The sequence below is a fragment of the Glycine soja genome, chromosome 4 (assembly GCF_004193775.1).
Source record: "Glycine soja cultivar W05 chromosome 4, ASM419377v2, whole genome shotgun sequence".
Classification (NCBI taxonomy): Eukaryota; Viridiplantae; Streptophyta; class Magnoliopsida; order Fabales; family Fabaceae; genus Glycine; species Glycine soja.
The window spans coordinates 43,436,208-43,507,601 of record NC_041005.1 but is presented as its reverse complement, the minus strand read 5'-3'; the positions used below and the strand labels follow the sequence as shown (position 1 = coordinate 43,507,601).

The window sequence follows — 71,394 nt, the reverse complement described above, 5'->3', positions numbered from 1 at the left end:
ATTTTTATGATAATTGTTTTAAAAGTTATATTTAAAATAATTTTTAATTAATTAATAGTGTATATTTTTTAATAATACTTAGTGAAAAAAAATTTAAATAACTTATAGTGTATAAATATAGAATTGTATTTTAAGAGTGATTGAGTATAGTAATCTCGTACAAATGTTTGGATTGTATATCCTGAAACACTCTTTTTAAGGGTACATGCTGTGTGAGGAAAACTCAACATTTTTAATCCAATAATCATAATCCAAAGTGAATGTTATAAAAATATGATAGTTACTCAATCATATAAGCAGTATTTATTAAATATTATATAATTATCACAACACATCGTCATGGCTTATGGTTAATTATCCTTTAGAAGTATATTAAGTTGAATTTGATATATTGAAATACTAGTATTTTAATTTATGTATTGCATCAAAAAATTTATAAATAGATTTTTTTTAAAAAAAATTGAGATTAAATTTAGAGATAATGATAAAAAATGATAAATCAAAAGAGTAAGACGATTAAGAAGATCTAATAATATCAATTAGAAATTCTCAACTGTCTCTTCTCTCCTTAGGAGGCGCATTTTTTTAGCCAATAAATAGAAATAGGACAATTTGTTTTTGAAAGGAGAAATAGGACAAATTATATTGATAAAAAGATTAATGCACATATAAAAAGTTTTACAAAATCATCTAATCATAATATATCATATATGATAAGTTTTTTATTTTTAAAATAATTCAAACAATAATTTTTATTGGATGACACCATAAGTGGATAATCATTAAATTTAGACTAGTTGAAAAAGACAGGCTTTGTGCCTTTATCTTTATTTTCTTAAAAAAAGAAAAAGAAAAGTAGTTAAAAAAATAGTAATAACAGATTTTTTTAGGAGATGTGATGACGGTTACATTTGAAAGATTTATGAAAGAAATAAAAAAAAATATGCATATTAAAAGATAATTCATAAATAAAAAATATGTAAATCAAAGAAAATAAATACTTTTATTAATAGCTACAAATATAATCTCCTGTTGGTACTTGGAATTCAAGGCAACCTGGTTGCATAAAATAAAAGAGTGGTGCTAGGTGCACCAATCATTTTTGCTAATGCACCTAGCAGTTCATGTAAAAAGACTTTGGTACCCCTGCCTTAATTTATTTTTTTTTAAAAAATAGTTCAGTCTCTCTCCCTCCCTTCCTCCCGCGTTGGCCTTCTTCTTCCTCCTCACCCCTCACCATTTTTTCTTCTTCTTCCTGACCCCTCACCTCACCTCACCCGCGTTCTTCTTCCTTTCACTCTACCCTGGTCTAAAAAAAGTTTCACCCACCGTCGTCATCCTCTGTGCCGCGTTTGTTCCCCCCATGAGCGTTGTCTTCTTCCTCCGTGCCGAGAGTCCATGTTCTGCGACCGCGCCACCGTTGGTGTTGAGTAGCCCAGGCAAATTGAGGGTGGTGTTCTCCCTCCGTGCGTCGGCATTGTCGAGGTTAGCAACGTTTTGTATTCATTTTCCGGCGTTCTTAGTTGATCTATATAGGTGCAGAGATGATCCATACATAGTAGTTAGCAATATAGAAGATTACGGATCAACTTGATCCGTAAGATGTTGAAGAAACTTACAGATCAAGTTGATTCGTAAGCTCCTTATGGATTAAGGTGATCCGGAAGATGCTTACGGATCAAGTTGATCCGTAGTCTTCAATATATTGTTGAAAAATACATATATTTTTATAATTTGATTTGCTTTCCCAGTTGAATATATTGTTTGTCAAGGATCAACTCTCCTGAAAGCCATCATTGGAGTGCATATTAAAATTTAAATGAGGACAATGCACAGGCTGATTGTGCCTCATTTTAAAATTCAAATTTAATTAGTAGAATCTAGTTGACAAGAATAAAGCTCTTAGTCTTGACTGCTTAGTGATGTAGATGTTTTAATATTATGTCCAAGACCTACACTTAAAAGTTAAGCTGAAGGTTCAAGATTAGTCTTATATCTTCTATTATTACCAATGTCTTTTGTAGTAGTTGTTGTCATTTAGAGTAAGTAGTGAAGCAACCTAATTGAGTAGCAAGTTAGGAAAATTGTTTTTGATCCAAAGATTAAAGTTAGCTCACATGCAAGAATTTTTAAAATTGACAAATATTTGATAAATAGTGACTTTTTTTGAAATTAGGATTTAGGGTTAGTTGATTAAGTTTATAATAGTTTGAAATTTGGGGGATTATGTGTAGAATATAATAACATTTGAATTTGGTGTCTTTTTGTTCTGAAATTTGCAGCTTACTCATCAAGGTTCTTTATTTCTCACGAGTTGTTAGTTACACGAATTCTCAGGTAAGTCTGCTCTCTTTGTTTCATGCTATCTTCCCTTTCTTTGCACTTCTACGCTATCAATGTTGAATATTAAATGAAGGAGCTAAGGTGTTTGTTTGAACTCTGAATTGTAACTACTTTATATATTATAGACTTTCTTTTTCCAACATTGAGTATTACTTTGGTAGAAGATTAAATAATACCTCTAATTTGGATCATTCTTATTAGATTGTTGTCACAATTTGCTTTGTCAATTTAGCAAGAGCATTGGTAACTGTGATGTTGTATATTATAATCTTGGAAGCTTTTTTGGTTCGAATTAAAGTTTACTATGCATAGTACATTTTATTTGTTTCTGTTTTAATTGTTATCATTCAATTTTGAGGGTTAATGGTTGAAAACCACCTTATAAGTGGAGTTAATGGTTGCATATGTGTTCCATCTTGTTCCCTTTCCTAACTATTCCGTTCATCAAAGCATGCTCTAAAGTACGTGACATAACCTATAGATCCAATGCAAAAATGTGGCAATATTCCCATAACCACAATGCACACTACAATTTTAACCTATACATCCAATAGCACTTCAGAAACTAAGGAGTGTCACCAGAGTCAAAGAATTAGGACAAAGTACTCACAAACTAAGGAAACCGAAGCGGGATTACAACTCACACAAACCTTGTTGACTCTCAAACTTTTGTTTCAGCCTTCAAATCTCCCCCTATTGTCTATTGGGAACTTAAAAGCAGGTGGAACAACAATTTAGTTTTGATTAGTAATTAATAACATGCAATTTACTATTTCTCATATTTTCTAGAAGAAAAATCTGGTACATATAGTTTAGCTACACATGAGTTTGTACAAAGTTTTGTTGGTTGGTTTGACTCAAACCCAAAGGATGGGTCTACAAGCTCACTAAGCTTTCCTGCTTGAATCTTTTTCATCGCAATATTTGCCAAGTTAACTTCATCTCTTTCCCTGGCTGCTAAAACTGCTGGCATTGATGATATCATCTCAATAAGCACAACCCAAAAGCTATACATATCACTCTTGTCCGTGATAGTGTTATAAGTTCCAACTGCCAAGATAATTCGAAGGGGAAATAGATAATTCCAACTACAGAGATGATAATCATATTTTGAAGCAAAATAACCACTTAGTAAGAGGCATAAGACAACAACTGGTTACTCTGACAAATTTGCCAAAACAGATCTCAACTCTAAATAACAATCACCCCATTTTGAAATTACCCTAAATACTCGTCTACTAAGCAATAGTAATTGTTCACTATCTCTGGTTTAATTAATTAGAGCTGTTAGATTGTGTTGTGGTGTTGTAAAGTAATATAAATGCACCTTCAATTTTTATTCAATATGGTCAGAAAGCTTGCATACCTCTAATATATCCTTTAATTTGTTTCCAACCACCTTCAGATATGAAGATGTATCATGATACTTGAAGGCTTGAGCTAACTTCAACTAATGCCAGATATACACAAGGTCTAGTTCAAGAGAAATCATAAGATCTAGTCTTTATCTTCCTCTTTCTCCCTCTCCATCAAATGTGATCGAAGCAGGCCTACACTGCTATGCTGGAAGCCTACTTCTATCACCGTTACAAAACAACTTTTAAATAATTTCCATTGTAAATTACCATTTTAGGAGCTTTCACTTGAAACATATATATTACGTACTATCAACATGAGTAGCTTTTCGTTCTTAAAAATACACATTTAAACTAAACTTTTCAAATACATAAATGAAATCCTAACAACCTTTCAAATAAATAATTGACTGAATGATAGCCCTACAGTCAATGAAATCCTGACAACTTGCATGACTTTGAGTCAATGAAATTTGCATTAGACCAATGAAATTTAAGTGAATGAAATCAATGATGGAATTTGCGGTAGACATTTGCAGATCATGGTTAGGACCCGAGGATTAGGTCGTGCCTTAGGGCACGATACTGGCAGAGGTGTGGGTAGAGGAGATCATGATGATTCTGATGATGCTCCGCAGCGTCAACGGCCTACGGCATCCGCACGTAGGCAACAAGTACCTGTCACTGTTGCGAACGATGAGCCAGTGGTCTCTGCGACAGATGCTGATGGAGCTTCGGTTGAGGCTGACGTATATGCGGATGAGCCGATAGCAGGAGGTGATGTACAGGACACTGGGGTAGACACTCCTGCAGACACAGGCGCACAGGCTGCTGAGGATGAGCTTGAGGGATTTCCGGGTGGTCCGAGGGACCCATCTGTGCTGACCGAGTATGTGGATCACATTGCAGGTAACATATGGATGAGAGAGGTATTTATAATATTGAATTTTAGTTAGTTGTTAATTATACTTTATCATTGAAATTTGTTTTCCTTTAAAAGATGATGTTAACTAATTATGTGTTCCTTTATACTTCAATTCAGGAGCGTCCTGAGTTGAAGTTATCCTTTCACGGGAGAAAGGTGCATAGTTTAGACAGGTCTGTCCTTGCCATTGAGGGGCTAGTTGCTGGGACAACACTAAGTCCTCTGATCGCGTGTTCCATAGACACTGGCGATCGGGGACTTTTGTCATCGTTTGTCGAGCGGTGGCACCGGGAGACTTCTAGTTTTCATCTCCCTGTGGGAAAGGTGACGATCACGCTGGATGACATCACGTCTCTTCTGAATCTGCCCGTGATTGGTGACTTGCATGCCTTTCAGCCCGTGCACGTGGATGATGTTGTACAGATGCTGGTGGAGTTATTGATGGTCACTGTAGAGGCTGCCACGACTGAGACAGCGCAGTGTCGTGGACCGTATGTACTCCTGCAATGGGTACGTGATATCTATGAGCGACGATGCCAGGCAGAACATTGGACAGCTGCGGCTCACACGTTTCTTCTTCATCTTTTGGGTTGCACTCTTTTCGCTAACAAGAGTGCAACCAATGTTCATGTTGTGTTTTTGGAGACCCTTCGTGACCTCAGTCAGACTAGGAGGTACGCATGGGGAGTAGTTATGCTGGTGCATATGTACAACCACCTGAATGATGCTTCTATCAGCACCAGCCGACAGCTTAGTGGTTACATCACGATGTTGCAGGTAACAAACATGTTTTTGATTCATTGAGGTTCAACAATGTTTAACTTGAAATTTTTTTAGACTTTCATTATTAATTTTTATGATTTTCATGTTACCTCTGTAGTGCTAGATATACGATCATTTTCCCTCAGTCGCGTAGTCCATTGCTGATCCGGACTACGACGAGGATTCATCGTGTGCCTATAGGTGGATTGCTACGAAGAAGACCGTGAAGACCATACGTACACCGACGTACAGGGAGCGCCTGGACTGACTCTGAATTCTGGATGTCTGTTGGATCCCATATGGGGAGCACCGACTGGTCCGGGACTTCCATATGATTTCATGTTATTCCGGTCTGCTGCGTTGGGGGTCCGTTGCTGTGTATTACCGACCAGAGAGAGTCATGCGGTAGTTTGGATACACCTAGATCATTCCTGCTCCGCCTGCCGATTCATGGGTGTCGTTTGATGATATACATGACAGGTGGATGCACTATTCGGACCATATGGCTGCAGCAGGTGACAGCTGCGTTGTGCCAGGGCAGTGTGTCAACGACTACATGGACTGGTTCTTCTGCGTTGTGCCAGGGCAGTGAGCCATCAGATCCTCGGGCAAATGGTCATGCTACGCAGCCCAGAGTTGCCACTCAGGATCCAGACACAGATATCTGTCCGATCACGAAGCCAGCAGCACCGTCGACATCTGCAAGGTCCGATGTGGCCGAGCCGAGACATGCAGTGGTAAGTGTTACTAATAATTTACGTCATTTACGTCAATTTTTTCATAATAATTTGTCTAATTTGTTTGTTTTGTATTTAACAGGAAGCTTGCCATGCGATTGCGGAGAGGTTGGAGAGCCATCTCAACCCAGGGGTGGTCACGCCAAGCACATCGACACATGAGCTGATCGAAGAATGCCTCAGGATTATCAGGAGTGTCACACAAAACTAGCTAGTATATGTTAGGTCTTGACGCAGGCGGCGCACGGATCAGTCGTAGTTTATTTACACATTTTATGTTGAAATTCGATCTCTATGTTAGGATTGCCTAATCTAGCTTAATGGATGATATTAGGATTGTGATCAACTCGCTGCCTATTAAATAATTTTTTGAAAAGTGTTTTTTTAAATATGTTTTAAATTTTAATTATCACTATACTAGGTATAATTATAAGCACCTGGTTGATGTCGTCTAGATGATCGATCCAATCATGAATCATAAATTGAATCCAAGGGCTCGACAAAATAAATTAATAACAAATCAAACTGATGATAGGCTCATCAATTGAAACAGTCAAAATTAAGCTCAACTAGCAGTAATAATTTTCATGTTTATAATTAGTTTTTTTCATCTTAATTAATATTTGTGTGAATTTGTTCATTAAAGATTAATCTTTACTGGAAAGCTTTACTAATCATCTTAAGTAGGATTTCTTCATTCAATCATATTTTTTCATTCAAAATATTTAGATCCAAGATTTTGCTTAAGGAAATAAAACATAATTAGTAATAATTTAAGATCTTAACTCATTGGGAGCAACAAAAGTAGTTAGTAGCTATTATTATTGAAAAAACCATAAAATTTTATTTTTAAATCAAATACTTGAAAAAAAAAGAAGAAATTGAGGAGTGGTGGATGTAAATATAATAAACTAGAGAGGGTAAAATACAAACACATCTTTTCCAAAATATAGTCTCAACCAATTAGTTGCATCTCATAAAAATTACCCATAATTCTATTAAGGTTTAATTATATTTTTAGTCCCTCAAATTAAAAAAAATATTTATTTAGTCTGCAAATAAAATTTTATATTTTTATTCTTTCAAATTAAAAAAATATTCTTTTTAATTTGTCTCCTCAGATAAAAATTTGTATTTCTTAGTTCCTTAAATTTGACGTAACATTTATATTTTTTTTAAGAGATTAAAAAATAAAACCTTCTAATTTGAGAGACTAAAAAATAAAACCTTCTAATTTCAAGCATTATATATTATATTAAATTAATAATTGACTCATATAATTTATTTATTTTCTTGATTTCCATATTTTGCATCAGAGTTAAATATACTTTGTTAAATATTTTTAATTAGTTCAACATTAAATTATTTTTAATTTATGACAAAATATATTTTAATTAAATTTTAATTTTATAGTAGTTTCTTTTAAAAAAAATGAACTACTTGAGTTTAAATAATTTGTCTAATTGTAATCTTTAAAATTAATTTATTTTTCGTTTGTTGTAGTTGTTTTTTTTATATTTAAAATAAATTTGCAACACCGACAAAAAAGTAAAAGTAGTAGAAATAATATTTAACAGAGAACGACAAGTCGTGTTCCATTTCCAGAAAAACAAAAAAAGGAACGATTATGCGATACATTAATTCAAACACTACATTAACTTCAACATAGTCGAACGAAATTAAATTTGCATCAAATACTACAACTAACTCATGCTAATTTTGCGACAAGGACAACTCGTCTTCCATTTCCATTACAGGTTTACTAAAAACAACTAAAATTTCTATTGGCCCAATCTTTTTCTAGTAGTTAGACTCAATTAACACCTTTATCACGTCATCATTGGTTTTGAGTTCAATTATTTCAAATTTGATAACTTTTTCTGAATACTCATGGTGACTTAGTTGTCGAAAAAACAATCACCTTACTGTTTGTGTTTCGTCAATACCATAAAGGGGAATCTCATGAGATGCAACTTGCTTGATCAAATCTTTCAGTTCATCCATGGTACATCCAAAAGGAATGTCAAACTTTTTGGGATTTTTTTCTGTGAACAAGTAACTAACAAACTCATTTTGGCGTGACATGTCTCACCTCCTATTATAATATAGCAGGGAATCATGAGTAGGGGTCATAGTGGCTTGAAGTAAGTTTAAAATACCATCTGGTGTTCTTGCAATGGTACATAATAACTCAATCAGACCAACAAACGAAAATTGATGATTACACATTAACATTGTGTTAACACCAGCATCATTTTTCAGTTGCATACATTGAAACCGAAATTGATTACCTGCATATGTGAAAGGCTGTCGGTAGTAAATTTCATCCAAAAATTGCTTGTCGGTTAGCTTAAAGGTATTATGTATTTTGGTTTTTAACACTTGAAAATCACAACCGTTAGGTACACGAATGAGAACTAGAGTGGAAGCTTGAAAACAAACACCACTGCCGTTGTGAACAATGGATCCATTTGGAAAAATAAAGCTTAATGTGGAGTTCACAACTGTCTGACTGTTTGTCTCTCCCAAAAATGCCATAGTTTTTTGTAAGAGTTGGGTTACAACTCAAACTTGTGGTTTTTTATTGTGTTAGGCGGTGTCATATATATAGATGAGTTTTAATATTAATGCTGCATTTTTTAAAAATTAAAAATATGCATGCACATGCTTTCTGTATGTGTTGTCAACTACACCAATGATGTGACACGCTTTACCTTGCATCGGATCTGCATGTGTAGTCATGTTGTGCAAGGTCCTGTCGCACGCTTTGTGTTAACGTAGACAACAATTTATCATACATGCTTTTTCACAATGTGTTGTCAACTCAGATAACGATATATTATACATGCTTTTTTAGAATTAAGTAATAATTTTGTTATGGACGTAATAAATATACAAAGACACATAAATGTAATGTGAAAATCCAATTCAAAATGATCAGTCATTATAAATTACATGTTCAATCATCATTTATGCCAACATAGTCTCTGTTAAACATCACGAAGCTCTTGTAATGCTGCATTCTGCTAATATATGGAGTTGGTCACAACTTCGCCTGAGGATGACAATTGCTAGACCATAACAATGCTACAGGCGGTAAAGGACAATGTTCTTTTAAACAAACTTGTTGTACATGCGAAAAAAGTGTTAACTCAATCCTACAAAACTCATTGCATAAATATAAAAAAAACACTTCATATCTACAATGTATCTCAACAAAATGATTGTCATACACATGACCGATACAAATTATACAATGCAATGAAGAATTTGCCAGCGGTTGACTTCTAAGAGGAAAGAATGTCATGCTTTGTTGTTTAGACAAAGATACAACGATTACATTATATCTTGATGCAATGACATGTCCCATGTCCGTTATATCCATACACTTATCCGTAGTCACCTAAATGAAACAAATATACACGTCAAACTTAATTGTAAAGTTAAGTATTAAAAAGCAAAAACATAACTTACATACCTTGGTTAACCCATCAACATGTAGTGACATCCTTAATTCCTCAAATCTCTTCGTGCCACCAAAGAGCCGGATATAGTCTTCTGAGAATTTCCCAAGTTCTTTAAGAAGATGGTAGCGGACCACCGACCAAGAGTCTTCACCCATACCTAATAAACCAACAACCAACTAATATCCGCAGTTACCATCAACTTTGACATCAACAATCTTATCAATGAAGTCCTGCATAAATGGCTGAAACTAATCCAACATGGGCATCATCGTTCTTCGATTCAGTTGCTCAGAGGATGATGCAGTACACCTCACCGATGAATTGCTATTTTGCATAGATTCAAAGGCATCTACATACTCTCAGTAAGATGGATCACACTTTGTTGACCTTGGGTTCCTGCTCATAGGTTTCTTCGGTGCCCCCTTTGTGTTAACCTTTGCTGGAGGAGGACACATCGAATTCTGATTTTGGTATGCAATTTCCCAAAGTTTAGTCTTCAGAGTAAGCTTGCCACAAACATCAAGTTCTTTGAATCTTTTGGATATTGTTTCTATTTCTGCCTTGATGCTCACTTCGGGCTCAGATAACCCTTGGTCAGAAAAACTTAGTCTCCAACAAAACATATGGATTGAATCCAATGGGATGCAACCACCAACATATTTGGATAGCTCACAAGCACAAGGAAGACCAAGCGTGGTTCTCACCACACAACCACAACTTGAAGGATTCTTGCCAGCATAGTCAACACGCTCTATTTCAACAACAATCTTATTTAAAGCATACCTTGAAACCATTCCGAGAAGCCTCTTGTATAAGGTTTTTTTGAAGACATGTCCAACGACATGTGTACTTGTTTCAAATGATGCTTTAATCTCCGTGTGCTGCAACGTAATCATGTTGTTCATGGCATCCTACACACTGCATAAGTCTCCAAGGCTATTTTGTAACAATCTTTTCACAGACGAGTGAGTAGATTCAACCCTACATTTCAAATACACAAATAAAAATAAACATATACAATAATACAATTCCATCAATTCATCAACGTTAATAGAAATAGTTGAACAATTTCATACCTGTTTGTTGTTGTGTTTCCTAAGTGCATCACCTTATTAGTCCAGGCGGAAACAAATTTTTCCTTGTGTGGTATTATCCATGTTTCCTTGACATAGTCAACAAACATTGGCCAAGGTGAGCAAGCAATTTTGAACTTCTTCAGGCATTCATCAAACTGTTGTTCTGAAGGACAATTAGTCAGACATCCCCAACAATCCATGACATAATCCCAAGCATTTTTTTGCCCAATTAGTGATTTACATTTGGCCTTCACATTCTTGTTTATGTGAAAGTTGCACAACAAATTTGTACAATTAGGGAATACAGCCTTCATTGCATTCATCAATGCTTGGTTTCTGTCATTGACAATAACTACAGGTAAAGCATCACACTTTAAAAAAAGGTCTTGAAAGCGTTGTAAAGCCCAAACCAAATTATTAATGGGTTCACACTCCACATATGCAAAACCGGCAGAGAATGTCATCCCAGTTGGTGTCACCCCAACAAAATCGAGCAGTAGGAGTCTGTACCGATTTGTTTTGTAGGTGTTGTCTATCAAAAACACCAAATTACATGTGTTGACTAACTTCACTGCATCAGGGTGACACCAAAAGATATCACGAACCACGTCTTCATCCTTTATTTTGTGCTAATGAATATACTAATCACGTTCAAGAAGCTTCATCAGATGTTGCATTTCAAGATCGCTTTCTCTTGTGGAAGAACGAAATGCACTTCTTGCATTGTATATCTGTTTATTGGTCATACATCTATTGGCATTGTGTTCCTTTGGAGTTAGCAAAATGTTTCTTGGTTTCACCATGGACTTCGTCATATCAGCAATAAGTGTTTTTTCAGCTTTAGTCAATCGCCCCGCATATAGATGTTTAACTAATGAGTTGGCCAATTCATGATTATGCACTCCACAAATCAACTTCACCATCCAGCCTTCTCCTCCAACCACTGGCTTGCAACGAAGCTTGAAGGGACACCCACATTTCCTAGTCCCAGTGTCTCTTCTGATAAATTCTTTTTTCCTACACCTATATTCGTCACTCCTTTCACAGTCAATTAACACAAACAAAGTCCTTTCTCTACTACCTGTGTTTGTGTCTGACCTTATAATCACTGCCACAAATCTCTTTTCATGAGCAACAGATCGAGCCCACCGCAAAACATCCTCTCGACTGTCAAACACCTACAAAGCAATCCACATAATTTAAGTTTTCTACCAGTATTCATTTTATTAAATCTCTCACAAATATGAACATTATAACCTAAGAAGTATTGAACGCTTCGAAACAATCAACATGCGGTTCATTCGCACCACATGCTTCTTCATTTTGATAATCCATATCCGCTTCTTCAGACATTATACTTTCATACATTCACTCATCTTCGTCCATCTAACCAACTCAAATAAAAAATGACCATACAAACAAATTAATAATTTTTTTAAAAAAGGGAAACTTAATTATAAAATATTAAAAAAATTTACTCTTACGGATCAACTTGATCCGTAAGAGACTTACGGATCAATTTGATTCGTAACTGATCCATACGTCCCCGACAGAGACACCACCTTCTGCGTACCTCGTATGCCGTCGACGACCACCACAACGCTCAACACCAGTACCTTCACCTTCATCGCACCTAACCGTTCACAACGAACCCACGAACCGGAGACAATGCCGTAAGAAAAACAGAAAATGAGAGAAACACAGCCAACAAAAATGGCGTACAATGCATTTCCGAGAAAAAATAAACGTTAATAATGAAGAAAGAAGCCAGGGACATTTTTGCCATTTAAAAAATTACTGGGTGCACCTAGCAACCCTCAAAATAAAACCAAGTTTTCATACTCGACCCGAGCCCACTGTTCCGAGCCGTCCTACATTCAATTTCAGAAGGAAAAAAAAAAGGGTTTCAAAAATCAAAACCCAATTCACGTTTTGAATTGACGCCTTTGTGGTGCAAGTGTTCCTTGCCAGGAAGAACCGTCGCTTTAGTCTTCTCATTGTTCACAATCACCCGCTACTTCTGTTCCATCAGGTGCGATTCCTCATTTTGTTCTGTACATCAGTTCTTCGAAACCTCGGATTTATGTGTTTAGCATGCCGTAACAATAAAGTCTCGTGTAAGTAAATAGTGGGATTTTGAAACAACTTCTAGTATGCAATAAATATCATTTGAATTTCTCTATCTGCCAATACTTGTATACAATAACTGTTTGAATAAAAGAAATTACTAGTATAGCACCACCTCCCAATAGTATTGCTCCACTTTGGTGGGAAAAAAACGTTGCATTTGCTGCATGCTTCATAAACAAGGAAAGTGCACTAAATCTTATGATTTAAACATAGCTCTGGGCAAAGATATTAGATTATATAGGTTATGTCTGTCTATGATTAGTAATTAATTACCATGTATCCATGGGAAGTAGGTTCTGTTTAAACAAGCAAATTATTTATCGGTATAATTTGCTTGTATGAAAGGTGGACTCCAGCTCCTCTATAGTGAGGGTTAAGGTTTAAGTAATCTTTGTTTTTTATGAGCAAATCAACTATCCATATTACTTCCACAGGCATAACAAATTGTGAATATGTTTGAACTATTAATGGTTGATTTTCTCATCAACAATCGAGATTACTTTGCCTTTTGCCGCTTTAAAGGAGGCAAATCCAGAAAGGTGTCAGTGCACCGTTTGTCATAATCAAAAGTTCAAAATTTAACTTAGAGGATCAATCCTTGCTGAGAATTTGCAGGCCTGTCAATACAAACTTGAGTCATGAGTCAGGAGTCAGGAATAGTTTTCATTTGAGGTATACTGTTTCTGGTCTAAGGGGGATTTATTCTATGAGACTGAACGTTCATATATGATTCTGTAATGCTCCAGCGAAAGAGACAGCTGAGAGCAGTAGTTATGTCAAAATTAAGTTGCTTCAAAATAGTGGATCTTGTCAAGAAATATTTCTTCCCTTAATTCGCACAAGAGTAACTAAATGTGGATACTACATGCATGAAAATAAACAATAAGATGATACACATATATTAATAGGCATCCCTTCCGCAAATAGAATATAGGGTATTTTTCATCCTCTTAATATAGTCCATGTCTGTTTAGTTTTTCTATTTTTAATTGTTTGTATTTAGTCTTTATAATCTTTAAATTGTTAAAATGAAGTTCTTTATTTCAATTTTCATTCAAATAGTTAATGGAAATATAAAGGAAGTATGACATGTGTGTAAATACTTCAATTATGGACTCTTTTTTTTTTTTTTTAAAAAAAAACTTCAATGTTGTCATCTTTCAAACTAGAAGAGCACAAAAAAAGTGAAGAAAAGGGCATCCTGTTACTCTTCATTCACTCGGTGAAAATTGATTGAGATTCCCAAGTCCATCCATAAGCTGGGCCCAACTACTTGAATAATTGCATATTGCTTGTATAATTTGAAATGTACCCTAAATTAAAGGAAAAAAATTCACAAGTTTACTAAGTACCAACCCAATCCAATTCAGTCCAAGTGTTTAAATTCAAATCATGACAGACTGAATCAGGTGGATTGGCTTCCTTTCAAATCAGTTATTGAATGCTTGCAGTGCATTGCACCATTTGGAAATTTGCATGACTCACTGACAAAAATATGCTTAATCAAGAAAAGTTGTCTTGCACTTTTACAGAGAGAAAGGGATGGATTCTTCTCCTTCACCAGACATATGCATCCCAGAGCAGTGGTTAGAGGCCACAGAGTCCATTGCACACAGTTCAATGCTTCCGATTGCTCTTATATGTGGTGCCAAGAATTGTGGGAAGACAACCTTCTCCCGCTATCTCCTAAACATCCTCTTGAACAAATACACCAAAGTAGCTTATCTGGATACTGATGTTGGCCAACCTGAGTTTACTCCTCCTGCTTTTCTATCACTAACCATTGTTCATAAAGTAACTCCAGGTATGTTGGTGAATCTCTGTCTTATTTTTTTGCATAAAATATTTTTTGATTTATTCCAAAGTTAGTAATTTTTTTATTTTAATTTTTTAGATTTGACAGTTCCATGCCTGAAAACACCGGAGAGGTATGAAATGCTATCTCATCTTGATAATTTGGGAGCTGAATCTGTGCTTTTTGGTTTTTGTAATGTTGCTTTGAAGTTTGAATTTGAAATATTTGACTAGGCTTCTGCCTTGTGATGACATTTAACATCTACTCCGTGGTCACATATATTGGATGACATAAAGTTTTAGCAATTGTATTCTTCATTTGTTAGTTAGGTTAAGATGATTACTATTGAGATGTATTTCATGTTTTCCAGATTAAGTAGAACTATCTTGACATCAGATTACTGATTATATTAACAAATTACAAATATTATATATTACAACATTTTTCATATGATTTTGTTCTGTACATGGTTGTTCCTTATTTCTGAAGATGCTGTAAGAGCCAAGGATCTCAGGCATTCTTCTCTCTTATTTTCATTTGAGGAGGGGGAATTGAGTGATGGGTGTTGGGGGGGCTTTTATTATTGTGAAATTTTTTATGTACAGTGACTTGGATGATATATATCATTTGTGTTGGATCTTTGTATTCAATCGTGTAAGTGTCAGCCAATTCTGGTATTATTTGATTGAACATGTGATGGACTTGCTTGACTCACTATCTGTCATTTATTCTGTAACAGGTGCCTTTTCTTTGGTGATGTTTCTTGTAAGAGAGATCCATCAACATACTTAAGTTATGTATTTGCCATATATAATCATTACCGAAAGGAGTATTGCATCTCAGATAAGGGAGAATATCCTCATAAGATTGAGGTTCCTCTTATTGTGAATACTCCTGGTTGGGTGAAAGGTAAGCTCAGTTCCTTTTCAGTTGTTAGTCTGATTCTTTTTAATCTTGTGTTTGTACTTTTACTGCACTTAAACCATTTCTTTTCTAAAATGCTAGCAATATATCATCTATTATGGTAACTGTTCAATGATTTCTCTTCTCTTGTATTTCAGGCGTTGGTTATGATGTATTAGTGGACATGTTAAAATATATTTGTCCTACACATGTAGTTAAGATAAGCATATCCAGTGAAAAAAAGAATTTACCTGCTGGAGAATTCTGGTCAGATGGGGAACATGATGAAACAATTAACATAATTGAGATAAATTCAGCTCGTCAGGACTCGTTAAATAGATCGTAAGCTCTAATCTGATCAGAAAGTTATCAATTGCAGCTGCTAGTTTGGTCCTTTCCATTTTTTATGCATTAAATATCATAGAATATCCCTATTGGTTTCCCTAGGGTGCTTGTTCAGAAGGATGCACGTCTACTGCGTGATTTACGAATAATGGCTTATTTCAGACAATGCTTTTCTAGTGAGTCAAATATTTCCACAATCAAGGAACTTGCACATGCGTTGACCTCTCATTGTCCGTATGAAGTTCCTATTGCAAGCATAAAGATTCGGCACCTTCACTGTGAGGTTAGTTCAAATTTTACTTGTTACCCTTTTCTGATTTTGAGTCGCACCTCAGTGCAGTAGTAAGGTCTTGATGGTTTAGAAGTTAAAGTTGCATACATATAACCTTTCCCAAGCTCCACAAGAGTAGAATCTTGTGATTGAGTTGAGCTGCCCTTTATATGTTCGGTTTTCATGCATTAGATCCATTTTTTGTTCTAATCCCACTTTATTTTTAAATCTTTTTAATATAAATACAAGTATTAAATATGTTGTTTTCTTGTTCCAACAATGTTTCATATATCTATCTTATTTTTATAAAGGTGAGCAGAACATATTTTTATGGTCTATCCATATCTTCGTAGGTTCCAAGTTCTGAAATATTCTACAGTTTGAATGCTACCGTTGTTGGCTTAGCAGTTGATTCTGATGGACCTGAAAATTTGCCTTGGTGTCTTGGGCTTGGTAGGTAATTTGACTAACTTCTGAATTCTGAAGCATCTGATTATGTCTTGTTCTGAAACGGAGGGTCATTTTACTGAAATACCTTCACAAAATTGAAATTTCAAATTTAAAAAATCATTTTAGGTGGCAGTAGTATTGCAAACTTGCTGAAAGTGTCCCATTCTGTATTCTCAAGTCTTGAAAACTTCAAATGTCTCAAACAAAATGGGAATTAGAATTCTGTTTAAAAGATAACTTAATTATTGATCTTGACAATCAGTTTCAAACTTTTGGTAGCAGTGGGGCACAAAAATACTGTGAAGTAATGTTGATTTTTGGATTAGCTTCATCAGATCTCATATGTATGTCTATTGGTTCTAATAAATTTATGAGTGTCTCTTAGCTTTGCAATAACATCTCAGTTCTCAAGTGTAATATAGTTTGAGGGATCTATACCTATTTAGGCCATCATACTTCCACAAATGTAGAAGATAACGAATAAAAAATGTGTATTATTCTTAATGGGCACAAATCACACAGCCTTCTACTGTTCTAGTTGTTAGGCATTTCCATAATTCTAGGCATATGCATTGTTGAATGTATCTTGATTTCTTATGTTCAGGGATCGTGAGGGGCATTGACTCAGTCAAAGGTGTGCTCTATGTCATTACTCCCGTGCCAAATAGTTCTCTGGAAAAAGTCAACCTCTTGCTGCAGGGTTATATCCAAATTCCTTCTTGTTTATTGCAGGCAAGAAATTTCTTGCATTCTTTTACTTTCTTATTGACATAATCTTATAGAAACTGAAGATAATGTATTAATGTTTAACCAAATCAGAAATTGGTTTGTTTTGCTGTCTTATAGCTTTTTTACTAGTCATTAGAATGTGTTACGTTAAATATTTCTATCTAGAAGCAAAGAGCTGCCTATGTGAGAGGCAAAGACTACCAACATTGTGAACCTTGAGATATTAGAGGAAATGGCTGCCCATGAGATGGAGCTGCCTCCTCTAGGTAGTTGGCCTATCCTAGGATGAAAGCATTGTGGCGGAGTATCCTTAGATTAGTGATTTTAGCCAATAAGGTGCAACTGTGAGTGTCATAAATCTGGGAGCAAGAGTTGTCCCAAGTTTCTTCTGGTTTTGGCCAAACCAAAAAGGGAATATTGGTTTGGGAGCAGGAGTTCCCAGTTTCTCTTATTCTTGGACTTTTGGGGGTCTAACATTGCTTCTCTCTTTCTTCTTTATGCTGTGTTTGGTTGTTTAGGATTTTCTATGGTGTTGAGTTTTTCTCTTCTCTTCTTGGTGATACCTTCCTATTAAAAGGGATTGCAGCTTCTCCTCTTTTCTTCTATCTGGCTGTTTGGTTGTCTTCAAAAGTTCAGATGAAGGTTGTTGGGTTGTGTACATGATTGAAGGTTGCGATTTGAGGGGAATTCTAGTAGCCTAAGTTCATTTGCATGTTATACTACGGTTCTTTGTCTTATGTTTGTGGGGTTTATTACTTTTAAGGAGGTGGTGGAGTGTTTGAAAATATTTAAGATATATTTAGATTATCTTAGTAAAGAGCGTCTTTCTTGATCTGTTAATTTGTTTTTAGTAGTAGGTTCTGTTGGGCCACAAGAACTTAACCAGTTAGTATAAATGAATAATAGGGTTAAAATATTGTAACAAACTACATATATCAATAATATTTCTCGATGTCATGATTAATTAATGCATATTTCTTCTCATAAAAAAATGACTTCTTTTCAGGTACAGGGATGCATCTCCCCTTACATGGCAGCGAATACTTTGACTACAGGCTAGTCATTCATGTGTTGAAAAAGAGGAATATTATGAGGCATATTAGCATTTTAGCAGGGTTAGCCAACCCCCTATAGTTATTACAGAAGCTTCGTTTCCCATGGAAGAAGCACATATATTATAATTTGCATAAGCCATAGAGAATTTATTTTTCCTTTTTCGATTTATGAAAATCCAACAAAATTGTAGCAGGGGGGGGGGGGGGCGGAATGCAATTAAACTTTATAGCATTGTCAATTATATGGTATGGATATTGTATTATATAAAGTGATTTATTTTTATACATTAAATCCAGTTGACTTTCGTGCATTATATGAATATTTAAATACATGTAAAATATAATGAACCAATTAAAAGTTATTGTTGTAGGACTCTTAAAGTAATTATTCTAAAAATTAATACACTTATCATATATACTTGTTTGTGATTGAATAAAAAAAACTAACAAACTCATGACTAGCCAGCCATTAAGATAACTTTATCCATGACTAACTTTGAATAATAATATAATTTTTTTAATATACTATTTCATAAAAAATAATGAAAATATAAATAAAAAAATACAACCGTTTGAAAATTTAATTGAAAAAAAGTCTTCAAAGAGTAATTCAAAATGGAATATAAGTTTAATGATGCTTTGTAAATATTTCATAGATTTGATAGATAAATTATATTTCAACCGCTTTGAGTATAATAATGTAAAAGGTGTAGGTAAAGTGCTATATCAATCAATTTAATTAGAATGTATTTGTTTTATATTGTAATCTAATTATAGATTGGTAAGTATATAAGTTTGACTTTGTAATTAATTATTGTATTTAATGTGATTTCTAATTATTAATGTTAAAATCTTTACTGTGTATTATTAAAATTAAACTCTGTTAATTCTCCCCCGAAACAAAAGTAGTGCTATTCAATAAAAATAATAAAAAAAATCTACCTAGGAATGACAAGGTGTTAATAAATACTCAGATACCAACATCAGTGTGGCGTATGAATTTTTTTGTATAGGTTTTGCCATAGGAAATGCATGAGATATCTGTTTCTGTAATTGGGAAGCAAAATTGGAAGAGAGGCGTGATAGACCGTTATTTCAGGTAATTGTCTGCTTAACAGCCTCCATTGGTTTTTGTTTTTCTATTTTTATATGGCTAATTGAGTTCCACCTTTCACATTCTCTCTTCCTACCTTTGCAAACGTGCCACTGAGAGAGAGACACGCTGAGAGAAAGATCTTGATCCTCGTCCCCAACCAAGGTCATGATCTTCCTCCATCTTCCCACATTCTAAGTTCCTTTTTCTTTCTTAATCCACACCCACTTTTTTTTTCTTTTTTTTTTTCTTTAATCTTCAACAGCACTACAGATTACGGAAACTTGGTTGTTATTTTTTATCCCAATCTGTTACATTCTGCATGATGTTGGGTTGCTAACAAGGACGAGAAAATAAAATAAAATAAAAAAGGAAAGAAAACTACTAACATGGCTAATCGATCATTTTCTCAATTTGTTGAGCAAGAAATGGGGAAGTTCACACACTTTGTGATCTATGTGTTGCTTGAATGGGTGCTGATATTCATACTCTTCCTTGATGGGTTTCTGGCATTTTTGGCCAATGAGTTTGCCAGATTCTTTGAATTGCACATCCCTTGCTGGCTGTGCACCAGGTTTGATCATGTTATGGTTCACAGAAATCCTGATTTCTATTACAACGAGTCCGTGTGTGAGGCTCACAAGAAGGACATGTCGTCTTTGGCATTTTGTCACAACCACAAGAAGCTTTCTGACATAAGGAAGATGTGTGAGGGGTGCCTGCTTTCATTTGCAACTGAGAAAGAATCGGATTGCGACACCTACAAGTCCCTTGTGGGGATTTTGCATAAGGATTTGGAGTGCTTTGTTCAGGATGACCAACCAATTCAGTTGAGTTTGAAGGATGATGGGGTCATGCAGGTTGATAGAAGCAGCAACCAGAAGTGTTCATGCTGTGGAGAGCCATTGAAAATGAAGTCTTCTTCTAATTCTAATATAAAAGTGAAGCACTCGTCATCATTTGCGCGAGCCCCAACTCCTTCACCGAGAGCTTTTCCATTTTCAACATCAAAAAGTGAGGAACCTAATGGTCTAGAATTGCATCACATCAGGTACAAAGAACTCAAATTTATGTCGGATCCGGAGCTTCAAGAGGATGAGTTTGGCTTCAATGTTAATAGTCCGATTGTTAAATGTGAGTATATGCAAAACTAGAATTTCTTTGGAGTGTTAAATGTGATGTGAAAAACTAGAATTTCCTGATACTATGTATATGCTAGTTTATGCAGATTAAAAATTATATCTTTCTAGCTGTATTTGAGTTCTTATTGTGCCATATATGTTTTAATTGGTATCAAATAAAGGACTACGAGAACACATTATCTGATTAATATTATAATCACTTCAGCATTGGTGTCAACACAGACTTTATTGTTATTATTTCAATAAATCCTACTTTTGATTAGTTGTGCCTATAAGCTATATAGACACTGAACTTATACTAGATTTACTCATGACTGAAAATGTGATCCCGGCATCTTTTACAAAATAATTTTTTTGTTCTATACAGCAAGCGGAGACACCAAATCTACCTCTTTGCCTCTATTGGGAGAAGTTGAAGATTTGAACGATGAGTCCAGCAAATTCACCCCAACTTTTACAAGGGGCAATAAGTTCTTTGGAATCCCACTCACCGATTCTGCAAACAACAGTCCCAGATGGACTTACAGGATTAACAGGAAATCACCACTGGAAAAGACAGAATTTTCCTCTGACTCTAATGATGTAAATCCCCAAACTGATTTTGATGATGCCATCTTAAACAATTTGAAGAGGCAAGTTCGTTTGGATCGCAAATCACTCATGGCTTTGTACATGGAGCTGGATGAAGAAAGAAGTGCTTCAGCTGTTGCTGCCAACAATGCAATGGCCATGATCACCCGGTTACAGGCCGAGAAGGCAGCGGTGCAAATGGAGGCTTTGCAGTATCAGAGAATGATGGAGGAGCAGGCTGAGTATGATGAAGAAGCCCTACAAGCATCTAATGATATGCTTCTCAAACGAGAGGAAGATCTCAAAGCTTTAGAAGCTGAATTGGAGATTTATAGAAAAAAATATGGAAGCTTAGCAGAAGAAAATACTTTTAGTAGGGAATCTAACTCATCTATTGGTGATAATAGCTCTTCATTCAAGCTCAATGAAGGGGAAGGTAATGCAGAAAAAGGCCTCAATTCTAATCAAGTTGTATCATCTCAGGCAGAAAATGGAGGGGTAAAACACAATGAATCAGTCAAAGATTTTAAAGCAGAGAAAACATATCTTCTTGGCCGGATGAAGAAAACAGAAAATAGAACACCCTTAGCAGAAAGTGGAATTTATTCCTTACTGTCTAGCTCTGACAGTGTTAATAATTTAGACAGCGAGACAGGTAAGATGCCTTCATGAATAGGTAGCATTATAATTCTAATGATTATTGGAGGAAACATTCAATTTAGTTCTCCGAGTTACATGCATCACCACATTAGTCCTTAAAATTTGGTCACTAAGTCACTTCGTCACTAAATTTCCTTTGGTCACCACTTATGTCTTGTATAAAGATGAATATGATGACATTTTAGAGAAAAACTAATTTGATGAAAATTTGTAGAAGACTAATATTGTGACATTTTAGATCATTAATGGACTAATTTAGTCACAATTTTTTTTAAAAAACAAGGTGGTAATACATATAACTTTGGACGACATATTTGGGGTTTTCTCTAATTATTATGCTTATTACCATTCCTCATAATGATTTTGTTGTAACAGGAAAAGGAGGTGAAGCCTTTCTACCAAAAGAACTGTCTTTCCTTACTGAAAGGGTGAAGGCTCTGAAAGCCAACAGTCGGTTCTTAGAGCTTGTTTCCATTAGAGATGAGAAAGATAGTGAAGGAACCAAAATTTTATCAGAGATATCACAGAATCTAGAGAAACTCAGCCACCTTGTTATGACCTCATTTGAGGTAGCGAATGCATGATGCCTATTTTTCTTTTATAGTAATTGGCTCTTTTAAGTGTACTGGAGCCAAATGATCATGCTTAGAATGACGATAATTGAATTTCATGAGGCTGAGCCTTAAGAAAACAACAAAAGTCTAGCTTGTGGTGAAATTGTGAGTTATTCTGACACTAAGATCCTTTGCCAAGGGGCAGCTCGAGTGTTGGAAGCATGGATGTTCTTCTACCTCAAGAATGTGTCTGTAAAATACCTAAATGCCTAGAGGTCAAGGACTTGAACAATCAAAGCATGTCCTGTGATAGGATTTTAATCCCCATTTCTAGGTTTGGCTAGCTTTACCGGGATCATTTGGACAAACTTGTCTAGGGTTTACTTGTTTATATGACTACTATTGTTAACGGTTCATTTTTTTCTTGTTAGTATGTACTTTCCCTCATGGAAGAAATGCAAATTCAATAATCCTTCCAAATAGTAGCTCGTTCATAAAAACTCAGTTTTACTAATCAAATGCAATTTCCCAAATAATTCAAGTCTTTCCCAAATAGTTACTAATTCTATATATAGTAAAATCATAATTGAATTGCTATAATAATCTATGTTTTAGACCCTAGTGGTCATGTTTTAGATGACTCAAATTTAGCTTTATCTTGCTTCAGAGTAAAAAAGGTTATGGTAGCAAATAATTATTCTCTTAAAATATTGAAATCTATTTAAGAGATAATAGATTTTTTTATATGCACGAACTTAGGATTGAATCCTTACAACATGTTTAATTATGAGTGTACGCGGATCGATTTGGATTGGGTTTGATCAAACTCGTGACCCAGACCAATCTGTTTGTAAATGGTTTGGATTAGATCAATGGATCAAAACATTTAAATTTGTCTATTATTTTTAAAATTTAAATATTTTTATAAGCTAAATTTTTTTATTAAATGAAATACCGAATTCATTACTTATAATTATTAGGTGTAGTCAAATAGTGGAAAAAAGATCACAAGAGAAATTGTATTATTATCACCATCATTACAAAGACTAATATATTATGTTAAACATAGTTTAAAAATTGAAATATAATAAACAAATACCATACCCATGAAGCCCAAAAAAAAAAATCCAAAACTTAAAACTATTATGATATAGTTTAACGATTTCAATGTTCTCAAATAGTAAAATGAATAGCGCCGACAAAACTTCAACCAAATCTAAAATAGTTTGAATGGAATAATTATTTTTAAGTTGACTGGTTTTTATTTAAGTATTGTTCCACTTGTGTTGTTTTACTTTAAGTTCAAATGTTGAAATTTTTGTTGCTTATTTATATGTTGATTGTTTAACTAGTTATTATTCCAATTTTTTCTGATTAATAACAAAAAATTTAATATTTATTGACAGAATTTTTTAGCCGCAAAAATCGAACTGTATGGCACTTAATTTTCTTGTTTGATTTAAATTAATTTTAAATCAAACTCGCATCAAATCGCATGCCTAACTAATTCTAGAATGTGTTTCCAAAAACACTATATTACAACACCAAACATGCAATGAAACCTAAAAATATTTATTATAAAAAAAATAAAATGAGCAAAAAAAAAACATAAAATCTATTTAAATGATCTTAAAAAAATGAATTTTCTTTCAGCTTTAACCAGTTACGTAAGGACGCATAAAAAAAATGAAAGGACGAGGAGGAGACGATCGGAAAATAATATAAACAAATACAATACGTTTTAACGAAGAAAGACTAAAAGTGAAAAATGAAAAGATGCGAGCACAGACGCTGATGACACAGTGGTGCACAAGAGCAGCAACGTGTGGCCAATTGAGGATGAGCACTAACACCAACACCCCCAAACACGATGGTCTCGACGCCATTTTCAAACATAAGCGCTTACTTCGAACGCAGGTCAGAAAAACCCTAAAATCCATCCAACCCTCCCTCCGATCTCACCAAGGTATCACTATCTAAATATCTCTATGCCTACGTCGCTCACTCATTATTAACAATCTTATAACCTATTCTTCTCTCTTTCTTTATCAGCAATCATTAGTTTGTTAAAATGTGACCATAAATTCTCTCTTCCTTCTCCTTTTATCGGTATATTAGTTTATTAGAATCTTAATTTTCGATTAACCATCTAGCTCAGCTTATATGTCGTAACGTATTCTTCTCTTCGTTTATTGTTTTACAGATAACACCGTTCAAGACATAGTTTTGGGAGCTCCGTGGTTCAAATCCAGTCGCAGGCTATGCGCGTACATAAGCTGCGCTGCTCTTCGCGAAGTCGACACTTTAAAAATATTGTCACAAATTTTGCAACATAACAATGCTACTGGTGCGTCCTCGCATTTTCTGATACTCAAATAAGAATTTCTTTCTTTTTTTTTTTTCTTTTTACATATTATTTGCATTATTTCTTAAAAAGCTGGTTAAACATTTTTGAATTTGCAGATGGAAAGAAACTCTATGTGCCGCGCGTGGAGGATAAGAATAGTCACATGCGTATGCTCCACATATCGGGAATTGATGATCTCATTGCAAACTCAATGGACATCTTAGAGCCTGCTCCGGTTGATGTTGATGGAAATGCGCGTGAAGATGGTACTTGCCTTGCCCCTCTTTCTTTGTTCGTATTCAAAAATACCCAAGTCCCACATTAACTAGAGATAGTCTCAAGATTCTAAGAGTTCGTTTTGTTCTTTGAGTAAATAGAGCAAAAGATTTTTACACTCTAATTCAATCACAAACAATCATGTATAATGTAGGTTTGTTTAGACTTTTATAATAAGTATTTTATAAATCATATAAAAGATTATTTTTAATTAGTTGACAGTGTAACGTAGAAATTCTTTTCATTTACTACCAAATTCTTGCTTATAGATGGATTCTTGCATATACACGCATTCATCAATTGGAACCGTTGGATGAAGATCAGACCGTGTATATTTCATATGCATATTTTTAGTCAGATTTGTTGATATAAAATATGGGTCAGCGGATCTTCATCCAACCTTTTGATTGTTTGAATGTGTGAATGCGTGGTTTTGATCTTCCTGCTTCAACATTTTTTAAATTGCAATTGTGGTTATGACTTTGTTGCGATTTTTAATATTGTGGAAAATTGCAATTAATTTGGCTAGTGAATCCACATTTGAGATCCCAAATCCTTGACATTACAACCGTAACTGGGGTTGCGTACAATTTTTTAAAACCCTGCGATTTAGCTTTCATAGGTGTAGCCTACTTGCAAAAATAATGTGCTTAACTTTCTGATTTATCTTTGAAAGTTTTGCAAAATGCCACTATTATCAGGTCATACTCTGTAACAGCACGTGAGACTAAAATTTGGGAACTTATCCAGTTATCCTTTTTTTATGTAAAATTTTGTCAAATTTCTGTTTTTTCTTTGGGTCAATGTGAAAGTCTGTAGGTGACATCAATTTATAGGTAGTTTGCATATTCTAAATGGGGTTCTTCAGCTAAAAGATATGAGTTCCTTTGTTTTTTTAAAGAAAAAACAACCAAGTAAAGCTTCTTATGGCATAATTTTTACAAAGCCGCTTCCAAAGGACAGGATAAAAGTTATGTGCATCTTTCTTCTCTCTATCTTGGCTACTGTTGAGCATTTAATTTTATTTTTATGATTCTTGTAGGGTTGACTTCCATTTAATGTATTTTCTAATAATCCCGATTGGCCAATATCAATCAACAACCATTTGAAAAGCTCTCTTTGGTACAGTTATGCAGGCAAATGATCCAGTTGATTTGTTCCTTTTACCTGGTGTGCTTCTCATTTCTTATTTAATTATTAGAGTCGTAGCTTGCATGTAGCTAATCTTTTTCTATTATGTTTCTTCCCAGGACTGGCATTTGACAGATCTGGAAGACGTTTAGGTCGTGGCAGAGGGTATGCTTTTATATTTGTTTCTTCTTTCTTACAGTTGAAATCTGTCTCATGTTCTCAGTTGTAGCGAAATTTATGAGTTGAATTAACAATTCTGGCCTGTCTTATATTACCGAACCAACCATTGCAAAAACTGTTTTTGTTAGAATGGGGACTACTTCACTAACTTATACTTCACTTTTGACATTTCACTTATTATGTCCTGAATTATTATTATTATTATTATTATTATTATTATTATTATTATTATTATTATTATTATTATGTCAAAAATGCTATAAAATCATAGTCCAAGTTTTTTACAGTTAATATCCCCCTTCTACAGTTTTTGTTTTTTTAATCAGCAAAAGGATATAAATTAACTAACCAATGGTACAGGGGGTACCAAACCCTTTTACATCAGATTCAAAAGCGAGGCATCTGCCTGCAACATACCCACATGGTTATAAAGTATTTATATTTCTAGAACCCAATATATATAAAGTATAACCATAGCTACCTACTTTATACCCTGCCTCCACACAATACAGCACCAAAAAACATGCACATTAACCCCACCTCCCACAACAACTCACTCTGTCCCCTGCCATCCCCCGTCTACAGTTACTATGATACATTCCTGAAGAATTACCAAGACCTTGCAAAGACGCGGAATTGGAAGCAGCCCTTGCTTGGTATGCATTGATTCCATCTAGGATACATAATTTTGGTTAAACCAAACCTACAAAAATTTGTCGTCATCAAGCAATTTGGCTTTGGATTTGCAGTTGCACTGTCGTATTCCGAACAAATACTGGATGAAGGACTAATACCAATGACTTCATCTGATCTTCCAGTTGATGCTCTTGTATCTCCGGAAGGTGTGATTCCCATCAGTAAAACTGCCTTAAACAGGTATCATTGAACAAACTCATTTACTTTTGGAATTTGTTAATGAGTGGCCTTAGGATCCTTGTTAAGGAATTATAATAAAAGGTAAAAGAGCGGTCCAGTGCCCAAATGGGATGTAGGGAGGGTTGATATATGAAGCCTTACCAGGCATGCGAAGAGGCTATTTTCAAGTTTGAACTTGTGACCTCTATGTCACAAAGGCAGGAACCTTACAGTTATACATAATCTCACCGTCTAATTTAAAAAGTATTGAATGAAAAAGTAGAAGCATTTAATATCTTGTAAATCTATAAAGCCATCATTATTTTCTTCTTTAAGCTATCAGGAGGATTTGTTTATTAAATGATATTGTTAATAGAGAGTATTATTAAATGCTTCTTCAACAATGCCCTAAGAGCATTGGTTAACAACACCTTTCATTTTTTGCTATGTTGAATTCAGTCAATTTTAGTCATTTTAACCTAGTGAACAATTTCCAGCATGGATCTCTGACACTGACACTGGACTTCAAAGCTGATCTTGAACACTTACAATAGTGTATCTCAATAAAATTTTGTGGTTTCCTTTAGTGTACGGCGCTAAAGGATTGGGATCTGGGGTTTTGTGTAGCAAGTAAAGGATAACCAATTCATCAAGTGACACTGGACTGCCTTGAATTATTGCATCCACTATCCTTGACCAATTGGAAGTCCCCATACTCGATCATTCATATTTAAATACAGTATGCATTCTGTAATAACTGTGAAGTTTGAAGTTAACTTTCCTAAAGCACATGTGTTTCAGCAAGAATGGCTATGCTTTAACTTATTGTATGGTTAATTTTAGACTTTTTAGTGTTTATTGGGCTAGCGAGATTTCCTAAATGTCACGTTTCTTGGTTCAAAACCTCGAATATATCTTGTTTGCCTGAAGAGTCCCATCATCCCAAGATGAAAGGGCACGGGGAGTTAAATGCCATATCAGAGATAGGTGTGTGGAAAAATTTGAACATTTAATAGGTGTGATCTCTAATTTGTAATGTATGGAAATTGAACTTTATTGGAGTTGACCAACAACTCACTAGCAAATGAGTCGTGTATTACCTTACTCATACGCCGTTTATATTTGGGAAATGTTTGTTTGTCTTGTGTTATTATTTGGTTATAATGTGAGTAGTTATAGGTACTGTGGTGAGAAACTTCTATCCACGCTATACCTATGGATAATTTTTTTCTTAATATTTGTGAGCTAGATATTATAATTTACTCAACTCTTGCTCAAGACTACGAGCTCACTTAGTTCCAAGTTACAGCGCAAGATGAGTAATGTGATTGCGTGATCCTTCTATCGTATAACTACCAACAAATTACACAATGGACTTAAAGAATCACAGAAATGGTTTTTGGTTTAATTAAGAGTTCACGTAAACCTCTCCATTTGGTAAGTATTGTTGCCAGAATCGTAAAATATAATTAACGTATATGATTGAATTGATAGTTGAAAACAATCTAAGCAGCTCCATTTAAATGCTATTACTAGCGCTTATAATGCCCGAGTGAATCTTAAAATCGGGATTTCGGTGGATGATTCATAATTTGACTGGCGATATGAATCTAAAGGAAACACTTCCAGTGTGTAAAAATCACTGGTCAATTTTACTGGCCAGATATTATGAAAGTGTTTCCCTTGGATTTATATCACCTGTAAAATTGACCAGTAAAAATCATGTTTGGAATCCTGTGTTGACGTATCTTTGGAAAAATGGTAGGTGATTCTAACCTTATGTCTGGATAGATAGAAAAAAAACAAGGAAAAACTTCATGAAATTTGAAATTTTCTTATATGATTAAAGAGAAAGAAGACAGAAAATTAGCTTTTTTTTTAAAAAAGAAATTTTAGTAAAGGGCATAGGAAGCTGATAAAATGGCGCGTTTCATTGCGGCAAATTATTAATATTTCATCTTAACAAACGATTGAATTCGTGAATAACTCAGCATCCTAGTAGTAATCAATGTTGTTCAAGTCTTTGACTCGCCTCTAAAATGCATTTTGCTTTCCATTACATTATTGTTTTTTAATTACTACCATTTCGGTTCTAAGTGTAGATTTTTATTCTCAAAACAAGTGTCGATTTTTTATTAAAGAAAAAAATTGTCCCTTTTATCTATCATTTAAAAAACTTAATACAATATTTACTATTACTTTTGCTAACATCTCTATATCTTCACTAATTTTTAATTATTTTTCACATTAGTCATGAAATTAAAGAGAGAAATGAAAAATAATAAATGACCAAAATAATAAGATATACTAAGAAAACAAATAAAAATTTAAATAAAAAACAAGATTGACAATACATGATTTCAAACGCACTAGCGTTCTCTTAATCTGCTCCTGTTAATGACTCAAATTGTCCTTTTTTTTAATGCAGTAATGATTCAAATTGTCAGACTCAATCATTTTCAAACTATCATCATTCAGAATACACAATTGCATACCTGCAATATATATAGTTATACAAATCAAATCAGGAGGCAGGAATCCTATCACAGCAGGATTAAAAAACGAAAACCACACTAAGATTGTTTTCTACTCGCTAATTGCTAATATAACGAAGCACATGCGATTTAGATGCACTTTCTATAAATAATATCATACTATAACAATGGAAATACAAACCTACAACATTCGGCAACAGTTGACTAGGTTGTTAAAAAAGCACACTATGTAACCAACCCACTATTGTTTTTTTTAAATAGAAAATCAATCTTATCGGTTGATATGTCATTCCCAATGAGACTTCTCTGAATTATGTTGTCTCAAACCCACCACCTATCTGCATATGCAGCCACCCAGGATGTGATGATCCCTGAGCATACCCCCTTGCTGCTTGTGATCCAAATACCATTCCAGCAATGTCAAATGGCTGAGTACCAACCTGAAACAATTAATGAACTGATCAAAGCCATGAGAACAAACAGTCCTACAGTAACTACATTCATTAGGAAAAATGTTTTAGGTCTAATTAGTTTGGTAAAGATATCAACCGAGACATAAGAAAATGTAGTTCCAATTGGTTAGGGTGTAAAATGAAAGGTTCGTTAGTATAGTACTTGGAACCCATCCTGGGCAATAGTACTAAGTTACAGTTTACATAGAGGCCAGAGGCGAATCCATTCATGGTCCATAGGACCAACACCATTCGAAGGTGGCCCGCCCCGCCTAGAACAGTCTGTTCACTACCAACTACCAAGTCATTTTCAACAGAGAATTGTGTTTGGCCTAGTGTGTGTAATTTGGTTATATGTGGTAATAGTATCCTCATTCTATTTTTCACGTCAACCAACACCCAGCCTAGGCAATCTCCAGGGCACACTCCCCACATCCATTTGGTGGATTTAAGTGACCACAACTTTTCAGCAGTCTAGGTACCATTTCCAAGCTTTGGGACCTCCACAAAATATGGTGTTAATTTTACTGCTTGAAGCTTCAGGATATTTTTGAGCATTTTCAAATTAATTTGAATCATCTCCTCCTATTTTGGATTCATTACCTCATGGCCTATCGATATTAAAGTGCTAGACATAACTAACATCATGGTAAAGTTTCAAGACATAACAACCATAATGGGAACAAGAATTTGAAAGCAAGCTACCAGCCATTCCACCAGAACTATGGTAGTCAAAGATCTCTAGTTCCTACTACTTTTAACTCATGATCATGCTTACTACACTGATAACTACAATTATGATTCATATGATCACAATGACAAGTAGGATTGAACTCTAAATCTGACGGAAATTATGGGCATGTTCCCTCCAAAGATGTTCAAATCAATTTTGCAATAGAGCTAATTTAGGATTTGCCAAGAGTAAATTTCAGATGATTTAGCCTATTGTAGTTTGAGATAGATCTTGCCATATACATCATATTTGCAAGTCCCAATGCTTTTTTGCACATTCCAAATGCACCTCTACCCAAAGGAAAAAAAAAAATTATCCACACCAGTTTGGAGCCTCTAAAAATCTTAAACACTTCTAAATGATGTAGTTGAAAGCTTCAACCTTTTGTCCTATACATGAAGGATGACCTACAAAATGTTGTTCCATCTAAAATGGATGTTAAATTGGAGACAAGATCAGAGAAATTATACGCTAATTCAATCCTTCCATTCCACTGATAAGCCTTCAGATATTTTGAGGATAATATAATGATACTCGAGCCATTAGATTGCTTGATAATCAAGTTGGTTTTGACAATTTATGAATTGTTGTGCACCAAGTTCTGGATACCAAGACTTGAATTTGAGAATGAATTGGACATCAATATTCTGTTTTCCCATTCTGATCTATTATTTTCCCTGCTCAACACCAATTCTTCCTTTCCACCTCAATTCCTTTCTTTTCTTCACTTCCTCTCTTCTTGTTCCAAACCAACTAGACTTCATTTGAGCTTTGTCAACTGATCAGTGAGAATGATATCACAAATGGATCCATATATTCACAAATCCTTTTGTCCTATTGGTTTTTGACATTTTTCAAATAAAAGTAGTCTAGAAGAATAATTTACTATAAAATAAATCATTTTAGTTAAATTGTCCAGACAAAGCAGTGGGGTAACTTTCTTCTGCAGTACTCCAAAAGCTGACAGCTACCGGCACATTCAGTTTCACGTATCATTTAAATCTTATGTAAGTGGAAATGAATTAAATATTAGAAGTCAATATGATCAACATCAAAGTTGATAGACTTACATCTTTTGAAGGAAACCCATCAATAGTAGGGTTCGTGTTCATTCTTGAATTAACTGCTTCAAGCTTCATTGAAAGGAACTGAAAAACTCAATTTGTTTAGGATGGTTTAAAAAGAAATCAGTGAGTGAAAATACTAGACAGTGACGGAAAGCTGAAGATATCCACCTCAACTTGACGCTGCAGCGACTGGATGTAGTTGATTATCTCATCTAGGACAAGTGCTTTACCGATTACCTGGACATTAAAAAATAAGAACAATGATAAAGGAAAAACAGAAAGCAATAACCTTGTGATGGTCCAACCCAATATTATTGTTTACCTTGTTACACCCTGGCACCAAATCCTGAAGAATTTTCATCCTCTCACTGATCTTTTCTCTTCTTGCCTGCCAAAAGAGGTGCAATTAAGTGGCATGCCCGTGAATAAATAGTAAATATAAAGAACCAAAAGAAAAGGTCTAAAAGTTCCAATACTTTTCATTTGTTTCTGGGGCAAGAAAAAAATGCCCAACAGCAAGCAAAACTTGCAAGAGAAAAGGAAACAAAAAGAGAGAGAGAGAGAGAGAGAAGCGAGTTACTCTCTCTGCTAGACTGTGGCTATCGGTAGCTTGGCCCCTTCTTGCTCTCACATGAATATAGTCTGGCTTAGGTGCCTCACAAGGTTTATTGCTTTGCTCACTTGACTTGTTACCACCCACAGAACTTGCTTCTGCCTCCGCTTTGAAACCATCGTTTTCAAAACTGGACCCTCCTACCTTCATCCGTTTGTTGCTACCAGAATCATTCTGTTCAAATTTCCACACATGCCATCAGCACTCAGCTTCACACTCACTAAAAAACAAAAATAGAAACGAAAAAAAAAAAGAAACACGAATAATAATACAATTTTCTTTTACTTGGTCAAAGAGAAGACAAACAAACAATAAAAAAAGGATAAATTAACTTTCAAAAACTAAAAATCCAAACTTTCTTTTCCTTCCAACTTCGTCTTTGATTCAAATTTCAAAAAATTTTAATCTCTCTTAGATTTCTTTCCCTTAAAGCAAACGGGAACAAATTAAAACGAATCAAATTCACCAAAATACCAAACATATTCAAAGTAAAAACCCTACACTACAGTTTACAATTGCTGAACACCACAGACTCAAACAGTTGATATAAGTTGGAATTGTGACTGTTTGATGGGATGACGACATAAGTTAGGTATAATTAACGAAATTCCAAACATTCGGGAATTGCGAAAAAACACTCAAAGTATTGGACTTTAATAGACGAATTGGACTCTAATAACCAAAAAAGAGAAAGTATTGGACTGTAATTGACGTATACAATGAACGAATCAAAAGCCCGAGCACAATAGTTAATAATAATATAAAAATAATAAGCTGAGCACTAATTTTAACAAACAAAAATGATTTTGACTAAAATGGAATGATGTGATTACATTGGATAGGTTGGCAGTGGTGGTGGAGGAGAGGACCTCGTCGGCGGCGGTGGAGTCCTTTCCCTTGGTGGGAGCGGTGGCGGTGAGGTGAGAGTGATCGGGAAAATGGGGCATTCCAGGCCAAATCTCGGCGAGGGAGTAAGCGGGGGAGAATGTGGAGTCGCTGATGAGAGGAGGATCCATTGGAGTGATTCAATGGTTTTGGAAGAGTGAAGAAGGGATGAATGAGTGAGGTGGATTTATTAAATTGTAATTAGGAGGGAGAGGAGAGTGATGGAGACTGTTAATGGATGAGGGTGACAGTCAGAGAGAGAAAACCAATGTGTGAGTGAGTGATGGATATTCGACTCAAGTGGCGCACTGCGCACACCGCGATTCTTATCCTTTTCCACCCTAACCGTCTTCGCCAAATCCCAACTACACAATTACTACATTCATTGGGATCAAGTGTGATCACCATAAATATGTCATAATAGCGTAAAGGTCTTGTATAGTTATATTTAATTACATATTATTATTATTATAATAGTAAAATAGAGTTTATTTAGGAGACATAAATTAGTCATGGTGATTGGTCATCGGTGATCATTTGTTATTGATAAAATTGATGGGTATTCCGTACTAATGTTATGATGATAAAAAAATATAATTGATCTTGAAAAACATATAATTAGAAAGTGGTTTGATATATGATTTCGTTAGGATTAGAGGTTGCTTATCCAAAGCACTCAAAAAGTAATTGTTTAATTTATCTCTCCTAGGCCAGGTTTAAGGTTTTATGCTTGTGTTTGTGATAAAGTTTACTCCTAAGCTTCTAGGGGTGGTTCTCCCTCCTTGTGATTGGTCACCTTTTGTTATCTTCTAAAAATGACTAGGGTCATTAGAGCAATAGTAAGTATTCTTGAATCACAAATGATGATCTTTTAACACTTTTCTAAATGTGGCACTAGCGAAGTGAAGCTCATGGCTGTCAAATGAGCTAGAGTGCTTAAGTCATATTTGGTCGACCATTAGACTTAAAGGATACGCAGTCCCAATCATTGTGGCACACTAGGAGTTAATACTGAACATTGAACAATCCTTAATCAACCATTAAGACTAAAAAGTACTCAGCTCCCAAGCCTCAATTGTTAATACTAAGCATGTTTTTGGTACCGTAGAGGGAACGATGAAGGGTGTTGATCTTGAAAAACATGCATTGTTTGGATGCGATAAATATGAGAGAAATATTCAAAAGTTTCCATAATTCATACTGGTGCAGTCTTCCTCGCATATATGAGTAAATTTGGAGAAAAATCAACACTATTTATTTGTTTTACCAAAAAAGATCCTCCTTTTTAGCACACCTACATGAGGTTCTTTTAAAAAAGTGAGACAAGCATTGTAATTTACTTATTAGATCAATTTTTTTTTCTTTTATTAACTTCATCACTTTAATTTAAATATTTATCTTTTATTCTCTTTTATTTCTCTTCAACCAAATCACCTCTCTTCACACTCTATTTCTTACTTATTTCTTTTCTCACATATTCTCCTTCATTCTCTCTCTTTAATTTCCTAACAACCAAACCAACCCTAAGAGTTAAATCTCAACATTAATTACTATAGCTACTACTTTAGAGTATAGACCCCTAAGTTTAGACTTTAGAGTAGTCAAATGCACAATTACAAAGCCAAATTTTGACCTTAAACTTGACAAGTCACAAGGATGACTGGACGCTTTTTATAATCTTTGGATCCTGAGAATTTATCCTATTTTTAATTGGCTTTGTCGTAAATCTCAAACATGTGAAATCTTTGACCTTTTTCTCAAAAATAAATTAATAAATTATTAAGATATTTATTTTATTTAGTTAACTATATAAACATTTTTTATATGTATAATTAATTAATAGTTATTAATTTTTTTCAAATTATAAAAATTTATAAATTAAGAAAAAATTAATATACAAATATTTTTAATTTTATTTTATATCATTTTATATATTTTTATTTTAAATAGTTTACATATTTTATTTTAATTTTACCAAATTATAATTAAATTTCATAAATTAATATATAAATTATTTACATAAATTATTTTACAAATTGATTTTAATATACAAATTATTTTTACTCTAATTATATAAATTAATATAATTACATCATTTAATATATAAATCAAAAAAATTAGGTAAATTTATTTTAATATAAATTATTTTTATTCTAATTATGTAAATTGTTAAAATTTTAATATTTAAATTTTTTAGAAAACTGACATGTTAATATTTTTGTTTTAACTATTAAAAATTATTTAATAATTAAGTTTTTTTAATATCAATTATATAAATCAAGAAAATTACATAAATTAATATGTAAATTATTTATATAAATTATTTAATATAATTTATAAAAATTATGTAAATTCATATATATATATATATAATATAAATAATACAAATTTTTATTTTAATTATAGAAAGTAATACATTTTTAATTTTTAATTGAATAAGTTATTTAAATATTATTTTAAATTTACATAATTTTTATAAATTACACAAATAATATTTTAAATAATCTATGTATTAGTTTATGTAACTTTTTAAAACTTATAATAAAATAAGAGCACATTTTTATATATAATAATTATTAATGTATATTAAAATAAATTTTGTAATAAAAAAATACATGTAAAATTACATATTAAATATATTTAAATATAAAATATTTTTATTTTAATTTATAAATTTTTATAATTCAAAAAAAAGTCTTGATTAATAATACATGTAAAATAATATTTATAAAATTAATTAAACAAATTAAGTGTTTCAATTATTTATTGTTTTGTCTTTAAATAAAAGGTTACTAACTTCTTTATTTTTTACTTTATTTAATTCCTTACCACATATCAAGTCAAAAGCTTCAATAAATGACAGGTCAATATCAATATGTCACATTAAAAGTTAACGTTTGATTTTGGATGGTCAACTAACTGTCAATCAACACATAAGGACCAAAATTATTTATTCTGATAAATAAAAAGTACTAAATGTCTTGATTTAGAAATAAAAAATTAAAATTATAGACTTAAAATTATAAGAGATCAAAATTATAATTTAACATATATTTTAATGTATCTAACATTTGTGCCATGTTTGGTAGAAAAGAAAAAAAATTATAATTTTATATCTTGAAGTCAACTTTTCTTAAGATTTTTTTTCTCTTCAACCAAATAAAAGGAAAAGATATTCTTATATGTGTTTTCTTTTCTTTCACTTTCAGTCCTTTCAAACAGAGTAATCGTATCGATTGATAATAAGATCACGTCAAATTGGAGAATTAACATAAAAGTTACAAAATTCGGATTTTTTTTTCCTGTAACTTATGTTGCAAAAGGTAACAAGTGAAACCAAACATGTATATAATGTTTGATAATTATAGATAATTGTATTTTTTATGTTTGTGATTAGAAATTTGATCGCATTTCATGTATATGGAAAATCATTTTTATTATAAAAAAAATCAGTCTCTTATATAGTAATAAAGGAGTAAGTTAACTCTAATAGCTCAAATAATTAGTTCGCTATGATTAACTTAATTAGTTAATTATGTTGGATGGTTAAAATAAATACATGTGTATATACTTATATTTCTTCTTCTTTTTACATGATACTTATATTTCTATTATACTATCTTGATACTTGTTAATTGTATCAATAGCTCTTCAATTAGGAGCTTTTACCATTCACTTTCTTTCTCATTTGTTCATAAATTAATTAGCATATATACAAAGAGGAGGGGAGGAGATAAAGTTATTCAGAAAATAACTTTTGATAGAGTTATTTTATTCAATAACCTTTTGTATATATATAAATTTAAATTATCTAACCATTGAATTAAAAGTTCTTATTGAATAAATTAAGTATATAAATTCTTATAAAGTTCAAAAATTATTTTATTTAAAAATTAAATTAACATTTAATATACTTTTCTAAAATATAAGTAAACATTGATGATAAGATTACCTAACTACATATGTTTGATTTATCTAAAATTTAGTATAAGTGATAATTGAAAATTGACTTAACATAAAAATATTCAACAGTTGAATGATTGGATAGTTACAAATAATTATGAAATAGAGTAACACTGCATGAGTTAGTTTTGCCTTAACTTGATTTCCACTCATATGCATATGTGTGTGTGCATGATAGCATATCAAATAAGAATAATTTTTATTGTAAGAAATCACAACTATAAATATAGATCATCAAATCTTAGTTGGAAAGTTAAAATTAAAAAATGCACATAATATTTTTAAGTAATTATATAATTATTATTAAATAACTTTTAATTTTAATCATTTGTGTATTGTGTTGTAGGGTCTAAATTTAAAATTCTCACTTTCTTAAAATGAGAATCATTCTTACTTGTACACACACTATAAGATCTCTCTTCTCTCTCTCTCATATATATATATATATATAACACATAACTACTTAAAAAAATTACATGACCTTGTCTTTTAATATTTTAACCTATCATTAATTTATTTTCTAGAAGTGTCCCCTAAAAGCATATATGTAATGTATTTAAATTGATCGACGAAAAAAAAGTCAATTTTCTTGAACTATCATACTTGATAAAAATAAAATCAAATTGAAACTAAAGAAAAATAAATGGAGATACAAATTAAAAAAAATTGCAAGCCCAAAAAGTATACCTTATCCCATCTCTTTTTTATTTAGTATTATTCCATCTCTTTTGAACGTCGCTTAAATTGTAGTTTAATAAATAAATGAATAAATATTATCCCTTTTTTTACAACATATATAGTATCCCTTTAAATATCTTATTTATTTTTATTTGTGCTCTTATGAGTTTTAGTTGCTGAATATAAACTAGAAAAGAAAAGAAAAAGAGCATGGCACGCACTCGCTAGAGCTTACAAACATTCTGCTTCATGTTTCATCCTAGCTATAACTATATATTCTTTTAAAACATAATAATGGTATCACTACTACAAATTATGCATTCTACATCGGTTGAAATCACCTTTCTACATCGGTTGTCACGCGTCATTGTAGTCGATGATGTTGAAACTCCGTTGTCTTTCTACATCGGTTGATGAACCGCCTTAGAATGGGTTGGGTTCGAAGACGGGTCTCGAAGCACACCCGTCTTAGAATCCTGGCCATTCTGCATCGGTTGTGCCCTCGAACCGATGTAGAATTAGGCTCATTCAACCTCGGTCGTGTTTCTAACCTGTCTTAGAAAGCGATATTTCTACAAGCATTCTACATCGGTTTTTATAACAACCGATGTAGAATGACCACCATTCTACATCGTTTGTGACTACAACCGATGTAAAATGTCACCCCAAAATTGTTGTCACCGCTTCCAAGGATAATGTCATAGGTATCTCAAGCTGTCCCACCATAAATGAACTTTTTCAGTTGCATAATTTGTACTGCTAGTAATTAAAAAACACGTATTATGGCCTCACCAAAATTGATTTTTTATAAATCATGGGAAGATGAAACTATATATAGATGAGCTAGCTACCCAAACAACCAGATAAAAATTACTAGTAGGTGAACACATGCCTTGGAACTAATAATATGAAATAGTTTCATTCCACTAAAAGAAAGTATGATTATGAACACTTAACTTTTCTAACCTTTGGAAGAAATGCCATCATCCTCATCCAATGGAAGATTCTTATGCGTGAATTGCTCTTCTCACACAAGTCACTAAATCACCACCTTGTTCCAAAGGTTGAACAGGTGACCTCCCAGTAACTAGCTCCAACAAAACTACCCCAAAGCTACACTTCTCAGTCACCTTCATGGTGTCCGCTTCCAAGGATAATGTCATAGATATTTATTTAGATATTGAGAATGCACTTGCAAAAGGGCTGGAATTCATGCGAATATGAAGAGGACATGCAACACAGAGGATAATCAAATATAAAGCGAAACAAGTTAGAAGTTGAAGGTTGCAAAAATTCATGATAATATGAATAAATTACCATGTCGAGAACATGAACGAGAGCCTTAATCAGAATTTCATCCAAGGAGTGAATGCTGTCCTCAACCCATTTTCCGAGGACCAAATCTAGTTCCAGGAACCCTCGCTGGTTGCTTCTATATAATAGCCTGTGGAGAAATTAGAACAAACTACACAACATTAAAAAAATAAAAATTTCGCCATAGAAATCAAAAAGGGTAAAGCTAAAAAAAATGAAGAAGAAGAAAGAAAGAAATGAACTGATTAAACAAACGTCTTTTGCTTTCTTCGTTAGATAAATCAATTTCTGGGGTTTGATTTTGAGTGTGGGACAAGAAAGTGGTAAACCTAGAATAACAAAAAAAGAAAACCTTTGTTAAAAGGGAAAAAAGGTGAATGAAGAAGTGATGTGACCGAAGGGCACCTTACCTAAGAGTGTGAAGGGGGTTTGTGAAAGCAGCGATGGTGGCTTTAGAGGGAATGTCCACAATGAGCTTGCGACAAGTTTCGAAGGTCACAACGGAGGTTGTGGTAAACTGCAGAGGTCATGGCAGGATGAAGGGTGCGAGTGAGATGTGCGGAGGTCACAGCTAGGGTGAAGGGCGAGACAGAAGATGGAAAGGCATGCACGTGAATTCCAAAGAATAAAAAGTAAAAATTAGTAATTATAAATGAGACAAAGGCGGTTTTTGAAGAAACGTAGTAATAGGCTTACAAACAAAGGTGGTTTTATGAAAAAACCGCCTTCATAACATTTATATCTAAGGCGGTTTGGGCTTGACCGTCGTTAACGCTTTATAAAGTTTAGTATTAATTTTAAAATTGCCACTGCAAGCTTTACCACATCGATTTTTTATAACCGACTTATATTCAACGATGTTAAATCACCTTTTTGTAATAGTGTATATATATTATCATTCATATGATCACCGCATGTCAATTAATTGTCAACCGTTTTTTGTATATATGTTTTGTAAGTATATATAATCCTCCCATAATAATACGAGTAACACGTTTCAAACAAGAGGTAAAAGTTGTATGACCTACATTATAGGTACGGTGACAAACATTTCTTCCTAAAATAATGCCCCATTTGGTCCCTTCTTTATGTGTGTGTATTGTATTTAGTTTGATGCGTCAAAAGTTACCAAAGCTCAATTCATGTTTTGTTGGCAGTGACAAAGACTACCCCTCTCTCTCATCGTCAAAAGTTCACACGTATATAGTTGAAGAGGATTAGTTTCCTGTCACAATAATATGGTACGTACACCATTACCCACTCATTATCCCTCAAATGACCAAAATTTTTCACTCACAAAACCAACACTCGCCATTGCCTAACTTGTTTGATCAAAAAGTGATAATCAGCCAAGAAAACTAACTAAAGCCGAGAAAGTTTCTGCATGCAATGCCCAAATACGGATTTACTAGTTAGTTTCACGTGATGCAATTGCAAGTTAACTTTTTGTCTCAAATTAATATATGTAGACAATATGAGAGGGACCGAGTGTGAGTTTCATTCTTCTTGATAGTTCTTTGATCTTAATTGGGTTTATAAATGTGCTTAAAATCAATTCGAATTTGGAATTAAACTGTTTCCATTGAAATGTCAAGATCGCAACTTTTTTCCGCCAGCTCATTCTAGCATCACATGCTGCCTTGACATTCGTATTTCTCGTATGCCTTGTGAAATGGAAACTTTCCATGTAACGTCAAAGTTTGGTATGCATAATTTCATTGAAACGATGGCATTGATTTATATCTGTGTTAGGATGTAGGTTCGCTTGATGGTTATAACAGGATAAGTTAATGCTAGTATATTTTTTTATTTCATTTAATATTTTTTATTAGATAATTTATTTTAAAAATTATCATTAGTTGAGAATTATTATCATACAACATTATATATAAATTTTACATCAATTTGAAGTTATTTAATACAATATTGATATGTATTAAGAATAATATTATGTATATGTTCAAAATATATAAAAAAGAACTATTTAAATATATTATTATTAGGAATGAAAAACTATATAATTCAACAGTTTCATAGATTTATTAATAGTGTAAATGCTAAAGTCTTACATCAATTAAAAACAAAATTTTGGATAATACAACTATATACACGGATAATTAAAGATTTAATTTGTGATTATTTAAAAGTTGTGTTTGACATGTCATTTTAGTTAATTTTTAGTATTATTTACTAGTTAAATAACTTGTTTAATCTAATTTAAATTGTTTGGTAATCAATTATAGTATTCTTTAAGACTCTACTTCAAACAAGTTTTTAAAACACTAGCTTCAAAGTTTATATTTTATTTTTCTTTTATTCTTAAAGTTTTTGTTGAATTTTACCCTTTTCTAGACAATGTAAGAATTTATATATTGCTTCTCGTCTAGTAGGATTTTATTATGTTTTACTTTTTCATACATTAAATAAGGTTTTCTTATTTAACCATTTTATTACATGTAATATATTAATAATGGTAGATAATATTATTTTCACTCCTTTATGGATATTTTTATATGACACTTTTTATTTTCACTATTATATTACTTATAATATTTATTTATTATTTTAACGTACTTCAAGATATTGGTATTGATATAAGATAGATTTATTATTATTATTAGAGACAAATGAGGCACTTCGTGTTAAGAAAATGGAATCTGATAATTTTCATTGATATGAAACAGTCAATAAATACATGATCCTCTCTACCATCTTTTCATGATTATTGAGGATAAAATATCAAAACAAAATCACAAATAAAAAAGGAGAAAATATATAGGAGTTTGGATTAATTACAATTTAAATCCAAATCATATATAATCTCTACAATTAATGGATTCTAACACCCCTTTTCAAGTTGGTGCATGGATGTCACACATGCCTAACTTCTCAAGAAAATTACTAAGGGCCTTTAAATCTCCATGTAAAAAAATATTTTTTACATCGAATTGAAGAAGTGACCAATCTTGATTTGTTGCTAGTTATAATAACACCCTCACTATATTGAGCTTTGCAACTAGTGCAAATGTTTCTTGGTAATCAATCCCAAAGGATTGAGTGTAACCCCAATGCCTACGACCTCTGATCTTGATCTCCGCATTTAGGGCACATTCAGTATAATTTGTACTATCAAGACGGTCAGGTGTAAGGATGGGAGACAGATATTGCATATGTGGAGCAGAATATGATTTATTTGACCTATCCTCCATTTTCATACTCAGAAGCTAATATCAAATTCCTAAAGAAGAGAGGTAATTGGAGTTGACTCTGATACTATGTTAAAAAAATTATATCAGAATAATTACATTAATTATATATAAATAGAGGATATTTGATTCTACTAAATCAAAGATAATATCCTTATAAACTGTAATTAATACTAGAATTAGAATATTAATTCTAATTTTCAACACTCCCCCTCAAGCTGAAACTTACTAAGTAATCAGCTTGTTACAAGAAAATTTATTCTCACTAATAAATAAAAAAACATAATAGAAATGGAGTTCCACAAGGATGTTGACGAAGTCAGGGAATATTGCTTGAAAAAGAGAGCTGGAAAACACATCAGCCTTAGAAGGTTCAAAGCAAGTTTTGACTTTCTTAAAACCAAGAGTTTGGAAGCTTCAGAACCAATGGTGGAGACTCAACAGGGGGATAGAGAAAAAAAGAACAACAAAAACGAAATTTGCAAGTAAAAAAGGCCAAAAACAGTCAAACATTGAAATCCTCAGTGACGACAATGGTGGCTGACTACATGTTCAGACTCACCAAAGGAAGACAAGCACCATGGTGGTAGTGGGTGAACCTAGATTGCATTGGAGATGAGTAGATCTGACAAAACGTGAAAAGATTAAAAAAGATGGTCGGAGAAGGTGGTGGCACGTGGCAGCTCCGATGGCGCCGGAGAAAGGTGGGCTTGACCGACGATGAAGAGACGAGTCCGATGGTGCTAGTAGTGTCAGTTTCTGCATAGCGAAATATGGTTCACCGGATAAGAACACTCGCCGGAAAAGCTGCTGGAAAACATAAACAGTTTGCCGGAAGAAGGGCAACAAGTTGAATGATACAACCTGGAAAAAGAATGATAGAAGAAAGACAACGAGCAAAAGGGCTCACCGGGGACCGTCGGTCCCCAGTGAGGGACGATTTTTCCTTATTCCCTCAACCTGGCTTTGATACCATGTTAAGAAAATGGAATCTAGTCATTTTCATTGAGATGAATCAGTGAATAAATATATGATCCTTTCTATTATCTTTTCATGATTATTGAGGACAAAATATCAAAACAAAATCACAAATATAAAAGGAAAAAATATATAGGGATTTGGATCAATTACAATTTAAATCCAAATTATATCTAATCCCTATAATTAATGAATTCTAACACTTTGTGCCTCACTGTTTGCAATTGAGGTTCGTGAAATAGTATAACAATTAAATATGTTGTCCATGTTTTGAGAGTAATAATATTTTTATTTTATTTTTTGTTTTATTTTTCCGGATAGTTAGTAATGGAAAAAATAGTTGAGAATAAATTAGTAAATGTATAAACAAAATGGATTATTGTTATTATAATAGTTATAGATTTTGAATATATTTTAAGACTAAAATACTTTTCCAGTGCTTTATGTTTCTGATTGCATTAAGTTTGGTTATTTATCCTTTTAAAAAAATTAATTTAGTCTTTTATATTTTTAAAATGAGTAAAAATGGTCATTTTAAAATAGTTATAATCATTTTTTATTTTGGGACACAATTTTAAAACTTTGTTTTTACTAATTTAGGCCATAAAATTTGCCTCTTTAAATTCACATACACGATAACTATAAAATCATATTAAAAATAAATGTAGAAAAAAATTATTATGAAATACTTTTGGTTGCTCATGAGATTTATTTTTGACATGATGCATAATAGTTTCATTATTTATTCTATTATTTTTAACAGATATTTTAATTGTTATTCTAATTAACGTAATGAAATTATGACGTTTGATGTATGTTGTTTTTACTTTATTTTAAAATTGATTGAAAAATATTTTTAGATATAGTATAAAATTAATAGCTTAATACATAATATAAAAAAAATATAATAATTAAAACTAAAAAATACAATCAAAATAAGTGATTTATAAATCAAAAAATTATAAACATTTAAACCTAAAAAAAATAAAGGACGGACATGAAAAATAATTCTTTTAAATCTACTCTCTTGAAGTAACTTGATCCCACATCAAATTATTCTAAAAGCAATAAAAGAATAAGAATGAAAAAATTTTACCACACAATTAATTAGTACTTAAATTCAATATTGTCACCTTTACAAATCTCCAGTAAGTATTCTTATTTCTACATGTCAGTATTTTCATCTCTCAGTCTGGAAGTTCTTTAATCACCTTTCTTACATGCATCTGCATATCCACTTGAATTGTATTATAATTATCAATATTCTTATAATTTACCTTAACGACACTTTATATTTATTTACAGATATATTATTTTATCATTATAAATACATTTTTCTTTCATGCTTCATTAATTTAATAATTTTTATAAGAATGTCTTATCTACTATATTTTTGGTAAATTACGAAGTAAAAAACACGAGCAAAAAGAAAATTACAAAGCGTGGGCTAGATCATGCCCTGGTGAAGCTAAAACTACATAATCTTTTCTACTATATTTTATTTTACATGATGTTCTCTACTATATTTAAAAATATATAATTTGATTTATTTTATATTTTAATTATTTACGCACCAATAATATGTTAGTTTTAGTTAAAAGACTCGTACAATAACAAATAGCAGCATGCCACGTATTGGATGTATAATGTACACTTGATTATTAATTATTCCCATGTGAATGGAGATCCAAACAATGAATGGAAAGATGAAGTGAAACTTATTAGAAACAGATCGCTTGATATAGGTTAATGAGGGTAGACGTCACAAAAATTACTTTGATAAATTCGAGATTGGTTCAAAAAGGAATCTAGAGACAAATTCTCACAAAATATTCGCAAAATGCCAAAAGTTTTTTCTATTGAAAACGCTTTCAAAATAAATCCAAGATTGGTTCAACAATTAAGATTTTTGGTAGTGCATTTGAGCCTTTATCATTCTCCACTTGAGAGTCTTATTAAGTATGTTTGATATCATTTGTTATATGATATCTTCTGATTATTTGGTCTTATTTCCTATGATAGATGAACAGTTTGAGAATTCTCATCAAGAGGTTCTTCAAGATGTAAAGAAAGAAAATCTACTATGTCTGTGCTACGTGTTCATTAATTGGTGTCCACAAAGCATTGAACATCAGCTTCAAAACTAACAGAGTATGTGAAATGTCTTGAATTACAAAGATAAGGTTGTCAAACGTCAATCTTGATCCGTGTTTGTGGCCGTCGGCAGAAAAATTAAAGCTTGTTTTTATAGGACAAGTTCTTCGAAGATAAGCTTGCCAAATGAAGATAGATCTATGTGTCGTGCCAACTGCCCTGTTAGATCATAGATGTCTCAAGAACCAAGTTAAAAAAAACTTGCCTAATTTTCCTCTGTCCTCCATTTGAGGTTTAGATGATGATGCATCTTCTTTTAGTTAAAGAGAAAGTAAATTTATATAAAAAAAAATCATTCTTCAATTTTTTTTAAAAAAAATTGAGGGACAAAAATAAAAATATCTAAATTTAAGAGAATAAAAACATATTTAAACATCTAAGGTTTTAAATAAAAACAAACAAGCACTTGCATTAACTTCATGCCTCACCACATTTAGTTTCTCTCCATATGAACCACAACTTTGAGTTAGGATCACAAAATAGAAGAAGAGAATTATTTCAGTTACTTTTGTTTTTAATTTTTTTTAAAAGTATTTTTTAGAAATAATTTTAAAAATTTAATAGATTTTAGAAGAAAAATTAATTGTTGAGTAGCATGAAAGAGAGTGTTATTATAGAGAGTGTCACTAGCATTAAATTATTTTAGAAATAATTTCTAAAACAAAAAAAAATGAAAAAGAAATTAAACAAACTCTTAAATTTTCTTTTTTTCTTATTTTCTCTTCAACTCAATTTTTTTTCCTTTTCTTTTTTCTTTTAATTCTACTAAATATAGGGTAAAGATATGAATGTGGGGATAGAATAAAAAGTAAAAGAAAAAACATTTTTGAATCATAATTATATAACTTGACTTTTGTATTTTATTATAAATTCAAGTTACCATAAAAAAAGATTAAGGCATTGTTTCACGTTTAAGCTTTGATTGGATACAAAGAGAAAAAAATTATTATTTTCTATCTTTTTAAATAAAGAAGAAAAGTGAAAAAAATAAAAATAGTAATTTTCTATTTTTTCTTTTTCATTTTCTCTATTATTGAGAATTCATGTAAGGATGATACTATAAATGAATGATTGCAGTGGAACAATAATAAGGTAAAGTTTTAATATATTTTATAAAGAGAAGAGAGAGAAAAGAAAATAAGTAGAAATGATATAGAGAATAAAGTTTATTATAATATCCTCCCATCTCAGTTACCAATCTAGTAGCTAAGACTAGATTATACTTAGTTTTTTGCTCATTAGAGCTTGCGGTTAGAGGGTTGTGTACCTTCTCATCTAGTCATTAATTGGTAAAATACCTTAATATAGAATCCTTCAGTCGGCTTCCAAGCCCCCAATGGTGAAGTGTGAGTTCTATTAGCTATAACAATACAAATTTTAAAATGTCATATGCCTCACTAATGATCTTACCCACTAGTGCAAAGATACTAAAGGATGGTTAACCTACGATATAGAGAAACCACTTGAAAAAAACTTGAGAGTGGACTGGATATTAGTTATGCACATATAAACCTAGGGAGTTCACTTATGAAGCACAAATTACGTACTCACATGCTTTTGGATATGTGGCCTTAAGCCCTAAGGAAACCTATACCCAAACATTTTAGTACCCACCGTGTGACTATGGTGAAACTATTCCCCCACACCCTTGTAGCTTTGTAGTGACACACACTAGGTGATTATGAAATCGTCACTAAATGGGACTACATAATTAGGCTCTTGATCCTCCAACCCTGCCACAAATCACAATCATCGTGAATGAGTTACGACCGGAGAATGAGGAGGTTAAGCAGAGAAAAAGAAATCCTAGGAAGCACTAAAGATCATATGTTGTGAAAATGAAAGAGATTGCACAAGTTCTAAGAGTCGTTGAGGGCTTAGATCAATAATCCTAGGCATTTGGAGGGCAAAGCTCCAACTAAACCATTGTGTGACTTTCAACTATTTTGATAGGCGATCTAGGCATATTCAATCCTTCCCTATTTTTTGGTATTGAAGATGGATTCTTTTCACGAGATGAAGGATCTTTATCAACACTAGACCACTTTTTGTGTGCAAATGTTAATTAGTAGTGTAAGCAATGCCATTAAATGTAAGGTGTTTGATAACACTTTGGTTGGAATGACTCTAACATGATTTAACGGTCTCACTTATCGTTCTATCACCTTAATTGATGAGTTTTCGATATTGTTTGTCGTTTATTCCACAACAAATAAGGAGAAGCCATTGACAATGTCAAAACTCTTTAACGTCTAGTAGTAGGCGGAAAAGTTATTAAGGGATGACTTAGCTAGATTTACATGAGTTACAATTCATGTACACTAGCTAGATTAAAGGTTATTTGTGGTTGCATTCATCAAGGGGTTACGCGTCAACCAATTTGGTGAATCTTTGGTGCATCATTGGCTAGAGTTATTGGGGAAAATACATTTGATGGCAACATGTCACATTGAGGCTGAAGAGGTTATGGTGAGGAAAAGGGAGTTGGAGAAGAAGGAAGACATCTCAGGCGTGAAATCATATTCAGCTTGAGAATTCCTTAAGTCAAAGTCGAGCTAAAGTAAGAGACAAGAAGCATGTGAGAAGAAGATATGTACTTAAACCAAGAAGGATGTGAGAAGAAGATATGTACTTGTTAAGGATCTTATGCCTCTTAATACCTCTACAATACAAACTATTGTGAGATGTGAATTCAGCGAGATTGTTAAGCTTCCTACATAAAAGTAGAGGATGATAGCTTAATGTCAAGCATGATAGGTTGTGCACCCTTTCGTCTCAACAACTAATTTGGCTGTTGAGATCGGATTATACTTAGCCTTTTTCACTTAGTAGAGCTTAAGGTTGGAAGGTTGTGTACTTTCTTGTCTAGTTGTTGATCAGTAAAATACCTTGACATGGAAATCTTTGGTCAACGTTTGGGACCCATCCAATGGTGAAATTCAAGTCCTATTAACTATAATAGTACAAATTTTAAAATGTCAATTGTTTCACTATCAGTCTTATCCATTGTTGCAAAGATATCAGAGGACATATTAACCCGCGATAAGGGGAAACTACCCCTTAATAACCTGAGAATGGACTCGATGATGGTTAGGCACATATGATTCTAAAAAAATATAATGAAGAAAAGGAAAGGGAGGTGTATTTATCAATAGGAGGTATAAATAGAAATAGCCTATTTGAAAAGTCCAGGGGGCTTTCCAGGAGGGTGGGTTAAGAACTCAACATTAACATACTCTTGGTGCATGGAAGTGTGAATTTGGGCCTAACTAATGTAGTAGGGATCCATATCTAAATTCTGATCTAGAACAACAATAAAGGGTACGAAAGTAACAATCAATATTCTTGTGGGACATTGAAGCTTTAGGTAGATATTGTTTATCATAATTTTTCACTAAACATTAAAGAATTTTGACGTTGTGAGATCATGTTAAAAATGAATTTATCTTAAACAGTGCTATAATAAATTATACCATTAGGTAGACTTTTGAGGTTTTGCACAAAGCAGCCCATTTCATTGTGAATCGATGTATGATAACTTTCTTTTTAGAGTACAACAACACAAACTTTATATACCTTTTATTCCCACATAACTTTATAACACAAACTTTTATATCACCTTTTATTCCCCACCGCCAAGTGACAAGTATCTAACTGCGTAGGGGGATATAAAAGAAAGCTCATAGGAATTATGTCCTACATTACATCTGAATTTAATTAATAATAAAATAGTAAATAGTCGCCGGCAAGAATTTTGATTTTATTGATTTTTTTTTATTTTTACCAATTCTATTTATTCTTTCTAATAATAAAAAAATATTCTAATACACTTCTACTAGTCTTTATTATAAATTTATGTACAATTTGACTTTCAATTAATCGAGTGGTTTTAATTTTGATCAGTAATTGAGTGGGTTTAATCTTTCAATAGTTGATTATATTAGAAAAAAACTTAAAAAATAAAAATAAAAAATACAATCTAAATAGAAAAAAAATGCAAATAAACCAAGAAAGAGTTCTGAATCACCCTTACATAGGAATGTTTTCACAATTAATGAGAACAGAAATGCATTACCATTTGAGGGTTTTGTTTTAATAAAAGAAATTAACTAATGATTCAATTATATAACATGTATCCATTAGAGAAAACAAGAGTAACTCATTTTGCTGCATATTTCATGAAATCATAAACAGGCTGGACAGATCCAAAATAACCATTAACACCGAGTATTGACAGAAAGCGGCCCAAAAGATGAAAGAGAACACTTAGCTCAGATGCTAAGAACAATTTCTAAATTAGGAAGTATATAAAAGGTACAATCCCTAGATACTTCAGCATTGTTCCTAATGACAACTTAAACCCGCTGACAAGTGAAAAACATACATGTTTCAATGTTTTTAAAGGGTATGTGTATTGTAATTGGAAATCCTGCTTAAGAAAACAGCAAGACAGACTTTGGCACTATAGCTCATGCTAGGCAGTCCTTCAAGCTTTTTTTCTCCTCAAGTGGAAGAAACAAAAATATGGATATAATTCTTAGTAGAGGTAGAGATCTTCCTAGCATTGCTCGTTGAGAAAATTATGTACATCATACTAGAGTTCAGAAATTGAGAATGATAACAGACTCAGAACACCGATATTGTCAAAAGGAAGAAGAAAGCTTTTCTACTTCCATGGACTTGGCTGACGGGCGTCTCTGAAAACAGAAGTGCCACCAGATGCTGCTGGGGAAGGGGATGATGCAATGTAACTAGTTCCTGACACAGACACTGAAGGTAGGTTTACGGGATTTCCCTGATGACCTGAGAGAGCAAAGCGTGATGGACTACCAGCAGCCCCGATATTTGCCCGAGAAGGATGTGAAATCTTCATAGAAAATGTAACAGCTAAGCATCAATATGTATCTCGTATATGATGAGAAAACAAGGCAACTCAAGGTAACATCCTATTTAACGGTTCCAGCTTGACCTTTACTTGTATATTCAGTTGAAACCAGCATACACTATATCATTTTCAAAAAGATATGATTATATGCATGCATCAAGGTAGTTATTAAGTAACCAGCAAAAAAGGAGAAAGAGTATATTGAACGGTTGAAGTAAAGCCGAGTGACATGAAAGCAACCTAGACAATGACACAAAACAGCAAAAGTATGTTCATACTCTACAAATACAAGCTAGTTCTTAGAACCATAACAATCAAAAGTAACAGACAACAAAGTAAATGAAACAAGACCATAAGTTCAATTTAGCCTCTGTAAATTCCAATTAATACAAATTCAACATATTTTGGTACTTTATTCAACCCTTTCCAGAACTGAGTCTGCAACTAGTGGGGCTAAATCAGATGCAAGGCATTTAACGTTCAGTGAGTAATTTGGGTTTAGTTAGCCTAAGTTAGATTGATGGAATGAAGTGAAATGGAATGATATTAGGTTCTATTGGTTGGATTGTTTAAAATTGAATAGAATGCATTCCAATTCATTCCACCACCCAATTCTTGCCCTCCAATTAAGGGGTATGCACAAAACCACTTCTTTTTCAACCACTTCATAATAAAATAACCAAACAAGAATAGTAACTAAACTTCATTTCGTTCATCATTAGATATCCAAACACACATAATAGCTAGCCTTCCATAGTTCACCCTCCTATATCCACCCTATAATTCACATATATATTCATCACAATAACTTCATCAAACAAACTACTATTTGCTAGGAACCAAAGGACAAGTAGACAAACCGAAACACATCAATAACATGAACTAACAGTAATAACCAACACACTTACCACATTCTGTTGAACGCTAGGGGTCCTCCGCAGTGGGGACTCTGAAGAAGGTGACATACTACTTGTCCGAAGCACATGGCGAGAATGCATCGTATAGTTAGCAAAATCATCCCCTTCACCACCATCCACATCAGCAGCAACAAGATTTCCCTGGGATCCCAACCTCGGGGGCATATGCCTAATCATCAAACCAGTATCATTTGTTCCATCCCCTTGAAGTGGGACCGAAGGACCATGCATTGCAACTACTTGCATACTATTTCGTCTCTTCAACTCCTCCTCCGCATTCAGAATCTGCCAATCAACACAACCAAACCTATCATTCACAAAATGCAAAGGAACAACACCGCTAATTAATACCAAATCCTCTGCACAAAAAGGCACGAACGACAAGTGACTTTTTACTTTTTATCATTGAACATAACAAGTTATTAAAAATTGAAAAACAAATTTGATATCTGAAGGAAATCACAATGGATCAACACATTAATATAAAGTTTTCTTGGTTTCATACTATTTAGAATTTCTCAACAACGACAAACCATCATTTACCTGCTTCAACACCAACACCAGGTTATGTTTATTATCATTCAACCCTTGCAACTTCTCCTCAATTTCCTTTTTCCTTTTCTTCTTTTCATTAAGCTGATCCACATTCTCAGCGACCTAGCCAAAACAACAAACAACGCAATCTATCACCACCAAACGCAAGAATCACTTAAGAGATTTAAAGCAATACACAATTCAGATAACACGAAAACCGGTTACCGGCTCGGTCTGCTTTTCCTCCGAAGCGGCGACACCGTCGGATGGTTTTTTCACCGAAGCCTCGTCAATCTTGGAATCGAGCTGCGGTTTCTCTGAATCAGATCCAGCGAGCGGTTTCTTGGCGGAACTAACGGCGACGAGCGGCGTTTCTTTGCGATATCCGTCTTCACGGGCGACGGTGGTGGAAGGGCCTTCGCCGTGATTAACGGTAACGGTGGGAGGTGGTTCGGTTTGGGAACCGTTGGGGAGAGGGGTAGGGGTAGGGTTAGGGTTTGAGTTTTGAAGGCGCGAAAGTGCCTTGGAGCGACGAGCGAGAAGGGATTTGAAGTCTTTGAGAGTGATTTTGGGGGCTGGCATGGGCCATCGACGGGGCACGTCCGGTACCCGGTGAAGGTTCCCTCTGTAAAGCGAAATTGCCACCATGCTTGACTCTTCTTTGTTTTTACTCATCTTTCGGAACAGAAATTGGGTTCTTATATAGGTTTCCTACTACAGACAAACAATTAAAAATTTTCAAATATATTTTTGTTGAAGGCTTTAGAATCGTTTAGATAGGCGGAAAGAAATGAAAACAGAGTGAATTACCATGAAATGAAAATAGAGTGAATTATACCATGAAATATCTATCATGCCTGTGTGACACAGTTGTATGCTTGTGTGTTAATGTTTTTTTATTTCATTATCACGTCTTTATATATTAAAAATTGATATATTTTTATATATTAATGTGTATATTAAGTTTATTATTTCCTTTAGTTTGTCTTTTAGTGAAAAAATTACAAGTAACTTTTAAACTTGATTCAAATGATAATTTGATTCCACTAGCTACAAGAAAATTTGTCATTGTTTCTTAGAAACTTCTCTATCTCTATAAAATAAAATATTATTTTGTATATTTAGAATTTTTAAAAAAGTGAACCAATGAATGGCACATGAAGATTTTTAGAAACTTAGTTTTATAATTAGGTAAGGTGTCCTTGTACTCCCTTTTTTAGTTTAGGAACTTGGTTTGTTTAATTCACTTGTTCATGAACACAATGGCTTCCCAAGAATGGACATAATTTACATTTCAACATGAAAGAACATGACTAAAAAACTAACAAAGAGAGAAAAAATCACTAAAATATGACGCCTATAAAAAAAATGCTATAGAGACCACCCATTGCTCTCCACACTCTAGTCTAGTCTCATACTATATACTTTATACCACTCTCTTAACGACTTTTGTTTTTCTACTTTTATTTCCATTTAGTGAAAGTGTACACAATTTGGGATGCAACTTTTTTTATCAAATAATAACATAACCTTACATTGGCAAGAGATAGATGTAGATCCATAAAGAATGTCAAGTTTTCCTAGAATGATAAATAAGTATTTCTTTCCACATGTCTACTTCTTTCTATATGTAAATGGGCAAATATTCACACACACACACATTGCCTCATGAGAAAGATCCTATTGCAATGTGCACATATATTATCTCTCTTGTAAGTATAATGAAGACTATGAATTTCTAACATTCATAGCCAATAATTGTAAACACAGATTGTACAGGTTTCACGTGGATATTTTAACTGCCAACACACACACACACACACAAAAAAGTCCTAAGTTCTCCCCCTTTCTGTCTTTCTTATTTAAGCATATCATTTTCCCCCAGCCTCTACATTGCAAACAAAAGAAATGGGTAAGAAAAATTTAGAGGTTTCTACAATAATAATTTCTGCCCATGTAGATCATTCTTGGCAATTTACATTAGGACAATTTAAAAGGTCACCCACCTTATGACGTAGCATTTTGATTATGGATGGAAAAACCTTCAAGGTACAAAACATGTATAATCATCGGTTATGATTATAGACCGTTTTAAAATCAAAATCACTTTTAAAATGATCAAGTATCTAAAATTAAAATGATTTTTAAAATTTTAAAAATGAGCAGTTTTAATTATCAAATTTCAACCAACACAGGTACTTTCAAAATAACTATGACTTTTAAAATTAACAAATATTTAAAACTAAAATGAGTTTTAAAATTTAAAAATGATCAGTTTTAAATTCCAGTGTATTAGAACATGGTAAATTAAAAAGAAGTTTTAAAACAAAGGAAATGGGTTACTTAGAGATTACTTGTTTTTTTTTTTAGCATGAATGAGAGATTAAAAAAAAAATTACCTGCAAATCTAATGTGTTACTTAAAACTGATTTATTTGCATGAGCAATACACATTCAAAAAGGGTAGCTTCAAAATATAAAGGGTTTTAAAATTAACAAATATCAAAATAAAAAAGAGTTTTAAAAAATGGACAGTTTCAAAACTTGGTTTATTAGATATGGCAATACACAGTCAAATGGAAAAGAAGGTAAGCATCATGAGACAAAATTATTGAAATAAATAATCTCTTTCAATTTTTCATCAAAGATAATAGGGCCTCCTTTGAATTAAATAAATATTATTATAGAGGTAGAAGAAAAGAAAATAATTAAAAAAAGGCCAAAGCAGATATTAACACAAATAAAATATCAGAAAAAAATTATAGTTACTTGTCACATGATTCACAAACAATTTTTAAGCAAATGTGAGTTACAATTCGTTCACTTTCACAATGCTCATGGCAATCTTAAGTAAATATTCACACAGAGTTCCAAGTTCACTTTGTTTGGTGCTTGGCTCCTTAACCTTTGCTAGTACTTTCTTGAGAAAAATAATATGGATATATGAATATTTTCTCTTTATATAATGGTGTAGATTAAAGCTATGAATTCTGTTAAAAACAACATTTTAAAACTATGAATACCAAAATTTGCTTACCAAGTGTGTACCCCTAGTTCCGATGTCTGGCACCTTCACGTTTGATTTCATTTCTGCAAATAGAATAATTGCCATCATTATTTAATTATAGTGACAAAAGTTGAAAAAAGAAATGAAAATGAACGATCCTAATGCATTAAAGAATATACAGTGGTGATTTTTAAGCTTTTTCTTTAAAATAGAAAATAAATTCTATTAACTTAAAGAATACACGGCATCAACATCCTTCTTGGCATTCTTTTTGGCTTCCAAGCTTTAGATGAGGATAAGCTTAAAGGATTTTGTTACCTAGTGTGGAGAAGTGCAAGCATGAGAGTATATATGTTAAGGGACAAGGCAGTGTGGAGAAACTTCCATGCATGCGGTGGGGAAGTGAGTTTGACAGAAGCAAAATAGTACAATGTCCCCAACAAAAGGTCCTTGTAAAGAAAATAAAAATCAATGTTAAAATGTAGGCGCCATTGTAACGCTTTCATTTTTGTTATTTTTTCCCCTCAAAAGTCTTAATTCAATTATTATTATCATATGTACGTATAACCTGATTTAGAGAAATTTTGGTGGGCTTCTCCTAAATTCACTCTTAAGCCACACCAACGTATGCTATGCCCCTTCCTTTCTTTTGTAATAGAAGGATAAAATGTTATAATTCATGATGAAGAGTTAATGTACAAAGACAATACCAAAAAAGTGGAGTTGGCACACCAACATTGTTGTGTTTGCTTCTTGCTTTTCAGACTTTGCATTATATATGACAGATCGACCCGCGAAAAATTGAAATGAATCAAGGTGAAAGGAGCAAGAAAGACAAATTTTTGAATTAAAGAAAAGAATCTTTTGGTGCTTTAGATTTGAGATAGACGTGTTTCAAGGTTTGTTGTTGTTGTTGTTTGATAAAGATCTACGGTTGCTTCTCGTTGAAACCATGCCTTTTTTCCTTCTTTATTCTTGCGATGAGTTATTGTTTGGTGTTGGCCACGACCATTGACCCACAGAGAAAGAAAGATGATGAGAAAGAGAAAAAGCAGAATACAGAAGAGAGAACGGGGGAGCCTGTACATTTGGAAGTAGTTACTTACTTATGAGTGGTTACAAATATCAAGTTCAGTTACAAAATATTAAGCAATTGTAAGGGTAAAATATTAAGTGCAGTTTCTGATTACATTTTTTGCTCGTTGTATCCTTTACCTGCTACGTTAGTGGAACGGGATTGTAATAAGGAATAAAAGTCTCTAATGAAATGTGTACACGAAAAGAAGGTATTTTTTTAAGAAAAATAGTCATTTTTATTTTTAAATATGTAAATCATTGATAAATCTGTAATGGAAAGATGATTGAAATTCAAACGTTAGTCCTAGAAGGATATAAAGTACGATAAATCATTTTTTTATTGGCACATGCAGTTAAGCACACTTGTTGCTTATCTAGATAGCTTACTTAAGTGCTATACCTTCAAATCATTCCCTTCAATAAATTTTTTTTGTCAAATAACATTATTTTAAGCAACAACTCATATAGATAGCTGAATATCCTCTAAGGTGAGTTTAGTTGCAAAAAAAAGAACTCTCAGCATGATTATTGAAAAAAAAAATTACACAACATATTTTCACAATACCAAAATTTGGCTAAATTTTATAATAATTATTTTAAAAATTATATCTAAGATGATTTTTAATTGATTGATATTATAACTTTTTTACATTTACAATATATCAAAATTAAAATCAAATTTAAATCCTTGAAAATTGCATATTATGGGAATTACATTTGAAAAAAAAAGTTAATTTTTAGATAAAATATGTTTAGAATCCTAAAATTTGAAAAGTATTAATTCATTCTCATAAAAAAATTTATATTAATTTGATCTATGTAAAAATAAAACATTTTTATTGATTCTCACCGATAATCATTCGTTAGACAATTCTTCAACATGACTAATGGTTTTAATTACTTTCTTTACCTTTCAAGCACACTCAGAGAAGATATCAGGATTCAATGTTGTTTCATCTTTCTTCCTAATCTCATCCCAAAAGTGTGACAAAATCACCTCAAAAGTGACAAAAAATTATAATTTTTGGAGAAAATTATGTTTTATTTATACAGGAACCAAATTCATATGAAAAATTTTATGAAGATAAATTTAATATTTTTCAAATTTTAAGAGACTCTAAACATATTTTACCCTTGATTTTTTAAATCGATAAATGTTAATTTTGTTACAAATATTAGTTAAGAGATTTAAACACACGACCTCTCTCCCGTCATTTCTTCTTTTACCAATCATTGGATCAACCTTATATGTTGTACCTAAACCCCTAAACCTTAAACCAAAATGAAAATCAAGAGTTTCGTGACTTAAAAATGCTAAATCCTACCTCAATCATCATTTGTCAAGACTAATTGGAATTAATTCCTTGGCTTGGATAGGGCATTTAATTCATGTCGCTATCTCAGGATGAGGGAGGATCCAGGGAATATGTTCGATGGAAAAACTTAGGTCCATTTGTCCCCAGTTGGAATCTTAATGCTCCAAACCCTAAGAGGAACTGCTATTCAACACTTCTTGGGGATTTCATCCGCAAACTCCCAACGTGTAGACTTTATAAGTTAGTTTTCTCATTTGTTATTCTTTATATTTTCCATTAGGGAACACCAAAACAAGAACATGCATGATAGACACTGTTTAAATTTAAAAACATTGAGCCAACAAAGAAACTTCATTGATAATTTTAATTTACCATTATGGAGCGAGAAAGAAGATTCAAACTCCCATTTGATATATGTTGATTGTCTTAAATGCAAGAAGGAACAAGGAACAAAAACAATAACATTGCTAACAAAAGCACCAAATTTAATTCGAATTGGATGGTTCCTCCATAAGGTGAGGAAAACTTAGGAACATCTCATTTTCTTGATCAAGCATGGCTTCTATAAATGAAATGTCACGCGATGATGAAAAATGGAAGTCACTACTTGAGGCTTGCAGTGACTTGACCTCTATCTTATTCCAACAACTTTGCATGGTCACATCCTCTATTTGGCTCACCAAGTCTTTGTTCTTGGTTAGCAAATGGTATAAAAGCATCTTCCAAGAGGAAGTCATTCCAACTAAAAGCTGAAGAAGTGAAACATGTAGAAGGAGTAGATGGTGAAGAAGTTTTTGACAAGCAATCTTCCCCAAACATAGACACTGGGATGGTCTTGGGTGATAGCTTTGGCTGGTCATTGATGTTTGTAAATCCTTGTGGCAGGGTTTGACGGGGATCTGATCCTAACATCATTGCATCCTTGAAGTCCTTATTAGTTGACGTAATTGGAGTACTTGGTTTCTGGCAACCCCCAATGTTTCCATAGTCAGAAATGAGTTTAGAGAAGGGCTTGTGGGTAACAGGGTCAATTCCCATTTGAGAGAGCTTCTTTTTCAGCTTTGTGTTCCAATAGTTCTTTACATCATTGTCTGTTCTCCCAGGAAGTTGCTGGGCTACTATAGACCACCTGCAACATAGATATTAAGACTACCACCATTCTAATGCCCTAAACATGAAAAATCAGCAATTGTATCTGTCATGAACTTGGGATATAGAAGAATAGATATTACTGTAGATGGTATATTTTTTGCTTAGAAGCGTGTAACATTCAAGGGTGCTCATAGAACAAATACAACCTAGAAATAAATGGTGTTTTAACATTTGTGCCTCTTTCTATTGCCAAGAATTATCTTTGTAGTATTGGTATAAAACTCTAGAATAAGTAGAACATTCAAATAGCAACCAAGAGAGATATGAGAGAGCAATAACTGCAAGACATTATGGCTAGAGATGGAACAATGACAAAGAAAATTGATGGAAAATCATATGATCTATTTATTTGCATATGCAACAAAATAACGAGAAAGCAAGTGCTAGATGACTACAAACAATACATGGTCGTAGAGGGAGCTGCATTCAGTCACAAAATAATCCAAAAGCATAGAGGAAGCAAGACATAATTGAAGAATTAGGCCGCATTATTCACCTGCTACCTATGGCTGCATGAAGCTTCATAATTAGATCTTTTTGGGTAGTGAAGTTGTCGTCTTTAAGATCAGGCCTGGGGTAGTTAGTCCACCTAAGCCTACAACTCTTTCCACACCTTTTGAGCCCTGAGTTAATGGCCCCAAATGCAAAACTTTTAGTTAAAAAGTTTAAACTGAGATTTAGAAATTCCATTAACTTGGAAGTTTTAAAAGGAAAAAAGAAACTCTAACTTGATTTTTTGGGGACAGAGGTCCAATTACCAGATCTATGCTTGGAGCCAAATGCAAGCTTCTTTGTATCTTCTTCTGTAGTCCACACACCCCTTTTGACATTGATTTTTTCACAAGGAGACCTTACCATCTTATTTATTAATCCAAGATCTCAAAGGATTCAAGGGATTTAAAAAAGCATATGAAAGAAAAAAGAAAATGTCAAGTTTAACACAAGGATAGAGAGAGGTGTCTTTATGCAACTTCAAACAACGTTGTTCTGCAAACACTCTTTGTGAGGATTGAGAGAATGGAGGAGATGGGTTTAAAGGTAAGACAAGTATGAATGGAGGCAAGGACTGCATGAGGCTTTGTTATGAATTAAACTTAATTTGCATGATGATTGTCATCATTCACAACAAACTTCAGAAGAGAGATGGAGTAAAGAAGACCACTCAATAACACAATACTCCAATTGACATGCCTGTAAGGTATGCATTTTAAGATCAGGATTGAATTCGGTGAATTATTTGATTAAACTTAGATTAAATTTAAATTATGATTGAAAAAATTTGATTGCTCCACTTTCTAAATGTAAATGACTAACTCTGGCTTTTGATATGTCCTCACAAGTTTGATGAGTATTAATTTAAAACTAAACATTCAACTAATTATATTGATAGTATTAAAGAACCTTCCAATTGTTCTCTTTGAAAACCGTTAGCTATGCGTGATATGTAACATTAAAAAACCTTTAAATGATTGCTAACATCAGAACTGTATAAGATCGAATTAAAAAAATCCTTAAATACATTCTTTCTCCTACCAATTTTTTTCCTTTTAATATCTGTAATTCTTTTTTTTAGTCCTTATAAAATATGTTTATTTTATTTTTCGTTCTTGAAATACTTTAGATAGCACTTGAACAATAAAAAAAATGTTTTCAATAGTAAAAGAAATGTTATCTAAAGCGCTTTAAGAACGGAAAAAAAACATCTTATAAGGACTAAAATAATTTTTTTTACAGGGACAAAATTGAAAAAAATACAAAATTGTAGGGACAAAAAACATTTAAACCTAAAAAAAATCAATTTTTCATATTATTAGTTGAAATAATTTCAGCATTCATTGAAACTTAGATAAGGCCTTATCTGGTTTGATTGTTAATGTTAGGTTTTGAAATTGTTATAAATTAAAACTAGATTTTAATTTTCAAATTTTAATATTAGATTTTAAATTCAAACTATATAAATCAAGTTCCACTTTCTAATTACTCATCCATTTGAATTAAATTCTTTCTATTTTCATGATTCTTACTAGTGAACTAGTACGATTGTGTTGGGGGATTAAGATATTTTAATTAATTTTTAATTTTTTTATTAATTTAAAATTTTGTTTAATTATTTAGTAAATAAGTTTTTTTTAGTAGTTTTTAACATTATTTTATGTCACTTTAAGTAAAAAAATTTAAAATGATAGTTTGTAACTTCTAATTTTTATATTTATTTCTTTTTCATCTTGAATATTTTATTAGATTTTTTTCTTAATCTTTTTTGGTCAAGGTAAAATTTTTAGCTATAATTTATTAAACCGTTCAGTTACTAAAAACATAAAAGATATATCATATGCATGATAAGGAAAGTGAAGTCTAGTTAGGAAAGTGAATGTGAGAAAGAGTGGAGACTCTCAATGACTTGATCTCTCAACTCTAATCACAACAAAATTCTCTCAACTCTCTTAATTAATTTTCTTTTTATATTTCCTTTCTTCCCTTATTTCACATTGATTTTCGACACATAATTTATGTGAGTTATATTGACTTTTTAAGATTTTAATTATATATGTTTTTTAAATTTAAATTTGTTATTGTAAATATTGCACTACTTGATTTTGACTGACTAACCACACGACATTTAACTGAGAGTAGGCACCTAGTCAACCAAAATATCACTCGACCAACATAAATAAGGAAAGATAGAAACCTTATCCACCACTAGAATGATGACATTTTAAGTCGGTTAAATCACACATTTTACGACGGTTTTGAGCCGTCGTAAAAATAGGTATCGTAAAAAGCAAAAATAATACAACGATGGTTGACAGAACCGTCTTTGTATGTCACACTTTCTACAACGGTTATTTAAATAACCGTCTTAGAAAGTCATTGGAATATAAGACGATTATTGCGGTTTTTACAATAACCGTCTTAGTATATCCAATAAAATAATGTTTTTCTACAACGATTATTGTATAACCGCCTTAAAAAGGCATGCATACTAAGACAGTTATACAATAACCGTCGTAGTATGTCGAATATACTAAGACGGTTGATCCTACAACCGTCTTAGTTTGTGTTCAATTTTTATTTTTTTTCAATTTATTATTTGGGCCTTTTTTTGGGATTTTTTTTATGTTGATCTTTGGTATCTTTAAATAAGACGTACATGCCTAAATCTTAAAACATTTGGGTAGCACTTCAAATTTGTAATAGTACAAAATGAAATCAACTAAATGTTACTTAATAGCCTAATTCATAATCAATAGAATTTAGAAGTCTAGGTAGACATGCTAATAAACACTAAATCTGTTTTTCTAATCTAAATTAAATATTGAATATGTTGAACAAAAACATAAATAAGTACAGAGCAATTATACTATAAAAAGGAATATGCAGATCAATTTACCCAAATAGGTAGAGAACATTGCTTTCAAATCAATTTATCAGTTGGCAACATATCTGCTATATATACTCACAACAAGAATGGTAGAGAACATTGCTTTCTGATCAACAAGAAAAGAGGTTTCAAGGATTAAGTGATATGCCATGACAACTGCACATCGCATAAAACATTTGATCCTCTTCCGTTCATCAGTGTGTATACCTTTCACTGAAATTTGCAATTGCAGGTAAAGCCAAAGTTAACAACATCAAAAACTCTAGATAAGAAAACATTTTCAGGATGAAAGGCCATAAACTATAATTTCACTTTCATATCATGGTAGACGATGGTAGAAAAAATCCATAAACATCATAACTAACAAACCACAAGGTGGACAATAAAAATATCAAATGTACACTGCACTGATAACTATGAAGAAAATTGATTTAAAATTTATTGTATACCAAAGTCAGAAAATACTCCTCGGGCATTATACGGATATATAGAAACATTCATTCATTGAAAAATGAGAGCATTAGTAGTTTTAGAAAACATTCTCTATAGTATACAACAACTATTTAGAGAGTTTTTTTTTTGTTAAATCTAATGATTTCTCATTGTGAAATGTTAATATGATATATAGTAATTATTCAAATTTTAATTATCAAATAATAAGTATTTTTATCAACTATTTTCATGGGACGTGTACGTTCATAGGAAACATGTGTAGGTTTTTGTAGTAATTATATATAAATACCTCAAAATCACAAATCCTTAAAACTTTTTGAATTAAAATCACAAGCACATAATTAATACTTAACTACTTGTATCGCTTTTTCTTCTTATATAGTACCATAGTATATCATTACCATTTCACCCAAAAAAAAAATAGCATATCAATATCACTTGTATTTGTACATAAATATTCTACAAAAAAATTGTACAAAGTAAAGAGAGATATAAAAAGATAAAAGAAAAAAATATAAAATAATATAATCAACGTCAAGGACAATAAAGAAAAATATTAGGCTGGAGAAAAATTATTATAAAGATGCTATATAAATAATATAACTTCCCTAAAAAAATACAACTCTAACTATATTTCTATTTTGATTTTAATAAATTAGGTTGACATGGCCATTAAAGAATATATTGTAACATAATTTATTTTAGAATAATGATATACGACACTTACATTTTTCATACATTTAACACATTTGTTTTGGTGAATTTTACCTAGTGAACTATTAAACAGTGCAAATAGGACATGCAACTTCCTTCATCTGTCTTGTAGATCCATCAGACTTGGAACCTACAAACCACACCACTTAACAGAGCTGCAGAGATAAAATTCAAAATCTAAAAAAAAAAATTCAAGCCATCTCAACTAAATTATCTATTACAACTGATTGCTTGAAACCTGCTTCCAAGTTATGAATAAAAAATTAAAAATCTATATAGTAATTACATTACCTGATGCCTTTCGATTTCTCTCTAGTCCCTCCTGCCAAGACATTCACCAACAAGAAAGATTACCAAAGTAACTAAAAGAATTGTAGCTTTCCATAGGCGATAAAACCAACACAGAAACAAACAATATAATGTCTCAATCAGTTACCTGAAGTTTCTTTACAAGATCCTCATGACTCTGCAATGCAGGTTTACTTGATGACTCTTTCGCACTAGTCAGCCGCTGAGTCACTTCAGCCTATACAGCAATGGAACTATAAGAAACTTAACAACATTGCTTCTCCAATTATTAACTGTTTAGGCAGCAAAGGAAAACAAAGGATCATGACATTAGCAACAAAGCACACAAAAAACATATAATGCTTAATTAAGTTCTGGAGAAGTCGGTTATTAAACTTTGAAAAAATAAATAAAAAAAAGCTGTGTGAACAGAATACTTGATGTACATGTGTATCGTTATTTAACGGAAGAAGAATGCTTATAGTCTTCATATATTTTAAAAATCAAGGTAATCCTATCCCTATTATCCACAAATGCAAATATTACATAATTATTAGAATCCAGAAACTTGTTCAAATCAAAAGGCAACATAAATTTTGATTATTACAATGTGATACCTGCAGTCGAGAAAAAAATATCGGGTTCCTTTAAAAAAAATAAGTACTCAAAAGTCTATGCCTATCCTTAGGTTGACCCCTTTATTCCCCTTCCCCAAGATAGCTCTTGCATATGTTGTGCCTAATTAGTAATTACTACCCAGTGAGTTTGTTAGAAACCCCTTTAATTTTTTCTTTTGTCAATCTAATACTTTTTGGTTTAATCACAAATTTGATTTCCATATTTTAATTTACATGTAATTACAGCCATCCATCTAATTTATAGTTCAGTCAAACTTATGTGCTTAACATTCTCAACAATCGACCCAATTGCATGAGCAGCTGCAACTCTTGTATCCCAATTTTTAATGCTTAAATATTGAGAAACCTATCATCACATGAAAACACGGTGTTAAAGTATTAATTAATTGATACATTATTAACAATAAGCTAATTTGGGAGTACTGGTACCCTGAATTGGGATGCAATTACCAATTTGCAGTTCATAGGGATAACTACTGAATTATGTAAATATGGTTTAACCACCACTTCATTAATTACTTTAAACCAGCACACATGGAATCAAACTACTCAAACCCAAAGTTGTTGTATTAGCATTCACAAACAGAGCACCATCATCCAAAGAACGCCAAGATTCTCCACATTCAAAACCATTAGATTCATGAGTTTTCTAACTCTCACTAATTACTTGATTTTTTTGCTTATATTTTCCAGCTTCTATATGGTATCTGTGCATCATAACAAGTAAGAAAATTGAGTATGGGTCACCAAGGATGTCAACTGAGTACCTATATGGCTGGCGTTTTGAGCCTAATGATAGTGGAATACCTTATCTAACCTACAACTTTGAAAACCCTTCCATCCAAATTAAACAAAATTTCACCGTTTCATTTTCCTTATCCCATCCCCTTCAAAAGAAAAAGCTAGCTATTCTCCAATTCTCCTATTGTTTTGTGTCCTTTACTACTCCGAATCCTCACAACACTCCAGAGTATACACACAACTAACCCAAAAGAAAATAAAAAACTTCAACCCCATCAAGATTTTAGCAGAAAGCCTGAAACTTTCCACGAAATTAAAGAGACCCAGCTTCGTTGCTGGAACAAGTAAAGTTGTTAACCCTTGCTAACTCCATATGTTAGTTTGTCGTGCCCATGGAAATACCCACAACATGCATAAGTTTTAGTCAAATATTTTAGCTGGTTGAGAAGGTAATGAAATGGAAGAAAAGCACGAGAATATACCTTGAAGTAACAGTCCCAAAAGGAAAAGCATAGTGTCCTCGATAGACTTTCTTTATGGCTTTTCCTCTTCTTCATGGTGTTGGAAGACACTGTGTGATGGGGGGTTTTGTTTCCAAGAGACTGCGGTTGAAGGAGAGGGCGGCGTAAGAACGAAGCGGCGGCGTAAGACTGCGGTTGAAGGAGAGGGGGCGACAACGGACAAGAGGGTGGCGTATGAATGAAAGAACCTTTGTGGGCTAGGTTAAAAAGTAAAAAGATATACAAAGACGGTCTTTCGAAAAAAAAGTCATTGTCCTACTTCTTGGTAAATACAAAATTGCCACCAAAGGACATTCTAAGACGATCGTCTATAACCGCCTTAGAATGTGTGACGTTAAAGACAAAAGTTTTCTTTTTTATTACAAAATTGCCACCGCTCCATATTCTAAGGCGATTTTAAACAATCATCTTAAAAAAAGGCTTTTGTAGTAGTGATCCCCTTGCCTTAAAAATAAGAAAAGATACTATCTTTTTCTCTATTGTGGGATTATTTGTTAGGTGTTGATGAGAGGACCGTGATGTTAGGGATTGTATTGGTGCGTTATAATAGGAAACTATTAATACTCATTTGGTCTTTGTTGTGATTTGTAAGTTCTATATATATGTACCTTTTTCTTGGTAAGGGCACTCCTTATGCCCTTGCATGATTCTTCGTTAATAACCTATTATTTTCAATAAAACATGATTTTTATCTACTATGATCCTCATCACGATGAATGACATCTTTACCAAGTAACTGGGTCAGCGGACCTAGAAAATCTTATATATATGATCTCGTTGGTACCATCATGTAACCTAATTTAACTCTAACCTACTTTTCAATACACATCTCCTTACTTTTGTCCTACTAACTTGAGTGTCAAAATGTCTTTGCAAGTACCTTAACATTATGACGACTAATCAGTCAAATTTGATAGGAACATATATATTAATATATTTAAATCTAAAATAAATTACATTTTATATTTTAAATTATAACATTATTATTATTATTATTATGAATATGTTATTTTCTTCAAAATTAAATCAAATTCTATTTTATTTTGAATTTACCAAATTTGATTGTCTTTAAAGTATTATTATTATACTATTATCTTTAAATTAAAAATAAATTAATATTATTTTTGTATTAATTTAATTTATTGAAAATATAATAAATAATTTTAATTTGTATAATTGAATAGTAATTAATAAAAAAATATTCGGCACAAAATTTATAATCATTTATTAATAAAGCTAAGAAGTTGTGCCAATTTTTTTTCCCATCTAATCCTCGTGTAAATTTCCACTCAGCTTTTAGCACTTAATCACATAAGGTGGAACAAATCCATGCATAAATAACTCCACATCTAGTCACATTTCTTCCTCTTAATAGAATCTTCAATTTCCAAGTGGGAACTACAATGGCGTACTTTTTAATTTGAAATCTGTGAAGAAGTCAATAAGATAAATAAATGTAGACATTGAAAGCAACTTATGCATTTGCCTTCTTCCACAATTCTGGATCATTCTCTTCTTCCCCAAGATTGTCTCTGCCCAGCCACCACATGCAAGCGTTATATCTTCGGCTCCTCCAATGCCACCATCCACTCAAACAAGCAATCGAATCCACTGCGGCGTTCACCACCGCATCAACATTTGAAAATACTTGGAAACAACACGTCGTTCACCAACCAAACGTTGTTCGCGGAGGAGTTCCAGCACACGCACAATTGGATTAAGAACCAGTGCCACCTGCCCGGGCAAGCATGGAACGAGAAACTTGCAAGCTACACACGTCGCTACGAGGACTGCAAGTTGATCCACTCGAACTTCAACTACAACAAAAACGTGTTTTGGACCAAGTTTTTGCAAGTAATTGTAAGTCACTTTTTTCTTCTTCTATTATACGGCTTATTTATCATATACTGGATACATATTTTCACTCTTGTAGGTAAGTTACTTTTGTTTTCTATTCAGGTTATGAATTTTGGGAGCTTCATTTCTGCAATGTTTATTTAAGAATGTATTCTCACAACAGGAAGCTATGTTATCCTTCTCTAATGCTGATCTTGATTAAGAATTTATTCTTAAAATTAAAATGTTATAAGAAATACCAATGGACACACTCATTTGTATATATCTCCTAATGCTAATTTACCCTATTGTTCCATTTTGTTTTACAATAAAATACATTGGGAATGCCACAAGTTGGAATTTTTTAATTTGTTTTTGAATTTTTATAGTGCTTTTTATGTGATTAACTACTATATTGCCTAATTGTGTATGATGCAGGCAAGAAAACATGGTATTTTTGTAGTTTTAGAGGAAAGGTGAGAAAAAATGTCTCAGATGAACATAGAAAGGTAGAGAATGGAGGACTTTTTATGCTTTATATATCAGTAACTCAAACAATAACACATCTCACCTTCTCTTTGTGTTTTACTTTTTTCCTCTAAAAATATTTTTTCTCTCATTCTCTCTTCATTCTTTCTCTCTTGTATCACTGCCATTCAAACGGGTTCCATACCTTAACTATATATTGTCATATAATAATCTTTCTACGAAGTTGAATCATCATTTTAGGGAATACAATAACAAAGAAGGAAGTTGCTTTTGGGAATAAAAAGTCAGATAAACTTTTTAGAATACACTTTGTACTATAGCATGATATAGATAGAATGAAAACCCCCTCAAAACTGGTTAAGTATTATGCAATATTGTAGTATAAGATTTTTGGTTGAAATTGTTTGAGATTTTTGTTGTTTTTTTGTGAACTGATAGGGTAGTAGCTAGCAGCTGGCTTCGAGGGCCGGTTCCTCCAAGAAGAAAGAAGAAGAAGGAGAAAAAAAAGGAGAAAAGATGAGTATTCTTATATATGATTTGCAGCTTATTACATAGGCATATTTATATTGTGATTCCCTAAGAGTGTGTTTGGATGAGGGAATTTAAAATTTTAAATTCTAAGAATTTTAAATACTTCAATTGAAATTCTTTTATTTTCAAAATTCTGTATTTTGGATAAAAATAATTAAAATTGTGAGGGTGAAAGAAAATGAATGCAAAGAGAAGAGCAGATATGTTTGGTGTGCTTCCAAAGAGAAGCATATTGATGTGGCATAGGAAGTCACAGGGAAACCAGGACACAGCGGGGTACACCACCGCACCTGACCACAACATTCAGTCAACGACGTAAGGCATGATCCAGACCCTCCACGCCGGCGAGCACCTCTGCCACGTGATGAATAGCGAGGACTGCTCCCTTGACTGGCGGGTGCAGTTCTATGTGTCCCCCTACGCCCACACCCAATCGATGTTCCACGAGCTCAAACGGTGTTTCTTGAAGAAGAGGATCATTGGCGTGAGGGAAGAGTCGCAAGTTCGAGAATGAGATTTTGGAACTTTTAGGTGGAAAAGAGGATGAAGGTTATAAAGAAAATACGTGAACATTTTAGAAGATTCTTCTATCAAGAAGAGAATTTTAATTTCTCACATTTTAGAAGGAAATTGAAATTCCACATTTTTAGTTGCTTAAAATTCTATTTTAAAATTCCAAAAATTTAAATTTTTCATAAAAAAACATCCATATAATGAATTTTAGATTAGAGAAATTTAACTTCTCTGATAAATTACTTTCCTCAGTTAAAATTCTCTATCCAAACGCACTTTAACAGAATTGTGATTTTGTGTTAGGAAATATTACAATAACAAAAGCAATAACATAATTGGTTATTGTTGTCTCCCAGAGGTAGACAACAATATTCTGCAGATCCTTCCTTGCCAGCTCAGCCAAACGAGCATCACACATAATCCCTCAGGTACGCAGGCTTGGTAATTGTTCTCTTTGTTCTCTCTTCTAGTTGCACCTCTATGTTCATTACCTCACTAGACCCACTGCTAGATACTTCCTGCACCCCTGTTTTGTTTGATATTTTAGAGATCTTAATAAAATACCAATAATCACTGAAAACACATTACGTTAGATTATCAAGAGGGATTGTGAAAAAAATACCTGGATTCATGATAAGCAGCGAAATTGATGAGTCTGAGGAACTGTTGGTTTTGTGTTCTTCCTCAAACAAATCACCATTTTCCTTTTGGGTCCTTAGGTTTCTCATCAGATGGGGAGAAGAGAATACAATTTTTGATTTGGTGTATTGGAGACCACAACCTTGCTTTAGGTTTTAACATGTTAGAGTTTTCATTATTTCCTAAAGGGCCAAACTAGTTTTCGCTTATCAAGCCCATATTAATTTCTGATGATAGTCCAATAGGCTCACCAAATTAGATCACTTTATTGGGCCCATAAATATAAATAACTAATATAAATGATAAATATAATATGTAGCCCACACTAATTAATTAATTAGTCCTTAAACTAAGGTACTATAAGGAGTCACTCCCATATGAGCAATGTGCTCATGAAAAACTTTAGGTATCAAACCTTTTGTAAGTGGGTCAGCTAGCATATCATTAGTCCTTAAATATTTTATGGAAATCTGTCTATTTTGAATTCTTTCTTTAATAACCAAAAACTTGATGTCAATAAAATTTGATTTGGTTGCACTCCTATTCTTGTTGGAATAAAGAACTGCTGAGTTATTGTCACAATAAATCTTTAATGGTCTTTCAATGTCGTCAACCACACGCAAACCAGTGACAAAATTTCTCAGCCATATCCAATGGTTGGATGCCTCAAAACAAGCTATGAGAGTTTGTTTAGCATACTTCCAAGAGATAACTCATCCAGTCAGCATAAATATGTATCTAGATATGGAGCGTTTGCTATCTTGACATCCAGTAAAATCAGAGTCTAAGTACCCAATAATCTCCAAATTCTCAAACTTTTGATAAGTGGGCATGTATCCTTTTGTTCTCTTTAGATAACACATCACATGTTTTGCTGCTTTCCAATGCTGCATTTCAGGATTACTCAAATATCTGCCCAGAACTCCTACTACAAATGCTATATCGGGACGAGTGCAAACTTGAGCGTACATTAGACTTCCTACTGGTGATGCATAAGGAATCTTTTGCATCTCTATTTTTTCAAGGTCATTATTAGGGCATTGTTTGAGACTAAATTTGTCTCCTTTAGCTATCGGGGTATCTCCTGGTTTACTATCTTTCATGCCGAATCTATCTAGGACCTTATCGATATAACTCTCTTGTGACAACCTTAGGATACCTTAAGAGCGATCTCTTAGTATCTTGATTCCTAATACAAAAGAAGCTTCCCCAAAATCTTTCATCTCAAAATTTTTTGTTAGAAATTTCTTAATCTCTTGTAAGAAGGTTATATCGTTGCTACCAAGCAATATATCATCGACATATAATACTAAGAATGAGTATTTACTCCCATTGAACTTATGGTATACACAATCATCAACTACATTTGCCTCAAAACCATATGAAGTAATGACTTGATGGAACTTGTAATACCATTGACGGGAAGTTCAAACCATAGATGGATTTATTTAGTTTGCAAACCATAGACTTTGAGTCACATGATACAAAGTTTTTTGGTTGCATCATATAAATTGTTTCTTCAATGTCACCATTTACAAACGCAGTCTTAACATTCATCTGATGTAGCTCTAAATCATAATGAGCTACCAGTGTCATTATTGTTCTAAAAGAATCCTTTGAAGATACTGGATAAAAGGTTTTTTATAGTCAATGCATTCCTTTTGGGTAAATCCTTTAGCGACTAGACGAACCTTATATCTCTTGACATTTCCCTTTGAATCCCTTTTGGTTTAAATATCCATTTGCAACCAATAGGTTTCACACTTTCAGGCAATTCGACGAGATCCCAAATGTCATTGTCTTGCATAGATTTCATCTCATCCTTCATGGCATTGATCATGTTTTTAGAGTTAGAACTACGCATGACTTGACAGAAGTTAATCGGATCATCCTCTGTTAAACCAATGTCATCCTCATGTTCTTAGAGAAAGATAATATAATCATCAGGGATTGCACCTCTCCTCTCTCTATCAGATCTCATTAATGGCACTTCTTAAGGTTGTTGAGATTGTTGTATAGGTATTTGAGGAAGAACCTCATCATTGTCTTGTTCTTGAACAATGTCATCAATAA

General features: G+C 32.8%; 7 protein-coding genes across 10 annotated transcripts; 4 read left to right on the top strand and 3 right to left on the bottom strand.

Annotated features, from left to right (window-relative positions):
• Positions 1–4,240: 4,240 nt before the first annotated feature.
• LOC114410840 (protein MAIN-LIKE 1-like) lies at positions 4,241–5,653 on the top strand. The gene is made up of 4 exons (XM_028374757.1): positions 4,241–4,627; positions 4,741–5,133; positions 5,236–5,400; positions 5,540–5,653. The coding sequence occupies exons 1-4, from the start codon at positions 4,241–4,243 to the stop codon at positions 5,651–5,653; spliced, it is 1,059 nt and encodes a 352-aa protein (XP_028230558.1).
• Positions 5,654–12,535: 6,882 nt separating this feature from the next.
• Positions 12,536–18,657, top strand: LOC114409777 (polynucleotide 5'-hydroxyl-kinase NOL9-like). 3 transcript variants are annotated; one of them, XR_003666203.1, is made up of 9 exons: positions 12,536–12,697; positions 14,328–14,599; positions 14,690–14,723; positions 15,330–15,499; positions 15,652–15,835; positions 15,941–16,121; positions 16,463–16,566; positions 17,164–17,291; positions 18,295–18,317. XR_003666203.1 is itself a non-coding variant. In XM_028373362.1 (9 exons), the coding sequence occupies exons 2-9, from the start codon at positions 14,338–14,340 to the stop codon at positions 18,346–18,348; spliced, it is 1,113 nt and encodes a 370-aa protein (XP_028229163.1). In that variant the 5' UTR covers positions 12,536–12,697; positions 14,328–14,337; the 3' UTR covers positions 18,349–18,657. The 3 variants fall into 3 exon arrangements, 2 of the variants coding, with proteins under 2 accessions (XP_028229163.1, XP_028229164.1); XM_028373362.1 differs by having other exon boundaries at positions 16,463–16,562; positions 18,295–18,657; XM_028373363.1 differs by having other exon boundaries at positions 12,536–12,782; positions 16,463–16,562; positions 18,295–18,657.
• Positions 18,658–19,333: 676 nt separating this feature from the next.
• Positions 19,334–22,795, top strand: LOC114409776 (probable myosin-binding protein 5). Its single transcript, XM_028373361.1, has 3 exons — positions 19,334–20,570; positions 20,946–21,803; positions 22,184–22,795. The coding sequence occupies exons 1-3, from the start codon at positions 19,826–19,828 to the stop codon at positions 22,390–22,392; spliced, it is 1,812 nt and encodes a 603-aa protein (XP_028229162.1). The 5' UTR covers positions 19,334–19,825; the 3' UTR covers positions 22,393–22,795.
• A 1,295-nt stretch (positions 22,796–24,090) lies between these two features.
• Positions 24,091–28,259, top strand: LOC114409775 (5-formyltetrahydrofolate cyclo-ligase, mitochondrial-like). Its single transcript, XM_028373360.1, has 8 exons — positions 24,091–24,328; positions 24,566–24,709; positions 24,826–24,975; positions 26,114–26,155; positions 26,236–26,281; positions 26,882–26,952; positions 27,046–27,172; positions 27,649–28,259. Exons 1-8 carry the CDS (start codon positions 24,139–24,141, stop codon positions 27,659–27,661), a joined length of 783 nt encoding a protein of 260 aa, XP_028229161.1. The 5' UTR covers positions 24,091–24,138; the 3' UTR covers positions 27,662–28,259.
• A 1,286-nt stretch (positions 28,260–29,545) lies between these two features.
• Positions 29,546–33,701, bottom strand: LOC114409774 (transcription factor bHLH79-like). The gene is made up of 6 exons (XM_028373358.1): positions 33,345–33,701; positions 32,479–32,685; positions 32,221–32,286; positions 32,067–32,135; positions 31,902–31,979; positions 29,546–30,086 (listed from the first exon to the last, which is right to left on the bottom strand). The coding sequence occupies exons 1-6, from the start codon at positions 33,525–33,527 to the stop codon at positions 29,958–29,960; spliced, it is 732 nt and encodes a 243-aa protein (XP_028229159.1). The 5' UTR covers positions 33,528–33,701; the 3' UTR covers positions 29,546–29,957.
• Positions 33,702–49,828: 16,127 nt separating this feature from the next.
• Positions 49,829–52,812, bottom strand: LOC114409773. Of its 2 annotated transcripts, none has more exons than XM_028373356.1 (4): positions 52,251–52,812; positions 52,035–52,148; positions 51,483–51,776; positions 49,829–50,556 (listed from the first exon to the last, which is right to left on the bottom strand). In XM_028373356.1, the coding sequence occupies exons 1-4, from the start codon at positions 52,698–52,700 to the stop codon at positions 50,356–50,358; spliced, it is 1,059 nt and encodes a 352-aa protein (XP_028229157.1). In that variant the 5' UTR covers positions 52,701–52,812; the 3' UTR covers positions 49,829–50,355. The 2 variants fall into 2 exon arrangements, with proteins under 2 accessions (XP_028229157.1, XP_028229158.1); XM_028373357.1 differs by lacking the exon at positions 49,829–50,556 and adding an exon at positions 50,583–50,692.
• A 5,248-nt stretch (positions 52,813–58,060) lies between these two features.
• On the bottom strand, positions 58,061–59,434 carry LOC114410838 (transcription factor MYB35-like). The gene is made up of 3 exons (XM_028374756.1): positions 59,305–59,434; positions 59,073–59,199; positions 58,061–58,553 (listed from the first exon to the last, which is right to left on the bottom strand). Exons 1-3 carry the CDS (start codon positions 59,432–59,434, stop codon positions 58,061–58,063), a joined length of 750 nt encoding a protein of 249 aa, XP_028230557.1.
• Between the last annotated feature and the right edge of the window lie 11,960 nt (positions 59,435–71,394).

Bases quoted from the DNA above. Each gene is read 5' to 3' on its own strand.
- LOC114410840 (XM_028374757.1), top strand. From the start codon at position 4,241: ATGGTTAGGACCCGAGGATTAGGTCGTGCCTTAGGGCACGATACTGGC. The intron at 4,628-4,740 runs GTATTTATAATA...ACTTCAATTCAG, and splicing joins GTAACATATGGATGAGAGAG to GAGCGTCCTGAGTTGAAGTT. The intron at 5,134-5,235 runs GTACGTGATATC...TTCGCTAACAAG, and splicing joins CGTATGTACTCCTGCAATGG to AGTGCAACCAATGTTCATGT.
- LOC114409777 (XM_028373362.1), top strand. From the start codon at position 14,338: ATGGATTCTTCTCCTTCACCAGACATATGCATCCCAGAGCAGTGGTTA. The intron at 14,600-14,689 runs GTATGTTGGTGA...TTAATTTTTTAG, and splicing joins TGTTCATAAAGTAACTCCAG to ATTTGACAGTTCCATGCCTG. The intron at 14,724-15,329 runs GTATGAAATGCT...ATTCTGTAACAG, and splicing joins TGCCTGAAAACACCGGAGAG to GTGCCTTTTCTTTGGTGATG.
- LOC114409776 (XM_028373361.1), top strand. From the start codon at position 19,826: ATGGCTAATCGATCATTTTCTCAATTTGTTGAGCAAGAAATGGGGAAG. The intron at 20,571-20,945 runs GTGAGTATATGC...TGTTCTATACAG, and splicing joins TAATAGTCCGATTGTTAAAT to CAAGCGGAGACACCAAATCT. The intron at 21,804-22,183 runs GTAAGATGCCTT...TTGTTGTAACAG, and splicing joins TAATTTAGACAGCGAGACAG to GAAAAGGAGGTGAAGCCTTT.
- LOC114409775 (XM_028373360.1), top strand. From the start codon at position 24,139: ATGCGAGCACAGACGCTGATGACACAGTGGTGCACAAGAGCAGCAACG. The intron at 24,710-24,825 runs GTGCGTCCTCGC...TTGAATTTGCAG, and splicing joins GCAACATAACAATGCTACTG to ATGGAAAGAAACTCTATGTG. The intron at 24,976-26,113 runs GTACTTGCCTTG...TCTTTGGTACAG, and splicing joins TGGAAATGCGCGTGAAGATG to TTATGCAGGCAAATGATCCA.
- LOC114409774 (XM_028373358.1), bottom strand. From the start codon at position 33,527: ATGGATCCTCCTCTCATCAGCGACTCCACATTCTCCCCCGCTTACTCC. The intron at 31,980-32,066 runs GTGGATATCTTC...TGAGTTTTTCAG, and splicing joins CGCTGCAGCGTCAAGTTGAG to TTCCTTTCAATGAAGCTTGA. The intron at 30,087-31,901 runs GTAAGTCTATCA...TAATTGTTTCAG, and splicing joins ATGGGTTTCCTTCAAAAGAT to GTTGGTACTCAGCCATTTGA.
- LOC114409773 (XM_028373356.1), bottom strand. From the start codon at position 52,700: ATGAGTAAAAACAAAGAAGAGTCAAGCATGGTGGCAATTTCGCTTTAC. The intron at 51,777-52,034 runs GTAAATGATGGT...GTTGATTGGCAG, and splicing joins TGGTGTTGGTGTTGAAGCAG to ATTCTGAATGCGGAGGAGGA. The intron at 50,557-51,482 runs GTAAGTGTGTTG...TTTTCTATGAAG, and splicing joins CTAGCGTTCAACAGAATGTG to ATTTCACATCCTTCTCGGGC.
- LOC114410838 (XM_028374756.1), bottom strand. From the start codon at position 59,434: ATGGTAAGGTCTCCTTGTGAAAAAATCAATGTCAAAAGGGGTGTGTGG. The intron at 59,200-59,304 runs GTTAGAGTTTCT...CCATTAACTCAG, and splicing joins CTCTGTCCCCAAAAAATCAA to GGCTCAAAAGGTGTGGAAAG. The intron at 58,554-59,072 runs GTGAATAATGCG...TCTATGTTGCAG, and splicing joins CATGCAGCCATAGGTAGCAG to GTGGTCTATAGTAGCCCAGC.